The sequence below is a fragment of the Papaver somniferum genome, chromosome 5, assembly GCF_003573695.1.
Source record: "Papaver somniferum cultivar HN1 chromosome 5, ASM357369v1, whole genome shotgun sequence".
Taxonomy (NCBI): Eukaryota; Viridiplantae; Streptophyta; class Magnoliopsida; order Ranunculales; family Papaveraceae; genus Papaver; species Papaver somniferum.
Genome location: NC_039362.1, coordinates 133,593,439 through 133,665,527, shown reverse-complemented (window position 1 = coordinate 133,665,527; position 72,089 = coordinate 133,593,439). Strand labels below are relative to the sequence as shown.

Here is a 72,089-nt window from a genome sequence, read left to right as displayed (position 1 = left end):
TCAAAGCATAGAAGATAGTTTTGTAGAGCTAGAATTGAACTTTTTCAAATTGTCTTCTAATGCCTTGATCCTTTTAAGAGTCGTACTAAGACCAGTCTTCAAATTTTTTTCCCGTGTGAGAAAAGCCTTTTCTCTGAGTTGAAACATTCTTGTTGAGAGACATGCTTTGCATCGATTTCTGCAAGTCTTTCTTTCAACATAACGAGATTCTGACGAAAATCATCACATTCAGACATTTTTGAACATATATCTTCGTTACTATTTTTAAGAGTAGTTTGTAATAGGCTATCATAACCCTTAAAGAGTTTTCTCAATTTTTTGTTTTCAACGCAGAGAGGGCTTAGAAATTCAGCCAAGCAGGATGTTGACTTCTTTTTCTTTAGAAGACGATCAAAGAGGAGGATGTACTGTGACACTTCTTCTTAAACATCTTGTCCCTTTTCTAAATCTCTCCCATCAGAGAGATCATCTAATTGTTCGCCAAGACGAGCTTCCCAGTTAAGAGAGGGTTTAGACGATGAAGAAGATGTGACCTATTTCTCAGGCGTATCAGGATTTTTAGCCAAGCTTTCCTGAACTGGTGATGCGTGTTTAGAGACAATATTGTCCATCATCAGATCGCTACAAACACAGACTTATTAGGTCTTTAATATGTTTGCATGATCTGATACCAATTGAGAATGCGGGGGTCTAACAACCACATCCAACAATTCGTTTGGCAAACTAAGAGTATTTACTCCAATACACTTTCTAGAGAATCAACTAGACAGTCAGACTCAATCTAGAATAAAGTGTATCAAAGATTTTAATTTCTCTAACTCTTAATTCAATCCGCAATCAGAAAATAGAAATATGCGAACCTGATTGAATATAAGAGGAAGTACTTGAACGGTACCAAAGACCAATGTTCAAGTGTCAATCAATGTAAATCAACAACCCAAGGTTGGATATTCTAATTGATTGATCTTAACGCACAACCTGTGATATTTCAATTATATAACAAAATATAATGTGGAAAAGAAATAACACAGACACCAGAATTTTGTTAATGAGGAAACCGCAAATGCAGAAAAACCACGGGACCTAGTCCAGATTGAACACCATACTGTATTAAGCCGCTACAGACACTAGCCTATACTGCCAATTAACTTCGGACTGGACTGTAGTTGAACCCTAATCAATCTCACACTAATTAAAGGTACAATTTCCCTTCTTACGTCTCTGATCCCAGCAGGATACTACGCACTTGATTCTCTTAGTTGATCTCACTCACAGCCAAGAGTTGCTACGACCCAAAGTCGAAGACTTGATAGACAAATCTTCCTCACACAGAAAAGTCAATAGGATTGAATAAATCTGTCTTCCACAGAAATACCCAAGAGTTTTTGTTCCGTCTTTTGATAAATCAAGGTAAACAGGAACCAATTGATAACCCGGACTTATATTCCCGAAGAACATCCTAGAATTATCAATCACCTCACAATAAACTTAATCGATAGCGAAACAAGTTATTGTGGAATCACAAACGATGAGACGAAGGTGTTTGTGATTACTTTTCTATCTTGCCTATCGGAGATATAAAATCTCGAGCCAATTATTTCAATTGTACTCAACACGATCGAAACATCACGATCATATCACACAACTACAAAGATAATAGTTGGGTCTGGCTTCACAATCTAAATGAAGTCTTCAAGTCGTTAACCTACAGGGTCTCGAGAAGAAACCTAAGGTTAAAGGAGAATCGACTCTAGTTATGCAACTAGTAATACACATGACGTATGGGGATTAGGTTTCCCAGTTGCTAGATTTCACCTTTAAATAGTTTTCAAATCAGGAGTTGCAATCCAAGTTACCTTGGTAACAAAGCATTCAATAATCACTGTTAGATGAAAAACCTTATTCAACCAAGCTATTATCTTTCAACCGTTAGATCGAACTTAGATTGTTACACACAAATGAAATGTACCCTCATTTAGGTTTATGTAACCCTACCTAAATGTGTACACCATGTTGGTTCACATGATTACTCTCATATCAACCTTGTTCATCTCAACCATAACTAGTTCAAACGACTCAAATGAAACTAGTTAAAGAGTTGTTCAATTGTTATAGAAAACACAATTGAAACCAAATCGGTTTGATTCACTTGAATCAATCATGAACATTATAGCCACGGTTTGCAAAGATTGCATTCCTATGATTTAAATGTTTAAGTTCATGAACTGACCAATTTGACAAAGTAACCAGCTTAAGTATGCGTACTTAAGCAACCAGATTTGAGTTTGTTAAGTTTCCAAACTCAGCAGAAATTTTCGTTTCGAAAACTTCCGCCAGTATGCGTAGGGGTACGATACTTAAGGTGACTAGTTTAGGAGTTTGTAATTCCCAAACTCAGCAGATATTTTCGGTTCGACAACTTCCTCCAGTATGCATACGGGTATGCATACTTATCTTGTCTCCTTCACCAATTTCGTATACACACATATGCATACACTTGGCTTTTGGTTTATGGATTTATACACTAATGTGCGAACACACTATATATGCTTATATCCAAACATGGTTACATTCTCAAATCTTTATTTCAATCATTGAAACATTCTTCTATAATGACAATAGCCGTTTTCACACACTATTAGCATCAAAGCAATTTTCAAGATATTGAAATAATCATTATCGAAACATTCCAAGCCTACATCAAATGATTGTATCACACAAACCATGTAAGATGTTACTCGGAAATTTTCTCATGATATAAGATGAAGTTGGTCGAAGAGAAAGCTTTCCAACACATATTTCGAGAAATATGCAAGCGAGATATACTCAGCTCGAAATCTCAAACATGTATAGAGAAAACTATATCTTAACACGACTTATGTCTCAATATAGCAGATAGTAGAAATAGATTTTCCAAGTGATAGATGGGTTCAAGTCTCCACATACCTTTTGTAGAAGAAGTTCCACAAGCTCCCCTTAGTAGTTCTTCGTCTTCAAATGATGAACTTTGTGAAATCTAAGCTCAACTACACTATCTATGTCCTAGTCCGAGACATCTATAAATAGGATAGAAATAAAGACTTATAATTTTGATCACTAACATTGACAAACATGCTTGAGATAACAATGCATGCGAGTTCGACTGAGCAGTGCTCTAACACTTTAAATTAGTTTAGTCTACCAGCTTTAACTACTAAAATAGGAAATATGCCCGAGGCAAGCATCTCTTGTAGCACTTGACCTTAATTATCACACAATCCCCTATGAAGTTACCTCAACAGTCTCGCTGGTTTCATCTTTTAAAACCAGTTTTCTTTTTACTATTTCCTCATCATTCTTGCAAATAACAAGAACTGTTGGATTGACATTTGTTACGATACCAGTGGAATCTAGTATAGAATTGTTCTACATCTTCATCTTCACAGATTGGCATGAAAAAAAAATTGTTGTCTTGGTATTGAGTTGTCTTGTTCACATTTAAAAAGAGGAGGTCTAACAACACCACCCAATATTTCGCTTAGCAATCTGTATGGACTAACTCCGAAATACTTTGCTAGAGAATCAACTAGACAGTCAGACTCAATCTAGATAAAAGTATCTCAAGGAGTTAATATCTCTCTCTCTTGATTTGATTTTTACTCAAGCTAAAAACAATAGCGAGTCTTTATCAAATACAAGGAATAACTTGGACGGTACCAAAGACCAATGTCCAAGGATCAATCAATATCAATCAATATCAATCAACAACCAAAGGTTGGATTTCCAATTGATAATCACGAACTCACAACCTGTATTATTTCAATTATATAAAATATAATGCGGAAAAGAAACAACACAGACACCAGAAATTTTGTTAACGAGGAAACCGCAAATGCAGAAAAACCCCGGGACCTAGTCCAGATTGAATACACACTGTATTAAGCCGCTACAGACACAAGCCTACTCCAAGCTAACTTCGGACTGGACTATAGTTGAACCCTAATCAGTCTCCCACCGATCCAAGGTACAGTTGTACTCCTACGCCTCTGATCCCAGCAGGATACTGCGCACTTGATTCCCTTAGCTGATCTCACCCACAACCAAGAGTTGCTGCAACCAAAAATCGCAGACTTGATAATACACAAATCTTTCTCACACAGAAAAGTCTATTAAAGGATAAATTTGTCTCCCACAGATAAACCCTAGGTTTTGTTCAGTCTTAAGATATAAAATCAAGGTGAACATGAACCAATTGATAATCCGGTCTTATATTCCCGAAGAACAGCCTAGATTAATCAATCTCCTCTCTACAATCCTTCCTGACTACACATGCGGTTTCTCGAGGAATCACAAACAGTGAGACGAAGATGTTTGTGACTTCTTTATCTTGCCTATCGGAGAACTCTCACGATCTCAAGCCAATCAATCGATTGTACTCGTACGATAGAAGATGCAAGATCATATCACACAACTACGATAAATGTAGTATCAGTCTGGCTTCACAATCCCAATGAAGTCTTTAAGTCGTTAACGTGGTTTTAGAGAAGAAAACCAAAGGTTAAAGGAGAATCGACTCTAGCGAGCGCACTAGTATCACACAGACGTGTGGGGATTAGTTTTGCACAATGCTAGATGTCTCCTTTATATAGCCTTAAAATCAGTGTTTTGCCTTAGTTACAAAGCAATCCATATTCACCGTTAGATAAAAACCTGATTTAGATTCAAGCTAATATTTCTCAACCGTTAGATCGAAAACTTAGCTTGCCACACACACTTGGGTAGACGTTTTGCTGGGTTTGTGAAAACCATGCCCAAACGTGTACGTGTATGTTGGTTCAACATAGTAACCCAAAAGGTTAACCATGTGAGCAATTCATATTAACCTTGTTCTTCTTCACCATAACTAGTTCAATTGACTCAAATGAACTAGTTAAAGAGTTGTTCAATTGCTGTGAGATCTTATGTAACTACACAAGACACAATTGAAACAAAGATGATTCGATTCGATTGAATCGGCTCATGAACATTGTAGCCACGGGTTTGCATAAAGCATTTCTTAGTAATTTAATGTTTCATGTTTAGAGCACATCTTTAGATCATAACCTCTTAAGTTCACAAACGAGTTCCCGGACTTAAGTAAACCGGTTGAGTTTTCCAAACTCAGCAGAAATTCTCGGAAAGAGAACTTCCGCCAGTTCGAGGACTTAGCACACAAACGAGTTTTGGAAAATCCAGCAGAAATTCTCGGTCGAGAACTTCCGACAGTTCGCGGACTAGGTTCTCGGACTTGGCAATTCAATTCCACAATACTTACGATTTCTCTTGATCAACAAAGTTCGAAAACTTCGGTTCAAGGAATACATGGTTATGTAATCTAAACTCTCATTTCAATCATTGAGACATTCTCAAAGGACGCTATGTAACCGTTATTCACATACCGATTCACGTCAGACCAATTCTCAAGGTGATTGAAACTTTTCATGACTTGCGTCACTAGGTGAAGATAAACTTGATCAAAGCGAAACGCTTTACCAACACATGATTTCGAGATACAGATAGGCGAGATATACTCGGCTCGAAATATCAAATGTGTATGAACCAGTATATATAGCACACGACTTCTGTCTCATAAGAAGTAGGAGATAGAAGAGATAGACTTTTGAGTGATAGATAAGTTCAAGTCTCCACATACCTTTTTGTTGATGAAGTTCCACGGTTCCTTGCATAGATATTCGTCGTTGTATGATGAATCGCCATGAAGTCCTTGAGCTCAACTATACTTTTCTATCCTAGTCCGAGACTTATCTATGTAGGCTAGAAATCAAGACTCATAGTTTTGATCACTAACATTGACAAACATGCTTGAGATAGCAACGCATGCGAGGTCGACCGAGCTATGCTCTAAAAATCTCCCCCTTTGTCAATTTTAGTGACAAAACTAGTAATACATATGTAATACAAAAAAGATAAACTTTAGTGGCTCCTATTCCATAGTCTAATTTTCAATGTTCCTTGAAATCTTCGTCCTTCCAAGTACTCCAATGATCCCAAAGGTTGTAAGTTTAGCATCACCGTTGTTGAATATCCGTAGCTATAACAATGAGAGAAATCGAGATTCTCGATCATTATTATACAGTGTCATAGTATTATTATGTAACATCAAAGTCCAATCGTATCACGACTTTAACAATAATACTACGGTGATATGTATCACTCCCCCTTAGTCAATACTCCATCTCCATCATGGAAACCACTCCCCCTTACACAATGATCCGAAAACCATATGTATTTGTAGTGTGAACTACAATATTTCTCCCCCTTTTTGCCAATAAAATTGGCAAAGGTACAAGAACGGGATCATAATGAAATTTCCACAAGAGACATTTCATAGACTAAGAGAAAAATACATACCAACTTAATTTAGATGCAATCATAAAGCCGAAGCTAAATGCGTTCATCAAGGAGTTTTAAGATACAAGATAACCCCTATAAAATTCCACAGCCGCACACCCCGCAAGATATTACCATTAAGAACAAGTTCAAAAGAACTCTCCCCCATTTGATGTCATTCCCGAAAGAACAACAAGAGCGACCTTAATTTCGAAAGAAAAGAAGGATTTTTTAATTGGACACCAAAAACCATAGAAATGATTTTCTATATCCAAAACTCAACCAAATTAATCACAAGAAAACCCATGATTAATTTAATTGAAATACACAACTAAAAAAAACCACAAAAGTGATCAATTTAATTGAAAATGCTCGACATAAGTAAACTTACGGAGCTACGACTAAAGTAATCATACGGAGATGACTAACTTAATCGTTCACATATCAACATAAGGAAAACCTTACGGAATATACGATTATATTAACCAATAGAACATGATTTGTATAGATGTTCATATACTCAACACAAGAACTTGTGGAATATATGAAAACTCAACTAGACTAATTATAAGAGAACTTATAATTAATCTAATTGGAAAACAAACAACCAAACTAATCACCGAAACAACCAATTTAATTGTCAAAGGATTTGCTCGACAAAAGAAGACTTTCTGAGCAAACAACTAAATAACCAATCAAGATGATTAATTTATTTCATAATGCTCAACATATAACATCTTATGGAACAACCAACAAAGCCAATAATAATAATCGACTTAGTTGTATCGTGCTCAACATAAGACACACAATGGAGCCTTCACGGTAAAACATAACAAAATGGATCAATGAAGATCAATACCGTGGATAACATACAAGGATCTATTCTATTTTCCATCATAACGACATAATAGACTTTATCCTTGTCAGACAAAAGATTTTATCCTATTTTCCATTAAATACATGACTGCATAGGCATAACTTTTTTAATTGTCAAAAGTCCATTAGTCCCTTCATCAATACGAATACCAATTCATGAACGACTTTAATTTTGACAGCATATGGGACCTTCAAGTTCACGGACGCAAACAATACATATCCTATAATCAAATTGCAATATCACAAAATCATAACGATTAATACTGCAGTAACATCATCCTCCAAATATTCTTAGAATTTAAAACCAATAAATCTAAAAACATGAAGATGAAAACGTTGGACATATCTATGTATAATCACAATAATGGCTATTCCAAACTCTAGTAATCCTTCTCAAAAATAAGAATAAATTCTCATAAGAAGTTTCCTAGGCAACAGGACAAACTCGTAATGCACATATAAGATGATTTGTCCTTAGAGGGTAGAATCAATCTTTTTCGACCGGATTTACACCAAGAATATCTACCAAAGGCTTATAAAAAGATTTTCTTAACAAAGAAGAACATACAAAGTCAATAAAGACCATGCATCATAGTTCACACAAGATAATTGTGCACATTCAAGAATCTCATAGTAATACGTATTACTGCCCATCTTAAACTTTCTTCTTTGTGATTCACCAAAAACATTCTTGTAAAATCTACAAATGAGCTTATAAGAGTGGTACTCAAAGAATCCAAGTGCCCAAGTCCAAGAGAAGTGGAACAAGTGCAACGAACCGGAGCAAAATACTTAAAAACAAGAGACAGGACAAATACCAATCTTAAATCATCCAAATTCAAGGTTTCTCATCTCCATTTTTAAGAGAATTCAAATAGGAAGAGAATCAAAAAAGAACGAGGTCATTCCGAGTTCGGACGAAGAAATTACGGCCAAAACAAGCTTACTGAATATCGACGTCTACATGCAAGTATGCATAGGGGTCTGCAGACGAATTTTCATGACTTTGAGCAGTTTGCAAACTGGGTTTGAGAACTTAAACCCTTGGATTTTGATTTTAAAAGGTGTTATGCATACTTTGTATGTCCACCATGAAGTCCAAACATCCCGAACTATTATTTTCAAACCTACACATATAAAAACCTTAAACACAGATCAAGTTGGGTAGAAATGAACGATAAGCAAGGTACATGGATCATTATAAGTACTCTAAGCAAGTAAAAACACAAATATTGCTCAAGTTTATAGACATACCTTTAGAATAATCCAATTGAACTCTACAGCCTTACCGAACATAATCTGTGTGCCTCAAATTCTTGTGCTCCCCTCACCGTATACATAGTAGGGAATTTATAGGTGAGGATGCACTTTCAACACAAACAAGTTGTGTTGAGTCGAACAATGTATTGCTCACCATGGCACCAAGAAAGAGTTTCTTTCCAACAACTCTTAAATCTTGTAGTGTTAAGAAACACCTAAGGAACTGTTTTTATAAGTCTATCAAAGAACTTCAAGAGAACCCAAAAAGATTTGTATTTCTAATTTCTTGTTTTCCAACTTATAAAAACAGTTTATGCAGATAGTTTTTAGTACTGCGAAGGGAAACTCTTTTGATGAAAAGAGACGTCCTACATTCTTCATAAAAGAAGAAAATACTACTATCTTGATAGGAAGTATCAGGAATTGAGCAACGAATCAATTCATGCTTTGAGGTGATACACTCAGATGCCTGAGATTTAAAATCCTCCTGTAATTCGTTTAGTTTATCACAACTAATTGAATTACGCAGAGGAGGAGCATTGCTCTCACTGATTAGTAAATCAATATCAATATCAACCTCAACATAAATATTATTCATCATAACTTGATTTAGCCTGTCAAAAGATTCATGCTCTTTCTGGAGGTATAACTCAACATCAAGAGATAAGATCTCAAGCTTCTTTTCAAGCCCTGAAAACACTTCAAGGGATTTTAAACCTGGTGGAGGTTTAGATAGATTTTCTTCTACAGATTTTCTCAAATCAGTCATGGAAGAGAATTCTGAAATCCCTGGATTTGGTGGTGCAATTATTGAGATAACACTACTGTCCATAAAGTCAGATCGCTACAAACACAGACTTGTAAGGTCTTGAACGTTTTTACCTGCTCTGATACCAATTGAAAAAGCGGGGGTCTAACAACACCACCCAATATTTCGCTTAACAATCTGTATGGACTAACTTCGAAATACTTTGCTAGAGAATCAACTAGACAGTCAGACACAATCTAGATAAAAGTATCTCAAGGAGTTAATATCTCTCTCTTGATTTTATTTTTACTCAAGCTAAAAACAATAGCGAGTCTTTATCAAATACAAGGAATAACTTGGACGGTACCAAAGACCAATGTCCAAGGATCAATCAATATCAATCAACAACCAAAGGCTGGATTTCCAATTGATGATCACGAACGCACAACCTGTATTATTTCAATCATATAAAATATAATGCGGAAAAGAAACAACACAGACACCAGAAATTTTGTTAACGAGGAAACCGCAAATGCATAAAAACCCCGGGACCTAGTCCAGATTGAATGCACGCTGTATTAAGCCGCTACAGTCACTAGCCTACTCCAAGCTAACTTCGGACTGGACTATAGTTGAACCCCAATCAGTCTCCCACCGATCCAAGGTACAGTTGTACTCCTATGCCTCTGATCCCAGCAGGATACTGCGCACTTGATTCCCTTAGCTGATCTCACCCACAACCAAGAATTGCTGCAACCCAAAATCACAGACTTGATAATAAACAAATTTGTCTCACACAGAAAAGTCTATTAAAGTATAAATCTGTCTCCCACAGATAAACCCTAGGTTTTGTTCCGTCTTAAGATATAAAATCAAGGTGAACATGAACCAATTGGTAACCCGGTCTTATATTCCCGAAGAACAACCTAGATTAATCAATCACCTCTCTACAATCCTTCATGACTATACAGGCGGTTTTTAGAGGAATCACAAACAGTGAGATGAAGATGTTTGTGACTTCTTTATCTTGCCTATCGGAGAACTCTCACGATCTCAAGCCAATCAATCGATTGTACTCGTACGATAGAAGATGCAAGATCATATCACACAACTACGATAAAAGTATTATCGGTACGGCTTCACAATCCCAATAAAGTCTTTAAGTCGTTAACCTGGTTTTAGAGAAGAAAACCTAAGGTTAAAGGAGAATCGACTTTAGCGAGCGCACTAGTATCACACAGACGTGTTGGGATTAGTTTTTCACAATGCTAGATGTCTCCTTTATATAGCCTTCAAATCAGGGTTTTGCCTTAGTTACAAAGCAATCCACATTCACCGTTAGATGAAAACCTGATTTAGATTCAAGATACTATTTCTCAACCGTTAGATCGAAAATTTAGCTTGTCACACACACTTGGGTAGACGTTTACTAGGTTTGTGAAAACCATGCCCAAACGTGTACGTGTATGTTGGTTCAACTTAGTAACCCAAAAGGTTAACCATATGAGCATTTCATATTAACCTTGTTCTTCTTCACCATAACTAGTTCAATTGACTCAAATGAACTAGTTAAAGAGTTGTTCAATTGCTATGAGATCTTACGTAACTACACAAGACACAATTGAAACAAAGATGATTCGATTCGATTGAATCGGCTCATGAACATTATTGCCATAGTTTGCATAAATAATTCCTTAGTAATTTAATGTTTCATTTTTAGAGCACATCTTTAGATCATAACCTCTTAAGTTCACAAACGAGTTCGTGGACTTAAGTACACCGGTTGAGTTTTCCAAACTCAGCAGAAATTCTCGGAAAGAGAACTTCCGCTAGTTCGCGAACTGAGTTCGCGGACTTAGCACACAAACGAGTTTTGGAAAATCCAGCATAAATTCTCGGTCGAGAACTTCCGACAGTTCGCGGACTGAGTTCGCGGAATGGGTTCGCGGACTTGGCAAGCCAATTCCACAATCCTTCCGATTTCTCTTGATCAAAAAAGTTCGAAAACTTCGGTTCAAAGAATACATGGTTATGTAATCTAAACTCTCATTTCAATCATTGAGACATTCTCAGAGGACGTTATGTAGCCGTTATTCACAGACCGATTCACGTCAGAGCAATTCTCAAGGTGATTGAAACTTTTCATGACTTGTGTCACTAGGTGAAGATAAACTTGATCAAAGAGAAACACTGTACCAAAACATGATTTCGAGATATAGATAGGAGAGAATACTCGGATCGAAATATCAAATGTGTATGATCCAGTGTATATAGCACACGACTTTTGTCTCATAATAAGTAGGAGATAGAAGAGATAGACTTTTGAGTGATAGATAAGTTCAAGTCTCCACATACCTTTTTGTTGATGAAGATCCACGGTTCCTTGTATAGATTTTCGTCGTTGTATGATGAATCACCATGAAGTCTTTGAGCTCAACTACATTTTTCTATCCTAGTCAGAGACTTAGCTATGTAGGATAGAAATCAAGACTCATAGTTTTGATCACTAACTTGACAAACATGCTTGAGATAGCAACGCATGCGAGGTCGACCTAGCTATGCTTTAACACACATATTTCTAGCATCGATGTTCCCTTCAAGATTATCAACCATTCATTGTTAAGATGGTTGTAGTCTTTTAGCACATCTTTCATGCTTCATTTTGAAACCAAGTACACTTTCCCCACCTTAACATATGGATAAAAACGATTCACAACGAAAAAACCAACGCACTTCACGTGAATTTCTCCTTTATCAGAATCCAGAAGATCAAAATAAAAAACCTTCAAATTTCCCTCCAAGAGTTTGTGATATCTGATAACACTTTTTGCAGTCACTCTGGCCTTAAGTGCGCATATTAGATTCCTAGTAAAACCTATTAATCTTTATTCCTTTTTTTAATAAATTTTTTATGACTATAAATATTAGGTTCCTGCTAAAGGTCTTTAAATTAGTGGAAAGACACTTTTATTTTATCTTCTTTTAAAAATCTCTAAAAAATAAATAAATTAAATTACCCTATTTATGTGTTTTTTATATATTACACATGTTAGTATTAATTTTAGTAGTAAGGGTAGTCATGAAATTTCCTTCGTTCCCCTTAATATTTTGACTTGGTCAAAGCAGACAGATAAAAAAGACTGACGGAGTATAGAAGAGTAAAGTCAATGAAATGGTAAATACATATCTCAAAAGACACCAAGGAGACAAAACGTCCATTTACCGAGTTACATTTGTAACCCTCTTAGTCTGTCAAGTGGCTATTAAGGGAATAAGAAGGAAAACAAGAAAAGAGATGAAGAAACTATTAAAACACACAACACAGCATATGAATGCACATGCGGAGAATGGATTCAGTTTTATCCTCTCATATTGTTGTAATTTCTTTCAGGAAAAAGTTCATAGAATTATAGTTCTCCACCTTATTCGGCTTCTTCTCAGTTATGGTGTTGTCATTACCATCTTCAGAACCCATGGGAATTCTCCCTTTATCTGCCAATCTTTAATCGGAACATAAGCTCCAGTCATAGATTATCTTATCCTCAAAATGTCCATCTAGAACTTCAGCAAGGAGTCGAAGTTAATAATGAGTCTCCATCCATGGCGCTCTTTGAAAAAACGGGGGTCTAACGACACCACCCAATATTTCGATTAGCAATCTGTATAGACTAACTCCGAAACACTTTGCTAGAGAATCAACTAGACAGTCATATTCAATCTAGATAGAAAGTAACTCAAAGAGTTATTATCTCAATCTCTCGATTTTATCTTTACTCAAGCAAATAGAAATCTGCGAGTCTTTATCAAAGAGAGATAACTTGGATTGTACCAAAGATCAATGTCCAAGGATCAATCAACTACAATCAACAACCAAAGGTTGGATTAGAGAAGTTGATGATCACGAACGCACAAACTGTATTATTTCAATTATATAAAATATAATGTGGAAAAGAAATAACACAGACACCAGAAATTTTGTTAACGAGCAAACCGCAAATGCAGAAAAATCCCGGGACCTAGTCCAGATTGAATACACACTGTATTAAGCCGCTGCAGACACTAGCCTACTGCAAACTAACTTCGGAATGGACTATAGTTGAACCCCTATCAATCTCCCACTGATACAAGGTACAGTTGTACTCCTACGCCTTTGATCCCAGCAGGATACTGCGTACTTGATTCCCTTAGACGATCTCACCCACAACCAAGAGTTGTTGTAACCCAAAATCACAGACTTGATAATAAACAGATCCGTCTCACACAGAAAAGTCTATAAAAGGATAAATTTGTCTCCCACAGATAAACCCTAGGTTTTTTTCCGTATTTAGATACAAAATCAAGGTAACATGAACTAATTAATAATCCGGTCTTATATTCCAGAAGAACAACCTAGATTAATCCATTACCTCTCTACAATCCTTCCTGACTACACAAGCGGATTGTCGAGGAATCACAAACAGTGAGACGAAGATGTTCGTGACTTATTTATCTTGCCTATCGGAGAACTCTCACGATCTCAAGCCAATCAATCGATTGTACTCGTACGATAGAAGATGCAAGAACAGATCACACAACTACGATAAAGTAGTATCGGTCTGGCTTCACAATCCCAATGAAGTCTTTAAGTCGTTAACCTGATTTTAGAGAAGAAAATCAAAGGTTAATGGAGATCGACTCTAGCGGGCGCACTAGTAGCACACAGACGTGTGGGGATTGGTTTTGCACAATGCTAGATGTCTCCTTTATATAGCCTTCAAATCAGGGTTTTGCCTTAGTTACAAAAAAATCCATATTCACCGTTAGATAAAAACCTGATTTAGATTCAAGCTAATATTTCTCAACCGTTAGATCGAAAACTTAGCTTGTCACACACACTTGGGTAGACGTTTACTGGGTTCGTTAAAACCATGCCCAAACGTGTACGTATATGTTGGTTCAAGCACACAAACGAGTATTTGGAAAATCCCATCAAAAATTCTCGTTCGAGAACTTCCGACAGTTCGCGGACTTGGCAAGCCAATTCCACAATCCTCCTGATTTCTCTTGATCAACAAAGTTCGAAAAGTTCGTTTCAAGGAATACATGGTTATGTAATCTAAACTCTCATTTCAATCATTGAGACATTCTCAGAGGACTCTATGTAGCCGTTATTCACAGACCGATTCAGGTCAGAGCAATTCTCAAAGTGATTGAAACTTTTCATGACTTTCGTCACTAGGTGAAGATAAACTTGATCAAAGCGAAACGCTTTACCAACAAACGATTTTGAGATAAAAGATAAGCAATGAATGCTCAGCTCGAAATGTCAAACGTGTATGATCTAGTCTATATAGAATACGATTTTTGTCTCATAAGAAGTAGGAGATAGAAGAGATAGACTTTTGAGTGATAGATAAGTTCAAGTGTCCACATAACTTTTTGTTGTTGAAGTTCCACGGTTCCTTGTATAGATCTTCGTCGTTGTATGATGAATCGCCATGAAGTCCTTGAGATCAACTACACTTTTCTATCCTAGTCCGTGACTTAGCTATGTAGGCTAGAAATCAAGACTTATAGTTTTGTTCACTAACATTGACAAACATGCTTGAAATAGCAACGCATGCGAGGTTGACTGAGCTATGCTTTAACAATCTCCCCCTTTGTCAATTTTAGTGACAAAACTATTAATACATATGGAATACAAAAAAGGTAAACTTTAATAGCTCCTATTCCATAGTCTAATCTTCAACGTTCCTTGAAATCTTCGTCCTTCCAAGTACTTCAATGATCCCAAAGGTTGTAAGTTTAGCACCATCGTTGTTGAAGATCCGTAGCTATAACAATGAGAGAAATCGAGATTCTCGATCATTATTATACAGTGTCATAGTATTATTATATAACATCAAAGTCCAATTGTATCACGAGTTTAACAATAATACTACGGTGATATGTATCACTCCCCCTTAGTCAATAATTCATCTCGATCATGGAAACTACTCCCCCTTACACAATGATCCGAAAACCATATGTATTTGTAGTGTGAACCACAATATTTCTCCCCCTTTTTGTCAATAAAATTGGCAAAGGTACAAGAATGGGATCATAATGAAATTTCCACAATATACATTTCATGACCAAAAGAAAAATACATACCAAATTAATTTAGATGCAATCTAATAGCCGAAGCTAACATCATTCATCAAGGAGTTTTAAGATACAAGATAACCCCTATAAAATTCCACAGCCGCACTCCCCGCTAGATATTACCATTAAGCACAAGTTCAAAAGAACTCTCCCCCATTTGATGTCATTCCCGAGAGAACAACAAGAGCGACCTTAATTTCGAAAGAAAAGAAGGATTTTTTTATTGGACACCAAAAACCATAGGAATGATTTTCTATATCCAAAGCTCAACCAAATTAATCACAAGTAAACCCATGATTAATTCAATTGGAATACGCAACTAAGTCAAACCACAAAAGTGATCAATTTAATTGAAAGTGCTCAACATAAGTAAACTCACGGATCTACGACTAAGTCAATCACTAACTTAACCGTTCAAATACTCAACATAAGGAAAACCTTACGGAATATATGACTACATTAACCAATAGAACATGATTTGTATAGATGTTCATATACTCAACACAAGAACTTGTGGAATATATGAAAACTCAACTAGATTAATTACAAGAGAACCTATAATTAATCTTATTGGAATACAAACAACCAAACTAATCACCGAAGTAATCAATTTAATTATTTTGGGCTCAACATAAGAGAACTTATGAAACCCCGACTAAGTTCATCATATAATATGACAACCTTAACCGTACATGTACTCGACATAAGAAAGAAGACTTATGAAGTACTAACTAAATAACCAAACTAGTTGATTAATTTAGCTTCAAATGCTCGACATATAGCATCTTATGGAACAACCAACAAATCCAAGGTAAATCGACTTAGTTGTAAGGTGCTCAACATAAGACACACAATGGAGCCTTCACGGTAAAACATAATAAAATGGATCAATGAAGATCAATACCGTGGATAACATACAAGGATCTATTTTATTTTCCATCATAACGACATTATAGACTTTATCCTTGTTGAACAAAAGATTTTATCCTATTTTCCATCAAATACATGATTACACAGGCTTAACTTTTGTATATGTCAAAAGTCCATTCGTCCTTTCATCAATCAGAATACCGATTCATGAACGACTTTACTTTTGACAAAATATGGGACCTTCAAGTTCACGGACGCAAACAATACATATCCCATAAAAATATTGCAATATCACAAACCATTAAAATATTGCAATAAACATCATCCTCCAAATATTTTTAGAATTTAATACCAATAAACCTAAAAAATAACATAAGAAGATGAAAACAAAAATAGCTATGTGTAGTCACAATCATCGCTATTCAAAGCACTAGTTATTCTTCCAATTAATCCAAAAAGAAGACATACTAGGCATATAAACTCAACAAAAACAGATGACAAGCTTAAAGGGAAATGGATCCCGGTGTATCCTCAACAACGAACAGGGATACAGGAGGTACATAATCCATATGAGACATGAAGTCTATGAGCTTGTGATCGACAGCCTTCTTAGCATCAACGGAGAGATGATTCTCTTTTCGAAGATCCTTGTTTGAGATTTTATGAGACCAAGGTCAGACACAACCTTTTCCAACTCATTTTTCACCATATCAAGACCTTTAAGAGTATCAACAAGCTGTTGTTTTGCTTCCCAAAGTACTTAATAAAGTCATGAACAACTTCAGCAGAGATCATATCATCCTTTTCAGCATCTTCATGAGTATAAGCAAATAAGCATGAGCATTGGGATGATCTTCATCTACAAGTGTTCTCTTCCTCTTAGATTCAACCTCAACACATTTGTCAAGAAATCCTTTTGCAAAAACACCATAGCAAGAAGAGGAGGAAGACATTCTTGAAAATCCAAAAACCACCAGGAGTATACGTACGTGACTTGTAACCCTAAGAGGTTGGATATTTTATCTTTGGGGACAACAATTTAGGGTTTTAAAAAAAAAATGTTGACTCGGTCCAGAACGGAATCCGTTCGAGTACAACAAATACCCAAGAAATAAAGTCCTTGAAATATTTTGAAAACAGGACATAAAAACAAAATTTAAGACAGTATGCTACAACTTGTTTTGACTTAACCAATACTTGATCATAGCGAATCTGTCAACACAAGTTTAGCTATGGACGATAAGAAAATAGCTTAACTTAACAGATGCAAGCAACAAGTATACCTGTTTTTAACACTACTTACTCAACAGGATTTTATATGAGTAAGTTCTCGAACCTTGTGATTAATTAGCACAAGTACGAGCCACAGGCTCATTACGAGGTTTATATCTATGTTTAAGTTTGTTTTTCCTCTTAGAAATAGAGAGGGATCCTGTTTGACATGAGAAATTATCATATAAATTACTGTCATCAAAATAAGAGACATAGTTAGAGTTCTTACCAGAAGTGTCTTGACATGAGGAAGAGGATAATCTATCGACAAGCTCTTTATATCTTCCAACTCTATTTTTAATATCTTTTCTCATCTCATTGATTTTCCTTTCTTCTGGGATGACTCTCTCAACAGGATCAACGTTGCTTTCAGAAGCACAACGGTTAACTTACTTAGGATGATTTTTATTAAGACGTCTATTCTGCCTTTGAAGATTGAAGGAACTTACTGTACGGACATTCCTGGTAGCATTCACAGGATAGGTACGAAAACCAATTGGCTCAATCATACGTATGTCAGTTACACCTTTGAGAATCAAATCTAGGGTGTGTTGAAGTTGAACTAAGGAGTCTTTATTCAACTTAGGGTTTCTCTTTTGTCTAACATAACTCTTGGTCTCACAAACGAGACATACCTTTTGATCATAAGAATGATTGGAGGAAGTCATCTTAATATTATCATCAGAAGATTTGTGCTTTTTACAGAATGTCCTAAGTTTGGTGGAAATATCAGGAACACCTGTTTTTACTTTTGAATGTAAAGCATCAGAAGTTCTTGGTATATTAGATTTCTTTGAAAAACCTTGAACGGAGAGTTTATTCAAACGACGTTCAATTTCCAAGGCATCCTTTTCGAGGCTGGCCTCAAGAGTTAAGCACGAAAAATGATCTTCAGCATTACCATGGACTTTGAAATCTCTTCCAACACCAAGAAGAACATTGACATGGTGTTTTAGCTGATCCAATCTGACAGCTTGAATTCTAACAAGATTTAGAATCAAATTACTCTCTTCAGCTGTATCCCACTCATTAGAAGAGAATGTCTCTTTCGAAGGGAGATCAACAACACACCTGTCATTGTTTGTCTCTCTCGTCGAACCACAAGGTTTTTATATATTCGAGATATCATAGATTTTCTATTTAATATAATTAAATGAGAGAGAATCTTTATTACTGGTGACGCATTTACCAGAGATAGTACTCTTTGCCCATAGAGTCAGATCGCTACAAACACGGACTTGTTAGGTCTTAAACGTGTTTGCCTTATCTGATACCAATTGAAAAATCGGGGGTCTAACAACACCACCCAATATTTCAATTAGAAATTTGTATGGACTAACTCCGAAACACTTTGCTAGAGAATCAACTAGACAGTCAGACTCAATATAGATAGAAAGTATCTCAAGGAGTTATTATCTCAATCTCTCGATTTGATCTTTACTCAAGCAAATAGAAATCTGCGAGTATTTATCAAAGAGAGATAACTTGGATGGTACCAAAGACCAATGTCCAAGGATCAATCAACTACAATCAACAACCAAAGGTTGGATTAGAGAAGTTGATGATCACGAACGCACAACCTGTATTATTTCAATTATATAAAATATAATGCGGAAAAGAAATAACACAGACACCAGAAATTTTGTTAACGAGAAAACCGCAAATGCAGAAAACCCCCGGGACCTAGTCCAGATTGAATACACACTGTATTAAGCCGCTACAGACACTAGCCTACTGCAAACTAACTTCGGACTGGACTATAGTTGAACCCCTATCAATCTTCCACTGATACAAGGTACAGTTGTACTCCTACGCCTCTGATCCCAGCAGGATACTGCGCACTTGATTCCCTTAGTTGATCACACCCACAACCAAGAGTTTGTGTAACCAAAATCACAGACTTGATAATAAACAGATCTGTCTCACACAGAAAAGTCTATACAAGGATAAACCTGTCTCCCACAGATAAACCCTAGGTTTTGTTCCGTATTTAGATACAAAATCAAGGTAACAGGAACCAATTGATAATCCGGTCTTATATTCCCGAAGAACAGCCTAGATTAATCAATCACCTCTCTACAATCCTTCCTGACTACACACGCGGATTGTCGAGGAATCACAAATAGTGAGACGAAGATGTTTGTGACTTATTTATCTTGCCTATCGGAGAACTCTCACGATCTCAAGCCAATCAATCGATTGTACTCGTACGATAGAAGATGCAATATCAGATCACACAACTACGATAAAGTATTATCGGTCTGGCTTCACAATCCCAATGAAGTCTTTAAGTCGTTAACCTGATTTTAGAGAAGAAAATCAAAAGTTAACTGAGATCGACTCTAGCGGGAGCACTAGTAGCACACAGACGTGTGGGGATTGGTTTTGCACAATGCTAGATGTCTCCTTTATATAGCCTTCAAATCAGGGTTTTGCCTTAGTTACAAAGCAATCCATATTCACCGTTAGATGAAAACCTGATTTAGATTCAAGCTAATATTTCTCAACTGTTAGATCGAAAACTTATCTTGTCACACACACTTGGGTAGACGTTTACTGGGTTCGCGAAAACCATGCCCAAACGTGTATGTGTATGTTGGTTCAACATAGTAACCCAAAAGGTTAACCATATGAGCATTTCATATTAACCTTGTTCTTCTTCACCATAACTAGTTCAATTGACTCAAATGAACTAGTTACAGAGTTGTTCAATTGCTATGAGATCTTATGTAACTACACAAGACACAATTGAAGCAAAGATGATTCGATTCGATTGAATCGGCTCATGAACATTATAGCCACGGTTTGCATAAGGCATTCTTTGGTAATTTAATGTTTCATGTTCAGAGCACATCTTTAGATCATAACCTCTTAAGTTCACAAACAAGTTCGCGGACTTAAGTTAATCGGTGGAGTTTTCCAAACTCAACAGAAATCCTCGGGATGAGAACTTCTACCAGTACGCGGACTAAGCACACAAACGAGTATTTGGAAAATACCAGCAGAAATTCTCGGTCGAGAACTTCCGACAGTTCGCGGACTGAGCCTGCGAACTAGGTTCGTGGACTTGGCAAGCCAATTCCACAATCCTCCCGATTTCTCTTGATCAACAAAGTTCGAAAACTTCGGTTCAAGGAATACATGGTTATGTAATCTAAACTCTTATTTCAATCATTGAGACATTCTCAGAGGACGCTATTGAGCCGTTATTCACAGACCGATTCACGTCAGAGAAATTCTCAAAGTGATTGAAACTTTTCATGTATTTCGTCACTTGGTGAAGATAAACTTGATCAAAGCGAAATGCTTTACCAACACACGATTTCGAGATAAAAGATAAGCAATGAATTCTCAGCCCGAAATGTCAAATGTGTATGATCTAGTCTATATAGCATTCGACTTTTGTCTCATAAGAAGTAGGAGATAGAAGAGATAGACTTTTGAGTGATAGATAAGTTCAAGTCTCCACATACCTTTTTGTTGATGAAGTTCCACGTTTCCTTGTATAGATCTTCGTCGTTGTATGATGAATCGCCATGAAGTCCTTGAGCTCAACTACATTTTTCTATCCTAGTCCGAGACTTATCTATGTAGGCTAGAAATCAAGACTTATAGTTTCGATCACTAACATTGACAAACATGCTTGAGATAGCAACGCATGCGAGGTTGACCGAGCTATGGGCTAAGACTCTTTGTTTCATTTTTTACCGCTACAAAACTCATGCAACCAGAGTTTGATAGAGTTCTCGAAAGTCTATACCCAAGAGTGAGTTGTATGATGGCTTCTTTCCTTAGACTCGACAGTCAACAACGAAACTTGGTGTTTCGAGACTTGTGTTCAATGGTATGAGTAACTAATTCGAGGAAGTTTACTATATTGTATCTAAGGATCGACCTCTCGTGGACCGGAACTCAGATGACAAGCCCTTTTCCCTACCGCCTTTTCCTTGGATCAAACTCACAAGAAATAATATAGAATCTGCTTTTACTGATGCGTGATGCCCTCTACTTCCAGTTCATAATGGAGGTCATTGCATCAACAAGAAACAACAATGGTATTATTGTTAACAACTTATGCAAGCTCGAACCTAAGTTCTTAGAGTATTGTAACTGAGAGACGAAACCAAAAGCTTGATGTATTGGACCTCTCTGCCTAGCTGAACCACCAAAAGTTGTGTCGGGAATATGTTTTAAAACATAAATTAATTTCCCATTAAATTTTTTTAATACTCATAAATCTTTTCATAGAACAATAAGTTAAGCTTGTTATTAATGTTTTGACCGTTTCATTTTTAGTGGGTGTTAATTGCGTAAAATATATTATAATATTTTTATTACACTATTTTGAAACCTTGATTATAAATCAGGTTTTGGTTGCAAAAAGAAAATGAGAGTCTCTATTTTATGACTTGATTTTACAAAAGAAAATGAATTTTGAGAAAGAAAAATCCCGGGGACGACGCAACAACTATGAATTTCTTACACAATCTTGGACAAAACCGGAAAACGTCTTAAAGAGAGCGACCTAATTAATCTGAGACCCAGCTATAACATTTTTTTGTTCAATTTTTGTGATTGTTTTGCAGGCATAATTCTGCAATTGTTCCAACAATTTTAAGACAATGTATTCTACCATGAATATCAAAAGAAAATGATTCACTTACTTGAGCAATTTTTTATTTTCCAATAAAATAAAAAATTGCGGGAGATTAATTGGTGTGTGGAGCTATGGTTTGCTGATTTCTTTGTTGGTGCGGAAAGAATAAACAATGGTTTATGACCAATTGAGCTTTCAAAGCAAATAAGGTATGTTTGATGAACTATTTGTAGTTATTGTAGTGATCAAATACATTTTAGATTCAAAATAAATTGATTGTTAATCTTATAATGAATTTTAGGGAAACAATATATTACAATAAACATGTGACTCATATAAATTTGGAACTTATGAGATATAATTTGACACAGAACTAAAACTGAAAGAATCAAACACCTAGTCACACAAATGTGAATATCAACTCTCACCGAGAAATGAACATAATTTTGATTGTGAAGTTATTTTCAATTGCATTCAACCAAATCTTATGAATCAACATTGCAAGGATATCAAATGTTATTAGCAATGCTTTTCAAGCTAAGTTAATGTGAATAATAGATAGAGGTTGGTATATATTGGTTTTTACATGTTTTGATAGGTTATGGTCCAAAAGTTGAACCGAATCATTTAAAAGAAAGTAGTGTTGAGATATACTCACATCGCTAGGATTTTCAACACTAGTGTGGTCTCAAAATTTGCTTCGGGTAGAAAAATCTTGTTAAATATGTTCATACTTCCGAAATGAGTTATTAATAAGATTGAGATCAGAAATTTGTTGAATTTGATCATTGCACTACTACAAATGATATGTTGTGGATAAAATGTTTGGACATAATATTATAATTTTATCATAACATGAAATGAACTTTGAGTGTTTGGGACATAAGACCTTATCATGATTTTATGAAGTTGATAAGTTAGTGATGAGCGTGAGCTTGTTATGTTTTCCTATAAACTTAGTGATTTTTTTGAGTAACATGTATGTAATCTTACCCAACTCATAAAAGCATGTACACTCTCAAATCTTGCTAGCTTGCAATTATATTAGATGAAATAAAATTATAAGAATTTTATGAGATATTTTTGGTATTTCACGTTTCTATCTTGGTGACCAAATTTGGTCGTTTAAGTAGTGACTTAGGTGATGTTGTCTTTAAGAAAATCGTTTGAATTTTCATCTTTTGTATTGTGTAAAACATTTTTGAAATTGGATAATCGTGTCATTAGTTTTTTCAAAATTTTTGGGATCTTTGGATATTGTTTTGAAATTCTTGTTTGAGTCAAAAAATAGTGAGAGTTTCATATCCTAAGTTATGCCAACTTTGATCTATATTAGAAGAACTACAAAAGTGAAGGTAACAAGTAATGCACTAAGAATGAACCTACAAAAGCATATATAGTGAGATTAATATTTAGTCATGAATAAATAGCTATTTTGCATTTCCCCCTTTTTAAATTGATAAGTGGTGAAACCCCCTTTACCTCATAACTGCCGTCACCACTTACTTAATCGTGCACGTTTTGTTCACGTGTGTGCCATTACAATTTTTTTAGACAAACACAGATTTATATTCTAATCTGACGGTCCCTAGAAAAAAAGATCACAGTCGAACCCTAAAAAACATCAGCATCGTCATTATCCTCGTCGTCTTCAATATGCATATCAGTGAGACTATGGACCATAGCAAAAACCTAAATTCCCAAACTGTTAACAAAGTCTGCAAAATTCCTGTAACCAAAACCAAAAATCCCCAGAAGCAAATCCTAATCAAACATCCCTTCACCGTAATTACTCGATGGGAATGGTTTCTTTATATCTCAGCACGTGAATTGCATGGGCACGATTAATTAAGTGATAATGGTAGTTATAACAGAAAGGGGGATTTCACCAATTATCAATTTAAACATGGAAAAATGCAAAATAACCATTAATTTTGAGGGGAAAACACAAAATCCCCTCATTTTTTTTTTCTGATAAGAAAATAAATTTTATTGATTAAAATCGTAAGAAGTTTTGATCTTTCGTTAAAAGATTACGGATATCAGGAATAAAACTGTTAGTGAAAACTGTATAATTACCCCTCCTTTTTCATTGGCTTCACGAATAGTCTTCCCCATCAATAAATAATTATACCCTCACCTTCTAAAACGCCATTTAAATTATGTGACACTACCAAATTTACCCTCCCCGTGTATTAAAGTGGTTACCGGTTCAAATACCTCTTCATTTGCAAAAACGAAAAATTGAGAAACCTCACCACCACCATCTTCATCGTCGCCACCACCCCCACTCCAGTACCACCTCTAGTTTCGCCACCACCTCCACCAATCCCACGACCATTTTCAGACCTCCTCTTATATTTCCATCAAATCCATCACAAGCAGCAACACCACCACCTCCTAAACAATCGGTTTGGATCGATTTTTACCTGATTCAACTTCAGAACTCAAATCTAGTGATCGACCAACGAGAAACTAATCTCCGAAACCTAATCCTGAGCATCGAAAACGTTAGATTCGTTTCGATTTTGCAACTGGATTGTACATGATTGCATTTTCAAACCCTAATTTTGGATTCATTTTTCTTCGGATCGATAATTCATTCAGGTAATTAATTATCTTATTCTTCAATTCGTTATTTTCATTCCCATTGAATCATTAAGGCGGTAATTAATTGTTTTTTTTTACTTATCTTCATTATGGTGATGTGTGGTGGTGGGACGGTAGCATGTGCGGCGGTGGTTAGTGGTGTTGTGTTTGTGGTAGTGCTAAATGGATTAATTGTTTCTATGTTTGATTTTAATTGGTGATGGAAGAGGTGGGAATACACATAGGAAGGAAATAAAGTTTGGTTGCAGTGGGAAGACAATTGTGATGATTTATCTATGCAACTAAAAAGAGTAACTCAGATAAGAGATATGCCGCCCATTTATAGAATAGCTTAGTGAGTTGGTGTATAGTAGTCTCATGCAGTAGATGTAATTTGGCTTAATGATAAGAAATTGCTGCATTTGATTTTCCGAATTTGCTACTCACATTTGTCGCTTTATGTAGGTATCTAATTGTTTTAGGATTATAGTTTTGAGTTTTATCACTGGTTTCGTATAAACTGATGGTGTTTATAGTGGCTAAATTGACCCAGTCATCTTTTTGGTTGTCAATTTGTGCAATGGTGTGGCATCTTAGTTTTGTTATCTACTGCAGTTTTTGAATCAAGAAGCTGATTATTGTTTATGAACGGTGGTTGTGGTGATTTCACCCTGCTGCGAAAAATGAAGGGTATACATCCAGCAAAATTGATTTCACCCTGATCGGTAACCATTCTATCTTTTTTATGATTTTTGGGACTAAAATTGATTGTTTATTATGATTTTTGGGGACTAAAATTGATTGTTGTTATTTTGATACTGGTTTACTAGGCCAAAGAAGCTAATGTCCTCATCTGGTTATACTAACGAGAAGAATTTTACTAAAATAGTATACATTGTACTAAAATGTGATTAATATTCTACTGGTTATATCATATGTGCAATTACTCTCTAATAAAATCTGTGTTGCAACGATACGGATACGGTATCCGATACAGGATACCAATACGTTAGTAGGATACACCAACAAAAAAATGGTAATACGGCGATACGGAATACTCAATATTAATCTGTAGTCTTAAAATATATATATATCATATATGAGATAGAAACATAACAAAATACATACATCTGTTTGCATGATCAAAACATATATAAGTTAGTAAACTTAGCAAAATACATGCATAGTTGTATAGGCAGTACAAAAAGTCAAAAAATCACTGCATAAACTTCAACTGTCCACTTATCTTTTTGGTCTCACTGAAATGTAGCTATAGTTTCAGACCTGTAGCTCAAATGTCCTCTGAATCACCACTTGGTGGCAGAGTGTAACTAGGTTTATCAAGGCCTAAGTTTGCTAATTCTTGTTCAGTAGGTGCTCTCAGACTAGATTCATCATTTTGAACATCCCAATATTGAGTTGGCCCTTTGGTATATCTATCCTCTTTTCTAGATAACAATCTCAGACTACTATGAACATACACCAGATCTTCTGCTCTTTGTGGATCAAGCTTGTTGCGCTTTGCATTTTGAATTTGCGAATACGTTGACCAATCTCTCAGCACTAGAAGCGGTGCATGGTTGGTTCATCAACCTGTCAGCCAACTTAGCTAGCAAAGGTGCAGAAGATCCATAGTTGTTCCACCATGATGCAGCATCTTCTGTATTCCTATCTCTTTGAGAGATCCAACTAGAGAAGCCAAGACTGCATCCAGAAAATGCACCATACTGATCTGTAATTGCTTTTCTATCTTCCGAGCTAGTAAACAATCTCTCAAAGCAAGTGTTTCTACCATTTGATAACTCCTCATCACGATGTGGATGAACACGATTTAACCCACCTTCAATCCATTCATCACTATTTTGGATTTAAACAATGAGCCAAACATATTAGCGGATTGTTGCTCTTGTTCCATCTTCGCACAAGAACGTCATGTACTTGATCATAAAAAGAAGATGATCATGTTTCAAGATTTTTATCCTCATGTTCATATATCACTAGCCTTACCCTTTTAATCATGGTATCCCACATATCATACACTTTGTGCAAAGATGGTTTGTCAGTGTCTGTGAACCTCAAGAAATCAACAATTGGTGCAGTGAGATTGATCAAGTAACATACCTTTTCCCACCAATCATCATCACAAATCCTATTCTTAATCAGTAGTGCCTTAGCAGCGTCTTCCCCTTTGTAACCTTTCCAATCTTTGTCCATCACCATAGCCGACAAAGCTGATTTAACTTCAACCAAACGGAGCAACATAATCAGGTTAGTAGCAAACCTTGTTTCACCATAGCTCAGCAACTTTAGTGTAGCATATTTCTTGTAAATTGTTAAAGCTTTTGAGTGATTCGCAACAAATATTTTGACTGCTCTTCCTTCTGTAACCAGGTCTTGCATCCACTGAAACTCTTCAAATCTTCCTTGGTGTTTGGTTGTCGGCTTGCACTCGCACAGATCTTTCAAGGCCAACTTCAGTGTGTGTGCTACACATGAAGTCCAAAAGATATGCTTGAAAGTGTTCTCCACTTGCATAACAGCTGCCTTGCACACAGGTGCATTATCGGTAATCAATTGTACAACATTCTTAACCCCAACTTCTTCAATGGTGTTCTTAAACAAACTAGCCAAGTAGGCAACATCCTTATAGTTTCCTGAAGTATCAACTGCCTTCAAAAACACAGGACCACTACTAGAGACTCCCATGAAATTTATTAGAGGTCTACTATTATTGTCAGACCATCCATCACTCACAATCGAAACACCGTTCCTTTTCCATCCACTATTGATAGGTATTAACATCTTGTCTACATTCCTTTTCTCTTTTTTCAGGAGTTTAGTGCTCAATCTCTGTGCACTAGGTGGAATATAACCTGCAATGTTATTATTTGCTGCACATTGGATCATATCTCTGAATAATGGAGTACGGATATTATTAAAAGCTATACCACAACCAAAGAAAAACCTCCCAATTATATGATCCAGCTTATCTCTAGCACTCGCATTAAACAAATTTCCGTAAGCCTTATCACCTTTTCTTGCCACAGTTCCATAATTTTCAACACCTGGTAATGGAATAAGACTACCTGTTTTTGTATGTTGGCTTCTCATGTCAGCATCTTCTGATAACTTCTTCAATTCCTCAAAACTATCAGGATCTATGCCCTCACATATCTTAACACCTTGTCCTTCTATACGAAGAAGATGGGCTTTCACCCGAGTATAAGAACCAAAGAATATATAGTTACATATTGTGCACTGGATTTTATTGTTTCCACCACCTTCGTCACTTTTTCCTTATTTTTCAACATAATTCCAAAGGGGGTGTTGAGATTTGCGTCTTTTCTTTTCTTGCTCATAGTTGTATATCAGTATCTGGGATAAATAGGGTTTGGGTATTCTACTGGTTTTGGAGGAGATAAAACAGAGAGAGTTAGAGGTAATCAGATAAGTGTTGAGATTAAAAGGAGGAGGAGAAAGTTTGGGATAAGTATTGACTGGAGGGGGTGATGACAGCTGGTGATAAATATCTAACTTTTATTAGTATTAAAGAAATATATGGACAGTTGTTGCTTCTTATCCAACTTTTGGTATTTTAACTGAAAAAAAGTATTATACAGTTGGTATTGCCCGTATTGGACGTATTGGATACACGTATCCTTACAATACGTATTGATACGCCAAAAAAAAGAAGTTTTGACGTATTGTTGCAACACAGAATAAAATGTGATATACTAACAATTTTCATTTCTGAATCTGCGTATACATTTTGGGATCATTCTCTTTTAGACTGAATTTTATATTGGTACCAAAAGTCATTTCTAAATCTTCATTTAACTTGATTAGAAGAACTATAAGATGAAAACAAGTCGACTCTGTGTGATGCCTATCTATTTGAGTGATCTCTTTTGGTCGATTCACTCTATGTTGCCAGTGATTCATTTTATGGATTTTTGCTGTGTTGTAACAATACGTCAAAACTTCTTATTTTGGCGTATCATTGATACGCCAAAAAAAAGAAGTTTTGACGTATTGTTGCAACACAGAATAAAATGTGATATACTAACAATTTTCATTTCTGAATCTGCGTATACATTTTGGGATCATTCTCTTTTAGACTGAATTTTATATTGGTACCAAAAGTCATTTCTAAATCTTCATTTAACTTGATTAGAAGAACTATAAGATGAAAACAAGTCGACTCTGTGTGATGCCTATCTATTTGAGTGATCTCTTTTGGTCGATTCACTCTATGTTGCCAGTGATTCATTTTATGGATTTTTGCTGTGTTGTAACAATACGTCAAAACTTCTTATTTTGGCGTATCATTGATACGCCAAAAAAAAGAAGTTTTGACGTATTGTTGCAACACAGAATAAAATGTGATATACTAACAATTTTCATTTCTGAATCTGCGTATACATTTTGGGATCATTCTCTTTTAGACTGAATTTTATATTGGTACCAAAAGTCATTTCTAAATCTTCATTTAACTTGATTAGAAGAACTATAAGATGAAAACAAGTCGACTCTGTGTGATGCCTATCTATTTGAGTGATCTCTTTTGGTCGATTCACTCTATGTTGCCAGTGATTCATTTTATGGATTTTTGCTGTGTTGTAACAATACGTCAAAACTTCTTATTTTGGCGTATCAATACGTATTGTATGGATACGTGTATCCAATACGTTCAATACGGTCAATACCAACTGTATAATCCTTTTTTTCAGTTAAAATACCAAAAGTTGGATAAGAAGCAACAGTTGTCCATATATTTCTTTAATACTAATAAAAGTTAGATATTTATCACCAGCTGTCATCACCCCCTCCAGTCAATACTTATCCCAAACTTTCTCCTCCTCCTCTTAATCTCAACACTTATCTGATTACCTCTAACTCTCTCTGTTTTATCTCCTCCAAAACCAGTAGAATACCCAAACCCTATTTATCCCAGATACTGATATACAACTATGAGCAAGAAAAGAAAAGACGCAAATCTCAACACCCCCCTTTGGAATTATGTTGAAAAACAAGGAAAAAGTGACGAAGGTGGTGGAAACAATAAAATCCAGTGCACTATATGTAACTATATATTCTTTGGTTCTTATACTCGGGTGAAAGCCCATCTTCTTCGTATAGAAGGACAAGGTGTTAAGATATGTGAGGGCATAGATCCTGATAGTTTTGAGGAATTGAAGAAGTTATCAGAAGATGCTGACATGAGAAGCCAACATACAAAAACAGGTAGTCTTATTCCATTACCAGGTGTTGAAAATTATGGAACTGTGGCAAGAAAAGGTGATAAGGCTTACGGAAATTTGTTTAATGCGCTAGAGATAAGCTGGATCATACAATTGGGAGGTTTTTCTTTGGTTGTGGTATAGCTTTTAATATCCGTTCTCCATTATTCAGAGATATGATCCAATGTGCAGCAAATAATAACATTGCAGGTTATATTCCACCTAGTGCACAGAGATTGAGCACTAAACTCCTGGAAGAAGAAAAGGAATGTAGACAAGATGTTAATACCTATCAAGAGTGGATGGAAAAGGAACGGTGTGTTTCGATTGTGAGTGATGGATGGTCTGACAATAATAGTAGACCTCTAATAAATTTCATGGGAGGGAGTCTCTAGTAGTGGTCCTGTGTTTTTGAAGGCAGTTGATACTTCAGGAAACTATAAGGATGCTGCCTACTTGGCTAGTTTGTTTAAGAACACCATTGAAGAAGTTGGGGTTAAGAATGTTGTACAATTGATTACCGATAATGCACCTGTGTGCAAGGCAGCTGTTATGCAAGTGGAGAACACTTTCAAGCATATCTTTTGGACTTCATGTGTAGCACACACACTGAAGTTGGCCTTGAAAGATCTGTGCGAGTGCAAGCCGACAACCAACACCAAGGAAGATTTGAAGAGTTTCAGTGGATGCAAGACCTGGTTACAGAAGGAAGAGCAGTCAAAATATTTGTTGCGAATCACTCAAAAGCTTTAACAATTTACAAGAAATATGCTACACTAAAGTTGCTGAGCTATGGTGAAACAAGGTTTGCTACTAACCTGATTATGTTGCTCCGTTTGGTTGAAGTTAAATCAGCTTTGTCGGCTATGGTGATGGACAAAGATTGGAAAGGTTACAAAGGGGAAGACGCTGCTAAGGCACTACTGATTAAGAATAGGATTTGTGATGATGATTGGTGGGAAAAGGTATGTTACTTGATCAATCTCACTGCACCAATTGTTGATTTCTTGAGGTTCACAGACACTGACAAACCATCTTTGCACAAAGTGTATGATATGTGGGATACCATGATTAAAAGGGTAAGGCTAGTGATATATGAACATGAGGATAAAAATCTTGAAACATGATCATCTTCTTTTTATGATCAAGTACATGACGTTCTTGTGCGAAGATGGAACAAGAGCAACAATCCGCTAATATGTTTGGCTCATTGTTTAAATCCAAAATAGTGATGAATGGATTGAAGGTGGGTTAAATCGTGTTCATCCACATCGTGATGAGGAGTTATCAAATGGTAGAAACACTTGCTTTGAGAGATTGTTTACTAGCTCGGAAGATAGAAAAGCAATTACAGATCAGTATGGTGTATTTTCTGGATGTAGTCTGGGCTTCTCTAGTTGGATCTCTCAAAGAGATAGGAATACAGAAGATGTTGCATCATGGTGGAACAACTATGGATTTTCTGTACCTTTGCTAGCTAAGTTGGCTGACAGGTTGATGAACCAACCATGCACCACTTCTAGTGCTGAGAGAAATTGGTCAACGTATTCGCAAATTCAAAATGCAAAGCGCAACAAGCTTGATCCACAAAGAGCAGAAGATCTGGTGTATGTTCATAGTAGTCTGAGATTGTTATCTAGAAAAGAGGATAGATATACCAAAGGGCCAACTCAATATTGGGATGTTCAAAACGATGAATCTAGTCTGAGAGCACCTACTGAACAAGAATTAGCAAACTTAGGCCTTGATAAACCTACTTACACTCTGCCACCAAGTGGTGATTCAGAGGACATTTGATCTACAGGTCCGAAATTATAGCTACATTTCAGTGAGACCAAAAAGATAAGTGGACAGTTGAAGTTTATGCAGTGATTTTTTGACTTTTTGTACTGCCTATACAACTATGCATGTATTTTGCTAAGTTTACTAACTTATATATGTTTTGATCATGCAAACAGATGTATGTATTTTGTTATGTTTCTATCTCATATATGATATATGATATATATATATATATATATATATATTAAGACTACAGATTAATATTGAGTATTCCGTATCGCCGTATTACTATTTTTTTGTTGGTGTATCCTAGTAACGTATTGGTATCCTGTATCGGATACCGTATCCGTATCGTTGCAACACAGGATTTTTGTCTACAGATGTGCAATGCATCCATTAGTAATTGTCAGTTAATTCACTATATGTCGGCAGTGGTTCATATAGGTATACAAGTGCACTAAAACTTCAGGTGCTCTTCCATATTCTTCAGGTATACTCTCTCTCTTGATGTCGCATGTGGTTCATCAATGGTTAGCAGGTGCATTCAGTTTTAAGTAATTGTATGTCATCTTTTTATCTTTATTTTTTAATAAATAATAATGTCATGTTGTTGGTGTGTAAACTTCCGACATATTATTTTACATACAGTTGTGTGCTAAAATTTATATCTAGGTATGTGAAACTTGTAGGTGCTTGTTAACAGGCAGCCACATAACCTCTCATGTAGGCTCTTTCAGCATGAGTTTTAACTGACTTGTTCATGGGAATATATATAACTCGCTGAAAGCATTGAGTTCTTTTTGTTTTAATGAAATGTTTACAAATGTTATTGCTGTCATAGGTGTACTAAGTACCTCCTAGTTCAAGTTAGAAATATTGGTTTTCATCTTGTACAAGGTACATTGTTTTCTTCAAGTTCCCATTCACTTCTAAATAGTAGTACTTATGTGTTTAGTGTCTGCATTTTATTAAGATTTGAGTTCAGTACTCATGTTTATATAAGATGAACTTGTGGTGTAATGGTAGCACACCTGACTCCACATCAGAAGATACGTGTTCGATTCACGTTGGGTTCACTAATTTTAATACGTCAATTTTTTGGGATCAACTTTGGTTGTTAATATTAGAGTTTGGGGTCAACTTTGGTTGTTGACACCATATTTTGGATCAACTTTGGTTGTTGACACCATACATAATTTGAATATTTTCAAATTTTTAATTTTGGGGATGAACTTGGGTTGTTGACACCATATTTTGGGATCAACTTTGATTGTTGACACCATAATTTGAACATTTTCTGAAATTTTAGTTTTGGGATCAACTTCGGTTGTTGACACCATATTATTATTTTTTATTTTCTGATTTTTGTTTTGGGATCAACTTCGGTTGTTGACACCATATTATTATTTTTTTCTTATTTTCTGATTTTTGTTTATGGGATCAACTCCGGTTGTTGACACCATAATTTTTTTTTTCTAATTTTTGTTTTGGGGATAAACTTTCGTTGTTGACACCACCGACGGCGGCGGCGGTGGTGGCGGCGGCGGCGGTTAGGTGGTAGAAAAGAAATTTGTTATATTTTGAAGAAGAAAAGAAAAAAATTATATGACTGAGGGCATTAAGGTAATCTATTTTTAAATAGATAAGGTTTTTAAATGATAGGGGTATATTTATTGTTGAGTAAGGATATATTTATTGGGTGTCAAAAATAGGAGTATATAATTAATGTACCCAAACTGTTATAGCTTTCCATCACATCTTGTTTCTTTAACGGACTTGGAAACAAAATCCTCCACCTGATTGTCATATCTGCTAACATATGTAAAATTTTAATAGCTAAAAAAAGAACTTAGATGTCTTATTTTCTTTAGGAAATTCCTATTGTCCCAGTGGATAAGATTAACTTCACCTGTATTGATAATATGACCGGCTTTGCATCTACTTCAAGGCGAATTTTAGATATATTCATTGCTTTGGTCCAACTTAGTGCTTCACATATTTCCATACGCTCTGCATGTTATGGACTTAGTGCTCCACCCGTGTAACTTCCTTTGGTGCCCTTGCATTGACCTGTATTGTCCCAAAGGAAAAGACCAGTACCCATTTGCTCAGCATTATGGTTAAAAGAAGCATCAATATTTCACTTTAAAATACCTTATGGGAAAGTTTCCAGTCATAAGCGTTAAAAATACAGGTTGAAGGAAAAACACAGCTATTATCATGCAAAAATTGATTCAAGTAATAATTTATCCTATGCATAGAGTTATGAGGGTTTAGAAATTTTCCTTGAAAGATTGACTCGCATCTATCTTTATATATAACCCAAGCTTCGATAATCAAGGAATATAGCCATCTTTCATTAATAGTTGTGCTTGTGTCAGAGTACCACGAAGTAACCCATTCAGAAACATTGTTGCAGTTACTTCTCACTACATCGATATTACTGTTAATTCTTCCCCATACTAGTCTAGCATGTCTACATTTGAGAAGTAGGTATTCTATTGTTTCTTCAGCATCTCCACATGAGCCACAACTAGTATCAAAGTTATTGTTGTAGACAACTAATTTACATCTTGTAGGGTTTATTTTTCTTATGCATTTCCATGTAAACATTTTGACCTCGTGAGCAGTATTTGAACTCTATAAAGATCTCCAAATATAAGAAATAATAATTTTTCCATTAATCTGAACTTTTTCATCACACACAGTCAGTTTCCCATATGCACCTATAACATAACATCTTCCTTGTTTGTATCTAAAAAAATATTCCGAATTCTCATGGAAGTATTTTCATCAGATAGTTGATTTAAGAGTGGTACATCCCATTGATTTGAATCAAGCATTAAGTCCGCTACGGAACTATAAAGATAAGTGGTGCATACATACCCGGTATCCATCTGCCCAGCCCAATTTTTGTTTTGGTATCCACCTTTCGAGCCAAATTTTTTATTTTCTGACCATCATTAGCCTCCAAGAAATAATTTTCCTGCATGTCTTTGGATAATCAATATCATTCCAAACATAAGAGGAAGCTTTGACCTCAACTGTTTGATGGAGGATATCCTTACATTTGACGTAGTGACTACCTAAAATATTGACCGCCAACTGCTATCTTTCAGTGCATACTCTCCATGCAAGTTTAGAAAGCATGGCTAAGTTTAATTTCTCCATATCCTTGAAAGCCTGCCCGTCTAGATAAGGGGTGACCTTGATTTGATATTTGGATTCAGTTTTTGTCATTTTCCTCTATCCCCCAGTTAGTTTAGGTATCCCTATCACATGTTCTATTAACAAGTGTTAGGAATCAACTTATAATTAGAATCATAAGAGCCACCTAAGAATCAAGAAATACACGAATTTCATATTCAAAGTGTGATTGATAAGCTTCTTCGATCATGATTTATAAAGGGAGATACCAATTCTACTAAGTGCTGATACCGTTTCATATAGGACAAAAAGATCCCATCGATTCTGGCCGTTGGATCGATGGATTGGTATCAGCATTTGGTAGAACTCGTATCCCCTTTATAAATCATGTCATTGATACAGATATTCGAACCGGCGACCTCGTAAACGAAGAGTGGGAGGTGGGAGGAGGAAAACCGTGACCGTTGATTTGGAAACCCGAGAAAATCCATTTTTCTAGCACGTGCTAAAAGTGCGTGATCCTAAACCCATCACGATTCACGCTTTTTTTCTCAAACTCATCTTCTTCTTCTCAAAACCATTAGTTTTTCAAAATTAAAATAAATAAATAAAAATAATAATGGCAATCTCATCGTCAGTTTCATCCACTCCATCTTCTTTAGGGTTCATCATTTCTGAACAAAAACCTACATTATTTTCATCCAGTCGAAACTCTAATTACTCTATTAGTAGTAGTAGACATAAAAAACCCTTACAATCTCTTTATTCTTCATACAATCAGAACATTAGTAACAATAAATTCTTCTTCTCATCATCATCATTTTCTTCAGCTCGTAAACGTCGTTTCGGTGGTATTGTGATTAGAGCAGCCGCTGATTATTATTCAACACTTGGTGTTCCAAAATCTGCTACCAGTAAAGATATTAAAGCCGCTTACAGAAGATTAGCCCGTCAGGTACTTCGGCAATTTTAATTATCTCTTTGTTTCACTCTTTTGCTCTTGTACAGATTCATCAGTTCTGTAGTTCTGTTGAGCTTGATAGGTAGTAGTATGAGTTTGGCATGACCCTAATTGGGTATTAGCATAGATAGATATACAAATAGGAGTATGAATTTGGCATGAAATAGTGCCCTAAGTGGGTATCAGAATTTCGGTGAACAATAATTAGGTGTATGAAGTACGTAGGTGAAAACTTTAGATACAGATTTTGAATGATAAAGTTTGCTGGTGGAGTAGGATTCAAAATTGTTAGCTTCGAAAATGAAATAGGAATCTACGAAGTCTGTGAACTCTTGCTTGTTTACATTTGGTGAGATCTGAAGATGCAATTTATTGTAGTGTTTGTTTTGTGTAATGCTGGTGGTTCCTTCCAATTTGATGTATATAAGTTCTAGCTTATTATTATTTATCCTCATGGATAATTATGCCGAATGAAGTTTGAAACTGTTTCACATTTTAATCATTAGTGACATGATGATCCATTATCTATACTTTATATTCTTTTAGTATCCGTGACATACAGTATCTAGTACCATGCAACCTTTTGAAATTCCTGTATGCGGGGCAGTACACTGACCATATGTGTTTCTCTTTATGGCAAAAGTATCATCCTGATGTCAACAAGGAACCTGGAGCAACTGATAAATTTAAGGAGATTAGCGCTGCATATGAGGTATGTTAAGTGCTATAGTCTCAAATTTTATTTGTTTATTTGTTCGGTGTTTCTTAGATTGTGTATCATACGAAGAACAATATTGGTTAACTTTCACATTTGGTTTACATGATAATGTAGAGATCCTGTCAAACTTAGACTAGTTACTGATCTTTTTAGTACGTTATTAAATTGGAAGCCGAACCAGCTACTTCATCTTTATGCTGATTAGATATAACAGTAAAAGCCTAGTAAAGCATTAATGGTAAAATGGATATATATTCTCACACTACTTACATATGTGCTCATTATCATGCCCAAATATGTGGATATAAGATTTTAAATTGTAAGTGGATATAAGATTTTAAATTGTAAGAGCATGGTCAAAAACTACGAATAGCTCGGATTAACAAGGGAAGCGATTCTTATGAAAAAGTTATCAATTGTGAGGTCTAGTATAAATGTGAATTTGACCTTTTGCCTTGTTACCAAGTCAATGGCCCTCTGTATATCGTATTTTATAATTTGCTTCATGTTATTGTTGAGTTCCTTGTGCTTTTTTTTCGAGATTGAGATGGAGTGGAATAGTACGTGCAGCCTCTATCTGAAACCCCACCTAACCTTTTGAATGTTATAGTACAGACTACCTGAACAATTTAGCATTGAATGTGTATATTGACGATGATATTTATTTGAATTCTGAAGCACTAAATTATCAGGTGCTATCAGATGAACAAAAGAGGTCTATGTATGATCAATATGGTGAAGCTGGAGTTAAGAGCTCTGTAGGAGGTGGTGGAGCTTATGCGGTATGAAATTCTTTTAACATACTATTTATTGTCTGAGGATTGTTGATCTATATTTAGGTTTGTGCATGTGTTCAAATTATTTCTAGTATACGCAATGAAGCAACTAAGTAAAATGGTGCAAATTATCGAATTGCAATCTAGAAATTTCTACTTTTTATAACCATAAGCCAATATCTAAATTTTTTGTTGTACATGTTTGTCTGTTGGATAAGTTACCATGATCTGTGTTCACAGGCTAATCCCTTTGACCTGTTCGAGACTTTCTTTGGAGGAAGTATGGGTGGATTCTCTGGAATGGACCAAACGGCATATGGAAATCGCCGTCGTAGTACAGTTATTAAAGGTGACGATATACGGTGAGTAACAGGCTCTAGTTGGAAGTTTGAATCAATTCTCCTCTCTTTTTAGTCTCCATTTATAAGGTTAAGTGTGATCTGATATCCTAAGTCCAACTGTGGCCTTACTATTTCCATGAAAAATGTGAATTTCAATATGACAATAGAATTGACTCCTGGCTCCAAAGTTTTTTAGGTATGACATGACGTTGGAGTTTACTGAAGCTATCTATGGGGCTGAAAAAGAATTTGAACTTTCCCATTTGGAAACATGTGCTGTTTGCTCTGGTTCTGGATCAAAAGTAGGGTCAAAGATGAGAATATGCTCCACCTGTGGTGGCCGGGGGCAGGTTATGCGAACAGAACAGACAGCTTTTGGTCTGTTTTCCCAGGTATGTTGGATTATTCTGTGTTTACTTTTTTGGTGAGTTACTGGAAAGTTTTCTACATTCTTAGGTTATCTGCCGCCTCAGTACAAACTAGATGACAGGCTTGACACGGAATCTAGGTAGTCATTAAGGCTTAATCAGTAAGTAGTACTGTTTACCTTTAGCTGCATCTATTAGATGGAGTTCCTAAGAGTTTAGAATTGTGAGTTGTTCTTCACCTTATGTTGAGTGTTCATTTGCAACTATCCTTTTGATATCCTAATTTTCCGAATGAAATGGCCTGTCTTTAGCATGATCAGCAAGTTGCCCCCCTATGTATAAACTGTAAGCTCAGGTCCAAAGCATGGGCACCATAATCTAGATTTATTAGCAAAATTAGCGGACGTATCAAGTGTTAGCAAAACTGAGGTGTAATCGGTGAGAGTTGAGACTATTAGTTTTTTTCTAGGTGATCTCTTGAATATCGTAGTCCATTTTTTACATCATAATTATACTTTTCATGATGTAGGTATCTGTCTGTCCTACCTGTGGTGGAAATGGTGAAGTAATTTCTGAATTTTGTCGGAAGTGTTCTGGTGAAGGACGTATCCGTGTTAAGAAAGATATAAAAGTTAAGGTTCCTCCAGGAGTCAATAAGGGAAGTATTCTACGAGTCGCCGGAGAGGGTGATGCAGGACCTAAAGGGTATGTAGGGGTGTATATACATACTTGCTTTCATTTTGGTGCTATCTTAAAATCTTGCATTAGGAATTAATATAATTTAGAAGTAGCACTTGGTAACATGTAAAGTGTAAACCATGGCCCATTAAAAGAATACCTAGTGTCAGCAACATTACTTTGTGGAAGCCTCAAATTTGACAGTAAAGTTAATCCCATATGTTGAAGACACGAGATAGATCCATCATGATGAATTAGTTGACACCACATACATCAATAAAGCCACATACTTTGTCTACGAACTAAATCTTTGGACTAATTAATTTTATAACCATGTATAAAATGCCGCGACTTGTTATATTACATGAGTCATGAGTGCTTGTTACATCTGTTTATGCTTGATGATAAATTGTAGATTTCTTCCTAGAACCCAAGGATTGTTTTTCTGCGTTGATTGAGCAAGCTAAAGATAGAACATTCATAAATGTAAACTTGATACTAAATTGTATGTTTGTAATGTAGTGTCTTTAACATAAATCTTTTCATGGGTCAATTTTATTTGTAATTTTGTGCAAAATGTTATGACTTGTTTTTTGACTTTACATTTTTTGATGGTTGATGCTTGTAGGCTTTATTCGAAATATTGTTTTTCTGCCTTGATTGAGCTAGCTAAAGATAAGACATCCACGATAGAAATCATCTGAGTCACTAATTGTGGTACTGGATATTGTTCCATTAAGATGGCATGCGCATTGAATGGGAGTTTTCTCAATGTGGGAATGTTGAGACTTGAGATAGATAACAGAGTAAAAATAAGTCCAAGATGTCGGAATTTAGCATCTTAACGATAGTAACTTTGACTTAAACATGATCATAATCCATGCTGTATGCTGACAAAAAAATCATACAAAGTATTGACTTGTTCTGCAGCTGTAATGTTCATCTCATACATAACATGAACTGCATAGCATACCTTCTTAAGAACAGATATTACCATTTGTCAGAATTCTAGAGACTCCTAACAACAGCTTAACCACCTTCATATGCACATCATAGAAACTAAAATCAAACAAATATAAACATTTACTGATAAGTTTACGGAGTTAGCAAGAGGAATATCTAATTTCTCTTAGGGTTTTTGACTTGGATTTCTACTTCTGTAGTTTCGTTTACATTCATTTCCACTTTTGAGCAGCGGGCCTCCAGGAGATCTTTATGTGTATCTTGACGTAGTGGACATTCCTGAGATCCAAAGAGATGGTATAAACTTCAACTCAACAGTTTCCATCAGCTATATTGATGCTATCTTGGGGACTATTATAAAGGTAAGGTAGACTTTTACTTGAGTTCTTCTTTTTGTTCTACCACTTTACTTAGGGTGCCCATATTTTGCTTCAGTACATTTTTTCCTTGAGCTGCATGATTGAGCCTTGCATCTCACATTGGCTGATCTCACTCCTTCATAATCTTTTTTTTACATTTTTAATTTTTTCAACTGGCTTTTCCATGACTGAGCTTATTCAAGGCCATGTTTAGGTGGGTTTATTCATTCATTCTTCTGATTAGTTGGTGTGATATGGTATTAAGCAGGTGAAGACAGTTGATGGGATGACTGAACTACAGATTCCTCCTGGTATTCAGCCGGGTGATGTAGTTGTTTTGGCAAAAAAAGGTGCTCCAAAGCTAAACAGAGCATCAATTCGTGGTGACCATTTATTCACCATTAAAGTAACTATACCAAATCGTATCAGGTGTGGTGTTATTTTATCTTTAGTCCTTCCAATTATTCTTTCTCTACTTTTTATGAGTTGTAGATCTTCAGCGTCTCCCTATCTATGTATTTGGTAACTGATGACTTGTTACTTTCCAGTGCAAGGGAGCGTGAATTACTTGAAGAACTCGCGATATTAAATGACACCAGTGCCAGCCGTCCACGCACCCGTCCTAAACCCCAGCCTCCCGGTAAGTTGCATTATTAAGTTCAAACTTCAAAGTTTGCTGAAGGATTCCAAAATGATTATGTATTAGAATGACCTAAATCAGAACAGGATACATGTCTGGATTTTCAGATGTGGATTTGTATTCTGGGTGTTACGAGATGTCTCCTTTGTTAGATTAGTCACACATGAACTAGGCAACTTAGATTTGCGCAGTAAATTGACCTTGGACCAGCCTTCCCTTGCAAGGCAGTTTCAAAGAGACTCAGGTCCATCTGATTTTGGGTACACCAAGGCCAGAAACTGGTCCCCCATGATGTAAAACAAGGAAGACTGTTTTTTTTTTGTTCTTTTACGTGCAGATTTATATGCCCAGTTTGGTAATGGTCCTTATATTGATGAAGAGACCTCTTCTATGAAAGAGAAAAAAAAGAAGACAAAAGGCACATAATACGTTACCAAATGAGGGGATAGCTGTAAAAAAATAAAAATAATTGCTCTGCATGCTTCTACTAGTTAGTGGTCCTCTCTAGAGTTTGGGTATCTCACATGATGCCTTGCTTTTACTCAGCTGAAATCACAGAAAGTCAGGTGGATGTGGAGTCAGAGAAGTCTGACGAATCTGAAGAGGAAATTGATTTATGGAAGACGCTGAAAGACTTTGCGGGGTTAGTGTTCTCTTTTGTTTGACTCATGAAATTTTTATTTTGCTCAAGTATTCTTTGATCTGCAATAAGATTATTAGTTGACTATGTGGTTATCAATAGTCAGGACGTAAGCATGTTATGACTTATGAGCTCAGATCGGGTTAAACTTCCAATTTGGAGTAATATTTGCATGGGCACAATTCATGATAGTAAAGTTGAAGCAAACACCATATTATTACCATTAGGGTTGTTTGATTCTTATGAATCATACTCTTCCATCTGAATGTGTAAAGGAGAGGTTTTGTATTCACTGATGCTAAAATGATTTTGATGTCCCATGCTCCCACACGTTAATGCTAAAAGTGAAAAAAAAGATAATCAGGAAAACATAAACTCAAGATCGAGGAGCCATTTGTTGCTGCATTGAATTTTGCAGTATACCCTCTAAACCATAATCATTTATTGATGAGTTGAACACCGTAATGTACCCTTAAAAAATATAGTGATCTCTCTACCCTCTCCTTTGCTTATTTTCCTTTTGTTTTTTCCATAACTTAGGTCTTTCAAGTAATAAACAAGTTAAGCAGTCTCTTACTTGGGCTACTTTCTGTCCTTCATCAGTTTATCTCACTCTATTTCTGCTTGCTCTATATGACCATTAATCTGGCAGGTCTGTTGCAAATGGAGCCCTGAAGTGGCTAAAGGATAATCTTTAATCCAGGGAAAAGGTTACACAGGTAAACATAATGATTCTATCTTCATCCCTCTGCTAGGAGCCATCAATTTTTTGCCTCTGAAGTGGCCTCAAGCATCATGCAATCATTTATCCCTAAAAAGATTATGAGTGAGCCGTTTTTTGAAGAAAATTAGATTGTATGTTAAGAACTTAAATCGGCCACCATAGAAAAGATACGATTCCTGATTCTCCTTGTAAATTTCATTATTAGATGGATTAGCTCAAATTTTTTCGGGGAAGTGTAAGATACAGTATGATCCAATACTAGTATTCTTTGTAATAATAATGAACTTTCGCTTTACGATTGTGAATGAACTTCCTCAAAACACTATACGAGTTTTGGAAAAGCTTATTTTATTGTTGGTTCTCATGATTGGCTTTAAATTCTTTGGTAGAATCGAAATTCCATTTTTGCCAGGGTTTTGTAGATGATGAAGCTACATTGGAGAACTGTTGATAAGGAAGTCCTACCAAGAAAGAACACTGTGTATCATGCGTGACATCTTGAATGAAAGAGATAATGGAACTCTGATAATAGGAGTGACTTGAACTGCATCTCCTACATTGAACAAAACCCCATGTAGGCTCAGAAAGGGGCACCTATAAAAGCAAATGGAGTCCCATCCATTTTTATCTTGCCACTGGTAGGCTTTAGGTTTATCATTATTAATTATTGTCCACCTTTAATTCCTTTCTCAACTTTGTGTTTAGCAATAATTCAGTCTTAACAGTTTTACTCATTGTGTAGTGTGAATTTCCAAGTGTGTGCTTTAAAGAGAAAAAGAGAAAAGAAAAGATACCTACTGAGTGACATTTGTCCCCATACCCCCAAACAAAACATAAATCACTTCATCTAATCAGAGATTTGGTGGATCAAATCTCCAATGTATGGTTTTGTTAAGGTGAAATGTTTGTAGGATTTCTGGGCTTTTACTTTTTCATGTTTTCACCTTTTTTCACCTATACTGATCATTCGAGCAAGGGCTACTGGGAGTTGTTACAACTCCAGACTGAATTACATTATCAGGCAGATGGTGTGCCGGATACGTATGGACGGCAGACTGTCTGCTGTTTGGCTGTGCAGTGATTTCCGCGTAGTGAGGTAAGCACTACTTTCCCACTATTACTTCACATCCCTTCCCATAGCATAGCGGCATAACCCATGCTCTTATAAACTGGATTTGTGTAAGACTTGCCCATTTTCTTATTCACGTATACTCACTCTGTACAGATCAATTGTATATTCTGTACAGATCAATTGTATTAAGGATGAAATTTGCTGTCATTCCTTGTACTATTAGAAGTACACTCTGGATTAAGATGCAATTAAGATTAAAAAAACATAAATTATCAATAATTTTTTTGATAGCGAATAACAGTACAAAACAGCGAAAATGGAAAAGATAAAGGACAAAGTGTGTTGATAATTGGAACAATTTAAGAAATAAAAAAAGCTAACATATTATTAAAGAAGCTTTAATTTGTTGTAGCCAGCTCTTATTAAGTCGTAATCAGTTTATAGATTCATCGTAATTTTCTGTACGAGCATCCACAGTGATGTACCATGTCGGATATATTTTGAATGAAAATAAGTAGTCGTTTTGTGTTTGAGTTTTATCAAATCAATTAGAGGGGCAATTGCCCTCAAATTATATGGTTCCTCTGTGGATGCCACTGACAAGCTACTACCATTAGTTATATTGCCCAAATCAAAGGACAGTTAAATGGGTACAACTCAGTATGGCTTAGCCAAAAGCTTATAGGCTGCTTGTATATACCTTACAGAAATTGTTTTTCGATTTTAACTATAAATTAATTTAGCAATATAATTTTGAAATAATTCTTCGGAAGTGAAAAAGTTGATTTGTATTCGATTTTTTAAAATTGGTTTTTACTTCTCACGGAATCTAACACATGCTCCAATTAAGGGTGTTGTTTGGATACAGAAACCAATTCCATAAACAGTGGTTCTAAACGAACCGAGGGGAGGAAACGATGGTAAAACCGGCTCTAACAGAATTTTTATTATTTTTTTCTTTTGAGACGTGCAGGGGAGGGTCTGTGAGAGGGATTTTTTTTCCTTGTTTTTTCTCGGTTCAGCGAGAATTTTCGTTCCACAAATCACAAGCAATTTTTCCTTTTTGCTCGAAGGAAAGTTAACTTTTTTTACTTCGAGACCTAACTTCACCTTTTTATTTTTAGAAGCCGAAAAGTGGCTCTACGTTTTTCTTAAGTAAATTACTGTAACGAAATGGCCAAAAACAAAAAAGAAAAAGAAAGGAAAAAAACTCAAACGAGTGGCGGGTTTACCTAGTTTGCTTAATTGAACGGTAATTTTTTTTAACTAACTTAGCTAATAAATTTGGTGATAAATAACTTTTGGGTAAATGGAAAACAAAAACATTTTGAACCGTTAAAACACGGTCACGACCATAATCAGCGACTCGTGTCCAAGTCCCATTTTTCAAGCTTCAAGTTCCATTTTTCGAACATTAATTTTACCAATTAAACTAATAGTTCTGTGACAGTATATTAGATTTTGAGGGTTTAGATCTCAAGGTAGATCTAGTAAGAAAATTACTCCCATGCTAGTACTATATCATTTCACACTTCCAAGAAGCAGAAGAAAGTTAGCTCAAATATTTAGGACTAAATTCTGAGATCCATCAAAAAAGAACTCAAACTACGAACAAAACAAATAACTATGTATAAAATCAAGATTACAAATTCAAAATAACGAATACCAAACATGTATGTCAGAAACTAACCTCAAATTAAGAAGTAATTAGAAGGAAAAAGATGGAGAAAAGAAGACAAAATTTTGATTGGTAAAGGGGAAGACAAACTTGTGGGTTACATCAAATTGGCAGGAGCTTCTTTAACCATGTCGGAAAATTACATTTGACAATGAAAGGGTACACTAGTATCACTTAAGCTACCGGATGTGAACAACGTTTGAAATACAGGATTCAACACCCGTGACCAGCTTTTTAGAAAAGAAAACTGCCGTTTTTACCAGTGATGATACGTTGACGCCCTAGACAACCGTGAGAAATCCCGTGAGGGCATCGGAGGGACGAGGGTAATGCGCTGGGATCATAAGCGGGCAGTAGTGGGTCTCGCCTTATAAGAGTCACGGTATAAATCACGGGAATATAAAGCATTGTTGCCTTTTTACTGACCGGATAATAAAAACAAGAGTGCCTTCTTGTCTGACTCAGCTGACTCGTCCAAATATGATTCATTATATGATTTAAAAGAAAAATCAAATAGTAGATGTGTGGAATTTTATTGAATTTTTCCAAATTAGTATCCAACGATTCATACACAAAATGATGCTTGGTTGGCTGATTCCAATACCTCTAAGCTTTTTTTTTTTTTTTTTGAAGTATGCAAAACTTAAAAAACGACTAGACTGTTATTACACGAGAGAATTTTATACCCATTGCATCATTTAAAGAAATTTGATTTATGCATGGGGGATAGTTTGGTCCCAAATTTTGGTTGAGAAATTTGCTGATTGGCTTCCATCCGTCACTTCATTTGCTAGACTGTCTGCTGCTTGATTTCCTTCTCGATATGTGTGTTGGATATCAGCATATCGCAGACTGGGATGTGGCGCATTCTTTGCTTTATTTCTGCAATTATTTCTGAAATATACCATGGAGCTTCGGTTGGTGTCTTTATGAATCTCATGAGATTTTCTGAATCCGTTTCGAAAAGCACTTTGTTCCATTGTCTCTCTGTCGCCGTTCTGGTAGCTAGAAGCGTCGCCCACGTCTCAGCGGTGATTGCATCTGTTATTCCTAAAGGTTGTGCAATAGCCAGAACCGTACACGCGCTTGAGTTCCTGCATATGATCCCTGCTCCTGCCACACCTGGGTGTCCTCTAGCTGCTCCGTCAGTATTTATCTTGATCCAGTCTGGTTCTGGTCTGGTCCAGCCTATGTAAATTGTTGTTGTTTTCCTTAAGATGTCTGAGGTAATCCTGATCGGCTGTTCTCCAGGGAGAACCGGGGGGGGGGGGGGGGGGGGGGGGGGGAGAGAAATTTTTTGCCCATTCAAATTCTCGTTGGTGTTGTATTGGTCTTGAAAGAATGGATTGAGGAGAGGAGGTGGCCTGGTTGAAGACGAGTTCGTTTCTGGTTGTCCACAGTGACCAATAAAGATAACAATAGGTTGTGATTGTATCCGTATTGGTTGGAGTTTGAAGTACATGAGCTATTGTTGTATGTGTTGTAATTGTAATTGGGTGGTTGTTGTCGGTGCTTGATGTTGGTGTTATGAGAATATTTAGCCTGTTCCAAGTGTCTATTGCTATTTGGCAGTGTATAAGCATGTGGTTTGTTGATTCTGGTGTTGTTTTACATCTTGGACACAAATTGGAATTTGCAAGGTTGATATGGTGTAATAGAGATAAGGTTGGAAGACCTTCGTTGATAGCTTTGCACAAGAAAAGCCGAATTTTTGGTGGACGAGGTAACGTCCACAGGAATTTGGTTGGTGGTAGGTGGATTTGTTGTGAACTTATATCATGTTGAATCAGACTATTGTATCCAGAAGCTGTTGTATATTTTCCTGATTTGGAAAGCGGCTAAATAATTTTGTCCGGGGAGTTTTTAATAGGGATATGGATGTTAATAATATGTATAAGTAGGGTCAAACTTCGAGTCATATATCAAATGTATAAATGGATAAATGATCTGACATCTGATTAGAAACGTATCATATTTGAATTTCGAGGCAGATAAAAAAAAGGTGTTGATAGACTGTTTACTATACTTATCCGGAAGTTAATTTTCGACTTGTAGAAGTTTCGAAACGGTTTCTAAAAGTAAAAAAGTAAACCTTTTGTGATGCGAAATATTTTTAGCTTCTGGAGAAGCAGAAACACATCTACAAATGATCGAGAATTATAGCTTGTTTGCATAACATCCAAGAAATTGCTTTTTGACTTATGGAAGTGAAAAAAATCAGAAATTCGTTTGTATACACAATTTCAGAATGACTTCTACAAGTAAAAATATTATACTTCTGACTGTTGCTTCTGGAGAAGCAGAAACACTTTTATTTCTGGTATCCAAACAGTCTCTTATCAAGCTCCAAATTCTACGCCACCTATCCAATTTTGTCTCCTCACTCCTACAAATATTTCAAATAAGGGTAGATTGAAACATCATTTCCCATACTTAGATATCCATAACTCGGTAAGCTAAGTAGCATGCATTTAAAACTGACAACTCTATTTTTGGAAGGAAGCTTATATACCCTCACCAAAGGTGCAGTGAGTCATGGGCGCCAAAGTATGAAGATGCGTATAGTACAATTTTTTTTAAACTAGACTCACAGGAGAAGATGAAGTTCGTTTAAAACAACCCTTTTACTATTTAAAATTGTTAATATAGTTAAATGGTATGTTTGGACATTAGAACTAGAAAGGCTTATGTTTTTCCAGAAGCAGAGATTACCTTCAGAAAGAATTCATTTTGAAATTGTGTCGCCAAACTAATTTATGGTTTCTTGATTTTTAGAAGTCGAAAAGTAACTTTCCAAGGTGTATCCAAACACCCTTTGAGTCTCATTTTATTTTGACTAATATGGCAAAAAAATAATTTTCTATTCATATAACTTTATATTCTTAGTGTCGTTACAGTACTAGCTTCTTGTACCATCTTTCTTAAACATTAATCTCACACGAAAATCACGGGTTATGGACCTGATTTCGTAACTTTGGACTTTTGAATCGAGCCATAAGTTTCCTTACGGTTATTCTAGAATTATGGTGTTAAAAAATAACTGAATTAATGTTCTCCAAGAAAAAATCAATCTGGATATAAATTAGTGGATATATAATTTATTTTTGTTTTCTCAGTCCTACGAATAATTCAAATATACCCTTACAAGATCAAATTAAGGACTCAAGTGTGGATTTAGAAACTCGTTTTCTAGTGTTAGATGTCCGTGACGAGGTAAATTAATAGCTTATTTGTTTTCATTGATTCAGCTGACGTGTCTGAATCTGACTAAAAAATCACTAGATAGTACACATTGTTACATAAATTTTTTGAATCCAATCACATATCCAACGAGTCAGGTACAAAATAATACATAATGCAAATATTTTTGAGACCAACATATAAACGAGCCGGATCTCATGTCAAAATCGACACTTAGGAAAAGAGAGAAATAAACGATCTTACACCTGGCTGAACCGAGTCAGGTGCCTGTTCAGATTCAGATCTCAAAATCAGATCCAAATAACCAAGGTGTTAAGTAACGGGGCGTCTAAAAATAGCAGCTCTATTTTTGGAAAGAGGCTCATGCCCCCAACAAAGGTGCAATGTGAATGAGTTATGGGCGTGGAGTATCAAGATGCGTACAGTACACTTGAGTTTTGTTTACACACTCATGGGGGGAAGAGGAAGTTTGGGGATTTTCAAGATTGAAATTTGAGGAGGCTTTTAGGTAAAAGGGCACCGTGAAAGTAGAAATGTCTGCCATTAGTAGTCCCCCGACAAAGAGACCTTCTTCCGAAAAAGACGGGCTGTCAATTTCTCTTCTGTTATATAAACACATACTCCCATGGGTGGAGGTGGTGGTGACGGTGGTGGTGGCGGGCCACCACTACTCACATGCAAGCATGTGCCTCCCCCACACTACACCAAAAGCAAAATAAACTAAAACACTCCAGATTCTCTCTTCATTTTGTAGGAAAAATTTACGTCGTTGGTTGGCTCTTCCTTTTGTAAAAAAATATTGGTGTGGATCCCATTGTCCACCACCACCTTAGATTGACAGCCAACTCATTCCATTCGGTTCACCAATTGGGCATTTTTTAAAATAATTGTACAAAAATCATAAACCCTCCTGACTTTCATGGGTAAATTGGGTCATTCTTTCAAAAATCAGGATTGTTTCACAGTCACGTCCCAATTTTTTTTTTTTTACATTTTGCTTTGCTTCATCTTTGTGTAAAAACAAAATAATTATAACTAATTTCATTTAAGAGGACTGATTTTCATTGAATTGACAGTGAACCTGTTTCTTAATTGAAGGAAACGTTCGAACCTATCAAAAAAAAGTGCTAGAGAGCCGGTTACAATGTTCGGTGAAGAATTACCAATTCAGTGGTTCCAGCGGCGAAAACTGTAACGTATTAGTGGATTTAGCAACTTGTAATGGATTTTGGTAACTCCTCTGACAATTTTGAAATGAGAAAAACCTATTAACTAAACTTTATCCGGTAGGCTGGTAAGTTGGCATCTTTGAGTACAACATCTCCGCTAAAAAATTCGATCAAAATAAGACTGTTACCCTATCATTACTGAAAATTTTAAATTCATAATGATTAAACAAGGTAGCTATTAGTTGTAATCTAACTTTCATCACAACAGTGACATTTCAAGGTCATTTCAATTCATTAACCGACTTAAAACATTGTTTAAAATTTGAACAACGAAGCAGGAGACTCCACCAGAAAAAACAGCTATACAACTTGGTTTGGTTTGTTAAAAAAATCGTCTCCATATTGCCTTGCCAGTAAGTAGCAAAAACCTAATTCCCGGAGCATTTACCATTTTACTTTGTATTCACATCCATGAAGTATGTCATGATACATGCAACTATATTGTACTGCCTTCATCCGGTTTACAAAAGTTCAAGTCTAATTTTTGTGTCCATAAATATAAGCCTCGTACATTTTTTGAAATGTTAAATTATATTTTCGCCCTTTACCATTTATTCCTTCTAATAGACGCATTATTTCGCATTAGGCAGGTGTCACTGTGATACATTGATAAATATATGAGAGATGATACCAGCAACCTGAGTTGGAAACTAGTCAGCATTTGGTTAGAGATTAAGGAGAAAAAAAAATACTAAAAGGGCGGTTATCTGACCGCGTTAAACATTCACACTAATTTGTATTTGTTGCATCAAAAATTAGCCTTAGGTGAATGCAATGGAGCTAGAGCGTGCTCCACTGCATTTATCAATGTGTTTGGAAGGAGCTCTGTCCTTTCATCTTGTGGGGTATTTGGATTCATAGAAATAAATTGATTCATGAGAAGAAGAAGTTTAAAAGTCTTTGGGTTTTGGCTGAAGCCATTAAAGCTGCTAAGGAGTTTTGTAAGGTTCACTCTAATGTGGTTACTGAAGGCAAGGCTAAGGAGGAGATTTTAGCTGCATGGCAGAGTCCAACCAATGGTGTTTTTAGATTAAATACCGATGGTTCGTCAAATGAGTGTGGTTTTGCAGGAATTGGAGGAATCATTAGGGATGAATATGGAGCCTTTGTTGCTTGTTTTGGAAAACACATTTTCAAGAACAACAACAATGTGGCTGAAGTTTGGGCGATTAGAAATGGTTTACGTCTGGCTGCTGACCTGGGCTTACACTGTGTGGAAGTGGAGAGTGACTCTTGCTATGCTGTTCAATTGTGTCAAGAAGAAGTTTCACCCAATTGGGACACCTATGGGCTCATCAAGGAGATTACATATCTCAAAAGCTCCTTCAATCATGTGAAGTTTGAGCACAGATATCGAGAAGCCAATAATGTTGCTGATCTATTGGTCAAGAAGGATACTAGTAGAGAACATGAAGGAATTTGGATTAGAGACATGCCTAGTTTTATAGCTACTTTATTTCATAATGATGTGGTGGGTGTTGCTACACCAAGACTTATAAGTGCTGCTGCTTAGTTTTTCTATTTATTTTGTTGCTTATAAAAAAAAAAGGGATAAGGGGTGTCTAAACTAGGTAAAAATACTAAGTTTCCCTCACTGTTAAAATTCAATCCCAAACCTCATCCTTTTAGATTTTAAACCTATTCTTATCTTTTCAAAACTAAAACATATTCAAATTATTTCCCTCACAAACTAAAATAAAACCTATCTTCATCAATATATTTTAACTACATCGATCATTTTAAAGGAAATTTCTTCATCTATTTTAAAAAAATAAAAATCAAACTAAACATCGTCGATTGAAACCCATTATTCTTATTATAATTGTGATTGATTATCCATTTAAAACTGAAAATTATAAACAATCTTGAGTTTATGTGTTTGACGTCCATAATTGGTCGACGTCCATGTCCATATTGATCGATTCCTATGATAATCAGTCTATGTACATGACCACGTCAACTGATTATTATGTATGTATTTACTGGTTGAAGCGCATTTAACCAGAATCGGTTGATGTTCATGCCCATACCGCTCGATTCTGATATGAAAGAAATACCAAGTTTTATGTATGTTTTTTATTGCTAGAATCGGATTATTTGAATATTCACATAAACCAATTGTATAACCTTTGATTTCTTATAAAGATCGATTTTGGTTAAACCCATTTTTTTCAATTAATACCCGAGTGATGTACACTCTATTTCTGTTCGAGTATAAATTTTGTAGCCGGAGTATGATTTTATACCCAATTTGAAAACAAACGAGTATGTATGTATTCTCAAATGATAGAATATGAAATCATACTCGATTTGAAAATAAGTATGAAATCATATCCGATTTGAAAGTGAGTATGGATTTAAATTATGTTTGATCACCAACAGGTAATCGGTCGATGTGAAGATTCATATCGACCGATTCTGGGTAAAAGAAAATTTTAATTTTTTCCTGTTTGTTTTTGAAACTACAGTTGGTTTTCTCTATTTGTTTTTGAAGCTACAATCGGTTTATGTAATATCAACTGATTATGGGTTTTCAACCAGAATCGGCCTACGAGATCAGCATGAACATCGACTGATTCTTGGTTGATGATTTTACAAAAAAGAAAATCAAAAAAATTTCATGTTTCATGATCGTTAATATTAGTTGATTCCTAAATTAACAAGATTAAACATTTGTTAATCAATCGAATTAACACTGATTAATGAGGGACAAAATATCCATTAACTAAAATAGTTGCATAAGTGGTTTTTGATTTTACTTCAGAATATCCTTTTTTGTCTTCTGGTGGTAGGCCTCAAATAATTCCAATATGCCTCAAATTAGGAAGGTTACATAATTTCCAGGAGATTCGAAAATTGTAGCTTTGTGCTGAATGGGGCAATGGAAGAAAACCTCCAAATTTTCTATATTCAAGGATTGTCAAGAAGTTATACACCATATGCAAGGCAAGCAAGGAAAATAAAATAAAATGAGAAATTTTGGAAACTCTGCATGGTATGACCAGCATTTTAGGACAGGTCCTACTTTTTGGGATTCAACTTCATTCATAAGATTATAAATAATGCTGCACAAAATTTAGCAAAGAAAGGAAAAGGGTTTTATAGTTTTAAACATTGGACAATTGCCCGTTGATAAAAATATGTAAAGCTTCCGCCGATTCATTTATTAATAGTAAATCAAAATATATGCTGACTTCAAGTATATCAAGAATCAAAATAAATCTAATGCAACATGCTTATAACGGTGAAAAATCGAGATTTCTTACAAGGAAAAGAGAAGTAACTCTGAGAAACGACTTAATACAAGAATAGTAGAACCGATTGAATCGGTGAGAAAATGGACTTCGTGACACGTATCGACCATTTCATAAGTTGTCTACTTGAAAAACTGATGCTACAATCGAAGTAGAGTAATATGTCGACATGAGAACTAAAAACACCTGGAATCCGATGTGGTACTTGAGAATTCACATAATGGAAGAACAAAAACTGTTAAAATAAATGAAAATCACTATATCTAGTAATTGAAGTAAAAATATAATGACACCAAGGTAACATTAGAAATTTTTACTCTTTTTGTATCTCGTTTAAGGCTAGTGAATGTGATGCAATCTGGTTGATGGTACGAGGCAACTACATAAACATAATTATTCTTTTTCGCGAAGTATGAGATTTTATTTAGTAGAAGAGTACACGTCAGTATGTTTTATCCAAAGAGTCATCCCGATGCAACATGGTGTAGCATCCTAGCAATACGACACCGTGTTGTCGGATGATACAAAGTATGATGTACACCCCGATGGTAAAGGAGTGTGCTTAAAAAAAAGAAAAAAAAAAGGGTTTTACCTATTTCCCATCCTTATTTTTCCTAATTCCCATCCCAAAAACACAAGCTATATTTTGTATAACTTTTTTAAAATTGGGTGAACAAAACTCACCCTTTTATTCTCCATTTTTAAAGAACATAATCTTCAAATCACCATTTTTACCGGGGCTTAAGATTAAGTTGCAAAACTTATTTCTATTTCTGTAAATAATATCATAACGTGAGGAAAGAAAGATAATCCATCAATAGAAATTATCAAGATTTGGGTTTAATTGATTATACTGAAAACCTAATTGAATACTGAAAACCCAAATATATGTTCCTTAGCATATCAATATATATACACTGTTTCCATTGGCATCAACAGGAATGTTCAATAAAGAAAGGAAAACTTAATCGCTGATTCAATGGTTGATTATAGTCATAGTTCTTTTTAATTTTGGTATAAAACCATCACATCACTACAAAAATACAGATGAAGCAGTAGCAATATCATAAGCTACATAGATTAGGAGTGGACCGATGTAAAAATGAGAGGTCAGCAGGGTAGTTGGATTTAAAACGAACTTTAGTTAGTAGTGGTGATTGATTTAGGATTAGATTCTAGAGAGGGGAGGAAGGAAGACGGTGATGAAAGTCATGCATCAAAGGTAATATGGTGAGTTTTCTTTACCTACTTCAAAAAGGGTTATACAAAGTCTACTTTGTGTGGTTGGGATGGGATTTAGGGAAAGTGGGGATGGGAAATAGGTGAAACCAAAAAAAGAGAGGCAGAAGTAGAAAATGGGAGTTGGGTAGGGCAGTTAGTGAGTTTGGGTGCCCAGCATCTAAACTAGTTTCCTTTTGAGGCTTGGGGTAGAAGAGATTTTAATAGTCCAAAAGTAGTCAGCTTTTTCCATAGGTGTAGAAAAAGGTTTGGGGCCTAATATTCTTCTTGGGATTGCTGTTATTTATAAACCCTTCCTTCTTGCCTTCTTCTCATCTTCTGAATTCTTCTATAAATACTGTCCCCTTTTCTCTCTTTACCTCTCAACCAGAGACAATGGGGTATTCATCTTCTTTGCTAGGATTAATCATAATAATCCTCTCAGATTTCCCACAGTTCTTTCTTCTTCTTCTCTAGATCTTTTATATCTTTTCTCTGTTTTTTCTCTTGTAGTTATATTCTTTTAGGGTTTGGGTTATGTTTCACAGATGGTATCTCTTTGTATTCTTCCACAGCTTTCTTGAACTGCATGGCTTAATATACCTTTTTCGTTTAGGGTTATGTAAATTTATCATGTGCGGTTCAATAAAGCTGTGGGAAAATACGGAAAGGACCAGATCAGAATTTCTTCATTCTTCAAGTTCTCTGCTCACCCATGGTTATAATTTGGATCTAGAGTGAGTGAGAAAGACTAGTTGTTTTTCCTTTTTTTTTTTTATTCTGAATTTCTTTTGTTGTTGTTGTTGTTATTAATGCAAGGTATGGGTCTACATTGATGTTTTCATATCATCAAGAGATGATGGAGAACAAGTTGCTGAATTATCAAACAAATAGATCTAATGATTAGATTTATGTCTTAAAATTTAGAATTACTTTGATTAGTTATGAATTTCTTGATGGGTGGATGTTTTAAAATAAGGTGCAGAATTTTGTTATTTTATGAGGTCATCTTCATGTTCACATGTTGAATTTGAATCTATAATTCAGTATATATCATTATTTTTTTACCTAATAAGTTAAAGATTTGGTATCTGTTGTTCCAAAAAAACAAAGATGAAAAACAAAGATGAAAAACTCCTCCATTTTGTGTATATAGTTTGCATTCATGACATAGATTCAAGATTGTTTGAGAAAAAATTCTACTGATTTCCTTCCCTATTTGTAGCATAAACTATGTAGTTTATGTAGATTTCTCTCGGTATGTATAACATAACTCCGTGATTTCTATGTATTTCGGCCCAGTATGTGAAGCGTAACTTCGTAGTTTCTTTAGACTTTCTACGGATATCTCTTAGAATGCAGAGGATGACTGTGTAGTTAGTGTAATTCAAATTTCATTTTACATGACCCACTTAATTTGTCACTTTAGATCTCACTCTCTCGCTTTTGATTAGCTAGTGCCTAGCTAGTAGCAGTATCTTATTGTCATCCATGATATGAATACTTCCAACTAAACAGTGACCATACAATATGGGGATTTTCCACTATTTAATTACTACTACTATTCTTCTTTCTGATATTCCAGCATGGCTTTTGCTTATATGAATGCCTAGAAACATCTTTAACTTTTCACAATCTACATATGTTTTCTACTGCTTGAACTTGTAGATGTATAAAGGAAACTACACTACTTTACGGTTGAAAACTGCCATATTGATTCTGAACCAAGTTAACAACAGTAGATGTATCTTTTTACTGAGATTTAATGAATGCTTTTTTCAGGTAAAAACATTGTTGTTAGGGTTTCAAGTGCAATCAACATTTCCTGTTTTTAACCTAGGTTTCTTTTGTAACATCTTTAATTATAGGTACTTAATAGTACTGTCCAGACATGCTTTTATACTCCAATTAATCACATGCTTGTTCATCTTTCATCTTCATCATAAATGTGAGGTAAAATCATTACTCTGTTGTTGTTGAATCCCATTTTGATCCTGTAATAAGTAACTTAACTTTGTAATGTACGCATTGTTATCTTCATTCATTTTGTAGTATACGTGTGTTATATAGGCAATGTACATGAGTTGGTTGTAGCTAGACTTACAGGGTTAAACTCAACCTTCATCTTCTTTTTCTGAATGTTTAAATGTTTTGTTTCTGAATGTTTAAATGCTCAGTACAAACATTTTGGTAAAAGTGCTTAGAAGTTAGAATCTTCTTGCATAAAATGCCATTGCACGTCACCGACCTATTCAGGGTCTAGTATATCTATCTGTTAATTAGCTGGGTGAAAATGTTCATGTCACTTGATTGATGGTTGGGAAGTATTTATAGCTACATTACAGCCTATACTACAAAAGCATATTGCGTCAAGTGGATGAATGTCAAACTGGCAGAATTCATGATGGGATGACAAACCTGTGTACGGAAATAGTTATAGATTCGGGAACTTTGGTATTTATTCGCAAATCTTGTTTAGTTTATGTAGTTCTAATGATTTGGCACATCCATCACCTTAGAAATGATTAGGTGAAGTCTTAATTGAAGCAGTATGGTTATACATACTAATGGACCACTGTTAAAATGGACCCTGATCTTTTTTAACGTTTTCATTGTTGGTAAGTCTCAGAGGACAGTTCGATAAGTTTCAAAAGATATCCGTTTGTTTTTTACTTATCCAGTTATACATATAAGATCTTACTACTTTTTATCATTGGTGATATATGCTTCCCTTTAAAGGGCTGGTTATTATCACCTAAAAGGTTAGATGTTTGTGATAACTACATTGGATCCAAATCACTAGTCTACGTTTTATAGCAACAAGGCATGGCCCTCTATATTTTGTTATGTTTTGGGTTGTAAACCGAAATTGGAAGACCATAAGGTAAAATCAAGTAACCTGAAATCTCAATACGTCATTACACAATCTTCCAACTTGTGGATTTATCAAAATTTCAAGACTAGTGCTACGACACGTACACTCGAGCTCATAATCAGCGTATACTTTTAGACCGTTATATTTGCTATTTTATAGAGATGCACATAAAAGAATACGAAATCCGATTCTTTAGAAGTGCATGCTCATTGCGTTATGTGCGCGGTGCATGATGGAATGCCTCAAATTTCAATGCATGTTGCTCATTATAGAAAACAGAAAGAAAAAAAGAAAAAAACAGCAACTAACCCTAGTTATTATTTTTTTGATCGGACAAAAAGAAATTTCATTGAAGAAAGGCATTTAAGGGGTACCTTAACCCAATGATTACAACCGAACAAAAAAGGAGAACCGAAAGGGGATTCGGCTACCCAAGAAAACAAACACAAAAATTACTGAGGCCGGTATAGTGAATCCCATAAAGAGATCACCATATTTGCCGTAATTTCCTAACATTCTTGTATTCGATTCGGCCCAAAAAAATGCATGTAATTTGATATCTCTAATGAGGCTTGTCAAAGTTTTCTTTTTGTTATCCTAGTTATAGAATCGAATTTTATGCAAGATTTCTTAAAGATTATTAATCAGACATTTTCATTTGACCGGTTAAGTAATTATCATGATATTAATCAAGATAATCATGATTAATTAAGTACATATGTACTCTGCACATAAAGATCATGACTATTTATATATATCCATTTTGGGCTTGACACGGGGATCTCATTTTGATATGCCTTGTCATGACAAGATTTGAAGTATTTGATGGTTTTCTCATCAACTTCTCATGTGCATGTACCAATTACCTTCATTTATTCATAGCTTGTACTCTTTTTTCCTCTCTTCTTTATACACTCCAGTCAATGCATGTAAACTTCATGATCGTAGAACCAAAGTGAATTACTTTTCATCAGTCGTCATCGGAGAAAAGGTTGAAATATAGTATTTCATGATCAACCTAGCTTTAATCCACGACTCTTCTTTTTGCAAAGTAGACCAACACCTACCAATGCCCTTTGGCCGGTGCAAATTCATGCAAGCATTTCTATTCTGCATGTCCTCATGATCATAAAACAGATTAAAGAAATCCAGCTGCAATATATCGAAGAGTACGTACTGGCGATGCAATTCCTGACGAAATCATCATTATTCACATTAGCATTCGTAAGTAGCAAACTAACAGGCCGGTGAAAACAAAATTGGAAAAGATATTAGGACTTCTTACAGCTGTACGTGCTGCCACTACTATTCACTTCCCCGACACTTGTAAGTAGTGGTGGTCGTGCAACACTTAAGGACGACTGTGACATTCATCACTGTTACCTTTCACCCATAATAAGCAATAACTCATCCCTCACTTACAGAATATGGCAAAACATGGACCTTGTCACGTCCTTGTTGATTCTGTGTATTTTAATAATTGAACAGCTATATGAGCTATGGAGGAGGAGTACTGCTTCTTTACTTTCATCTTGTCAAAATTTAGTAAGGTCCCTAGTCTCGTGTATGTAATCGTTTTGTTAATAGGTATTTAGTACTCTGGCAGATGAAGTTCCTTGATGCGTTAGACTCTATGACCCCTTTGGACAGGGCGGAGCCAGGACAAGGCATGGGTTGGCAATTGTTCACCTAGCCCAGCTGGCTTCCACGCCTTATATTTTGACAAAATGGGCTTCGAAGCCCATTTGTCTTTTGTTTGCAATTCCCATTATTGATCATAACTAACAACCTTTTGTAAAATAGCTCTTTGGATTTGCCTTTTTGACAGATACAAAAAAAATTTATTGAGCAAAATAGAGGTACAAAAGATTTACACCAACAACAACACTAGAAACCATGAGTAAAGACCTTTCCGGAAGTAAACATCAAGATAGGAAAATAAAAATTATAAAACAACACTAAGATTTGCCTTTTACAGTTAAAGAAGGTATTATGAAAATCCTTAAAATCCAAAGTTAAGAGAAAACCAAGTACTTAACCATATTAAGAACCCCATAAACAGATTTAGCCTTGCCATTTTTTTTTTTGAGTTCCTTTTATTCCGAACCACCAAAATTATCAAAACTAGAATCATGCTCCAACAGATTAAACATCGCTAGTTGATGATTTCCAAACAAATAAAACAGTTGTGCATTCGTTAAGAACGATGAAAAACCGTTACATTTCGGCTATCATTTAATTTCTCTTTATGATTAATTTATGGTTATCGTTAAAAAATAATTTTTCCTGTAACAAATCTAATAAATTTAAAAAAAAAATACATAAGTTTCTAACTTTATCTCATATTTTCTTTTTTTTGGGAGATATCTTATTAAATCTTTAATGCGATCGCTTTTTCAGTTCATGGATTCTAGATTTTACTCATGCAATTTGGATAACAATTAATACGAAAAGTAAATCATCATGTAGCATGATATAAATAGAAGTACTTCATAGTTTTATTAGGTTTGAAATCCACCTCATTCGGTTTGTATAAAAACTGAATGAAAAGATGTTTGTACAACATCGATTGATAGTTAAAAACAAGTTTGCATAGCTAGTTGTTTGGAAGAAAACGGCTCAGGCCCCAAATAGAGAATTCTATTCAGAGTTATTGTTAGACCCATTGAAAAGGAGAAGGTACCTAATGAGGGTACCGAGTACACCACAATCTTTTCAATATCAGCCTACACAGGTACACCTTGTATAATCTTACATAAACAATAGCCGCCAAAAGATTATTTTAACAAGGTGTAACTTGGTAATAGTCTTATTTCAAAGACGAAACAACTATCAGATCGTTTACCAAGTGCATTAAAGTGCGGGTGTATTTACTTTACTATAACGATATTTATAATGGTGAAAAAAAAGTAAATCACACCGACACATAAGATTTTGTTAACGAGGAAAACTGCATGGCATAGAACCCTAACACATAGTCTAGTTTGAATACTCTCAGAATTAAGTTTCTATACAATTTCGTGTAGTTGAGACTAAGTAAACACTCCTTCGTTACCTAGTTCCTTCAGTATCCCTGTGCCTTAAGTAATCCGGTCTACTCACGAGAATTTTAAAATATAATACACTATCTTGATTACACCGCTATGTAGCCTTCCCCTCTCAACTCTTTTGGATCATAGCCCAAAACAGTAAATGACTAAATCTGTTTCAGTAACCAACTTACTTATCGGTATCTCAAATTAATTTTTATATCAGAAATAAAATAGAGGAAATGATTTTCCAATTAATCAATATAAACTTTGTTGTTCAAAGATTAAACCAAGAATAAATCTCATTGAATAAGTTTTATCCAAGAAACATAACAATAGTAAGCAACTAGAAAATTTGTTTGATATTTCTTATGTAAATCAAAATAAAATACTTGTTAGATCCCAGAGAATCAAGTGTACAAGAAGAATCACAAAGATCATAAACCAAAAAAATAAGAGCCTTCAAGTCTTCAATCTTCAAAGTACTCATTTCACAAACAACTTCATTCTGGTACTGATCAACACACACAGAAAGGATCTTGTTAACGTTGATTGATAAACAATGCTATCTACAGATCTTGAATCACTGGATTCATACAAATTTGAGTAGCCTTATATTAGAAGAGAAAGACCATAAAATAAACATGTCTGATCTATCAAGGATAACTATAGTGCGCGTAAGTTCTTAATTAAATAATAACCAATTGAAAAAAAAATAGTTTCTCGCCGACGGTACTACTAAAAGATTCTTGATCCCAAAGGAGACTTCAAACGAAGGCTACACAAGATATATCAACTAATTAGATTACTCATATCTCACAACAAGTTGGCTTCCCGCACAATAAATTAAGTATTGTGTCGGTGGAGGAGTTTGTAAGAATACAAGCTCTATTATTTGTTGCATTGTGACCAAGGCTTGTTTGGAAAACAAGATCTGCCAATTGTGAAAATCCTTAAGATATGAAGTATAAATATATTTTCAAAATTGACAAAACCAATTGTATTCCAACCAATAAACCGATGTCTCTCATAGACTCGATACCTAAATAAGTTGAAAAATCGGTTTCGGGATGTTGTCTTGAGTATCAAAGGAATATATATGAACAGTGAGACATTAGAGTTTAGCACATGTTCAAATAACTATTTCGACACTTATGAACATTCCCGATTTAACTCGTACGCATTTGATGTTTGCAGAAACCTGAAGATAACAAACATATCAAAAAAAGTAAAATCAAGTTAAACATTATCAGGATTGATCCAAGGATCAGTCTTTGCCACAATTGATCGATCCTCTCCAGGGGTCAGTCCTGAGATTAGTCTTATACTTAAGATTGGTTATGAATTCAGATTTCAACTACGAAACAGGTTTCATAGGTCGACTTCCTTAAACTATGTTTATGAAATTGCTTGCAAATATAATTCCAAATAATTGCGAATTACCAATTATTGTAATGTCAATATCACAAATATTTACAAATTACCGGAAGTTCAATATATACACTAAACAATTACGAAATACCAATCAGTGCATAACACGATGTTCATAGATAAACTATACTTCATAACTCCATATACTCAAATTGTAAAATCTCATACTAAAGCCATATAATTGGTCATATACTCAATTTTGATAAATATATCATTTCTTATTGATACCTTGATCACAATATAATGACCAAGTCACTAATACTAAAGCCATATAAGCAAATATCACTTCGTATGTTATGTTTTCAATGAATATAAACTTGAAAGAACAATAAATGGAAATGGAACAAGTCAATCCTATAATGAATAACCTCAAATTGAGGGATGACGACTTCGTTGTGTTCAATACGTCTTCAGGTCTTCATGAGTAACCGGATTCAAGTCTCAATATTTATGTGTTCTTAATCTAGCCTAACGAAGTTAACTTTATTAATCAAATCAAGTGACTCTGAGTTTGAAACTAAATTTGACAACCAAACTTGACATACCAATGCTTGGTGGGTTCAACCATGCAATGCTTTAACAATCTCCCCCTTTCTCAATTTTAGTGACAAAACTCTTTACACGTGGAGAATACAAGAATCAAAAGACAAAGATATTACAATACATAACATTATTTTAATTCTATCTTGATACACTGGATTCCAAGTTTCAACATCACCTCTGACTTGCAAATATTCAAAAATTAATTTCGTTGTTGAAGCATTTGAATATCAAAAAATCTACTCCCCTAAAGGTGAGATGTGCATATATTCAACTCGAATATAATTGTTATTCAATTATGTAGTATATAATACTACATATCATGATATGTGAGCATAAGTTAGGACATGAGAAAACCAGACATTAGTCATAAGACAAGTGGATTTTTTTCAATTTATATGTTTGAAAACATCTAATATTGGGTTCACAATCGTAGACACGTTTTTATTTCGTAAGACTTCTCCACCTTATATTTGAGATGGATTTTTTTTTTGTATGCCAATTGGTTAAGGTTACGAGACTGCAAGTGTTGGGTTTTGCGCAAGTTAACTAACCGTTGAGAAATTATAAAGAAACTGCATTAGGTTTAATAGTAGAACTAATAAGAAAGCGAATGTTAACAGTAAGTCTGTATTGTTGATAAATATTCTTCAAAATGGAAAGATAAAGTTTGAAATGTATTACTGGATATTTGAATGCATATGGTTAATTACTACAATAAAATTTAACTATGGTTTAGGTTACGTGTAAGCCACTAAAAAAAATATTATAATGTTAGAGTCCTTCGAGCCATTCTCATATTGCACTCTCATTTTCCATCATTATCAAGTGAAATATGTGTTAGGAATTGCCGTAGTTATCTGTGTTAGTGAATTGGTCATTTTTGTGGATTGAACTACATAAGAGTTTTCTTAAAGGTAAATTTTTTTCGCACCAAACCAAACACGTAATTTGTGCAAGAAATAATATAAAATTCATATTAGGATTTCCGATAAGACCAAAGAATGCAATAGATAACATATAATGTTAAAGCTGAGAAAACATATTAAGCAGAAATGTACCCCATCATGACTGAATTAGACATGATGGTAAACAACACTAAAAAATTACAGATTTAAGAGTACATACAAATGTGATCAACCCTGCATTTCTTCGCAACATGCAGCTTCCTATCCTTTTTTAGGAAGACGAACAGGATAACTATAAAATTACCTGCAAGATCTCTGCGTCAAGATCTATATATTTCCTCTCTAGATTTCTTTGACGATCGCAGTTTTGTTGCATCACTGCACATAAAATAAGGGCAACTAATAAATCAGTATCTCTCCAGTTATTAGAATATACAAATTCTTAAAAGCAATAATACAAAGGTAGTGTTTCTTGCATCAATTGTTTGTTTTAAGGAATTCTTTTTGACACGTGCTAATATTTAGCAAATATTCCATTTTGTTATAGTATATATCATCTGAAGTTCTTAACAACAAGAAGGATTTATCTTGCGTTGTATGTGATACCACATAGAAAATATCGATCATGATTTGTTAGTCCATATCATTCTTGGTATGTAATATGATTTTGATATTGTAGAGAAATTGCGTATTTTTCATGGTGCCAAAAAGAAAATAGCTTTTGAAAACAGTCACGTGGTTTATCCACAATCTGTTAAGCATAACCAAATTTCTCCTTCTTCTTCAAATGGTATTAGTACCTAAAAATTACTTCTAGGAAAAACAAATGCACCACTGTGATACTTTATTTTTAGGTTTGAAAATCAAAATCGAACAAGACAAGCCTAAACTATGATAGTAGCATTTCCGTCCTGCTTCGGTCACGAGGAGATGAAGTGGTGTGGATTCTAAGATGCACACAAAACACTTGCAAGTATACAAGGTCAAGATTTGTAATAAAAGGGTGAGTAGGGGTTTGTCCACAGGGAGAGGAGCATATAAGAAGTTTTCCTAGGCTAATAAGAGTGGCAATGCACTATGGCAGTGAGCTAAAGGCAACCAAGGTTTCAGGCATACAAACAAGAACACAAGGTAAAGCAATAGAGAAACAGGCTAAGAACCACAGCAGGGAAAGATAAGCAAAGAACCAAAAATGCAGGGTAAAGCAATAAAGAAGCAGTTAAGAAAAGCAACAAACAACCAAGGCTTGGCAGCCAAGGGCAAGAGGCAGGATTGTGCACTGCCTTCAGTGCACAGTAGCTACAAGGTGCAAGAAAATAAAAAGCAAGAAAATATAACTGAAATTGCAAACACACAGGTCTTGAAAATAAAAGTGACTGAAATTAAGATTGACTGAAAGAGAAGTGGTGGTAAGCCAAGGCTTATGATCCACCTTGTGTCCTAATCAAGTGACATGGTCTAGGTTAAGTTCAATCCTAAGCATACAACTAGAAATGGGAGAACACCAACTTGCTCACTAGTCCACCCCTAGCATTGGCTGTCTTTTGACAGTACAGCCAATCACAGGCTCTATGAGCATTGGCCTCTCTCATTTGCACATTCAAAACATAGCCACAGGAAGCAACTCTCTAGTTCATTCACACTTGACAGTGCACAAGGCTTCACTGAGCCTTGGCCTGAAAATGATTAGCTCATGCTAACCATGAAGTGACAACAAACATACATCATATGAGATAAGTTAAACATAAATTGCAGCAAAACAAATGACTACAACACATAAGCAAATTGCAACATACAAACATACAAGCACTGAAATTTTCAGTTCATAAAATTTTGTTCAATTCTCTACTGGCTAGTCCAGAGAGGTAAAATAGTCCCCTCTCTAATACTTCCCCCAACACCCATTTATACCCCATACACATAATTTTGGTTTTCCCCAATTTTTCCCAAAGTCAGTAAAATTAGGTTTTGGTGAAAAATTAATTTACCTACTGTTGATGAAATTCTCGCTCCATCTCGTCGACCCATCCTTCTATTTCTCTTCCTGAGTCATCTCCCGCTCCAATTGCTGCTCTAACATCAACTTATATCTTCAATTTCTCACCTAGGGTTTCAGTCGGCAGAGATGAGAAATTGAGGAGATTAGTTGATGTAAAACGTGATAGTGATGATGGGTATAGGTAGAGTGATTTGGGGAGAAAATAGTGGAGTGATTTGGGGTGAGGTGGTGGTGATGGAGACGGACATGGTGGTGGTACGGGGCATGGCGGTTCTGCAGAGGGGGTGATGGAGGAGATGGTTCGATGGAGAAGGGAAGGGTGCGTTTGGTTGAGGTGTAGGTGCTCGGTCGCTAGGGTGTGAGGCGAGTGTATCGAGTGTGATGATCTGCGACGCTGCGCCGTGGGATAGGGAGATGAAAGATCAATCGGACGGTGAGATGAAGTGAAGCTTGTAGCGACCGCTGGATTTTTTTATACAACGAAGTTAACGGCTCTAGATGGGGTTAGGTGTTGTAGTGTAAGGCGGAGATATCAAACGTTGATGAACAGCAAGGGAGCGACCGTTGGATTCAACAACCATCTAATCTGAAGGCTTGGAATTTCAGCGCTGTGGTGCTTGGCAGAGACTTCAGATTTTGATGCTCTATGAAGGAGCGACCATCGGATGCTTCTGGGAACTGATCTGACGGCTGAGAACGGAGGCGCTTTTGTGTGTAGAAAATGAGGTTGTGCGCACCATTCTTCGCGGCTTCCTTGCGTAATTTCTCCCGGCTTTTCACTACTTTTCTGCTCTTTTCGCTCCGCGACTCATCCGAACTTTATTTATTACCTAAAAATGCAAAATTAATTAATAAAAATATTTATTCTTGAAAACAATGAAAATACAGAATATGGGGTAAAATGTAGAATTAATGCATAAAAGATGAGTTAAAATGCCAACAAAAAGGGATAAATATATACAATATTTGGCACTCATCAAATACCCCCAAACCTGAATTTTACTTGTCCTCAAGTAAAACAAAACTAAGGAAATCCTAACTATACCACTGTCGCTGGTCTCTCGAATGCATTTAGCGTATGCACTAAGCCTTTTAAACCACTAAGTGTCCCTAGTGGACGAGTTGAAGTCTCGTGAAGGTTTGCTTAGAACGTACCTACAAAGTTCTAGGTCAAAATATAAGCTCAGATTCCATCAAACGTGACATGTGCAAAACAGTTTAAGCTCACAGCAAAATGGAGATGTCAATCTAGCTATCGAAGGCACAATCCTAGCACTGATAACAAATAAGGACATGTGATAAGAGTGTAAAGTGTATCTACACATGTGTAAAGAAAGATCTGAAGTCATGACTACTAATCACCAAGAGATAGTTTCTCAGGCTAAGAACTGAGGTCGAAATCTAGCTAGCTGTCCGGACTTTACGAGAATTGTGAATGAGTTGGAGGTATTTCACAATTACTCGCGTTGTACATCAATGGCATACACCCTCCTTGCTTACAACACAAAAACACAAAAGATGACAAATTACATGACTCTTATTTACATTGACTACTCTCTTTTATTTTTTGAACAAGAGATGATGGAATTGATAAATACTTGATTTTTTTGTATTTTTCTGATATTTTTTTTTTCTCTTTTTTTTTTCTGAATATATACATCGTTTTTTTTTTTTTTTTTTTTTTTTTTTTGAATTTTGACTTTTTAATTTTTTTGGAATTTTTCATTTTTTTCAAAAAGAGGAGTTGTTTTCAATTATAGCAAATTATCATGGTATCTACTCTATACCCCCAAACCTAAACTAAACATTGTCCTCAATGTTTCAAAACATGGAAAGAATTATAAAACAATATATGAAGAGGAACATGCTGAGTAGAGTAAAAGGAGAGAGAATACCCGATTGTACGGTGGTAGCTCGATTAAAACTCCGTTATTCAAGGCAAAAATCCCATCATATTAGCAGTCAATGGATGAGCACAAAATATACACAAAAGGAAATTTAACTAACACATTATCTACAAGAAAATTTGGTTTTTAATGGGATTGGACTTTTTGGAAAAAATTTGGTTTTGTTGGGATACATTTGGTTTTGATGGGAAAACGAAAAATTTTGGTTTTTAGGGAAACATTTGGAAAACTGTTTGGTTATTTAGGGAAAGAGTGGACCAGTTTAGTCCACATAGACTGGGTCCTCCAGGTCGGTTGTTTCAATGTCGGGTGGAAATGGCTCAAGGAATGGCTTTAATCTCTGCCCGTTGACTTTGAAAACGTTCTTGTTGGAGACATCCTCTAGCTCTACAGCTCCATGAGGAAAAACTGTGCGTACTAGGTACGGACCCTTCCATCTGGAACGCAGTTTTCCTGGAAAAAGATGTAATCGGGAGTCATACAGCAAGACTTTCTGACCAGGAGTGAAGGATTTGCGTAGAATACGCTTGTCATGAAATCTTCATCTTCTGCTTGTACAGCTTGGCACTGTCATAAGCCTCATTTCTCAATTCTTCCAACTCGTTGAGTTGAAGTTTCCGTTGAATTCCAGCTTCGTCCAGAGAGAAGTTCAGCTCTTTGATTGCCCAGTAGGCACGATGTTCTAATTCCACAGGTAGATGGCACGGCTTTCCATACACTAGACGATAGGGGGACATGCCAATTGGTGTCTTATAAGCTGTTCTATAGGCCCACAAAGCATCATTCAATCTCAATGACCAATCTTTCCTGGACGGGTTGACCGTCTTCTCCAGAATGTGCTTAATTTCCCTATTAGACACTTCCACTTGTCCACTAGTCTGAGGGTGGTACGGAGTAGCAACCTTGTGAGTTATGCCATACTTGCGTACTAAAGACTCAAAGTACTTGTTACGAAAATGTGAACCGCCGTCACTGATGATAGCTCTAGGGGTACCAAAACGTGAAAATATGTTCTCCTTTAGAAATGAAAGTACCACCTTGTGGTCATTTGTTCTGGTTGCTATGGCTTCTACCCACTTAGAAACGTAATCAACTGCGACTAGGATGTACAACTTGCTGTCAGACATGGGAAATGGACCCATGAAGTCTATCCCCCAAACATCAAAAATCTCCACAATCAAAATGGGGTTATAACCGGAAAAGCCATCTAGAAAACAGTAGTGACTGTGTCCAGACACACGTTCTAGCATTTGGTCAATGAAAGGGAGCGGGAAGTGATCCTTCCTTGTTACTGTGTTCAACTTCCTGTAGTCGATGCATACTCGCCATCCTGTGATTGTACGAGTAGGGACTAATTCATTCTTGTCGTTCTGAACAACAGTAATGCCTGACTTCTTAGGCACAACTTGAATGGGACTAACCCATTTGCTATCGGGAATTGGGTATATGATACCGCATCAAGTAGTTTCAGGATTCTCCTTTGACTACATCTCTCATGTTAGGGTTAAGTCTCCTTTGCATTTCCCTCGATGGTTTGGCATTCTCTTCAAGGTTAATGTGGTGCATGCAAATGGTGGGACTAATTCCTTTGAGATCTGAGATGGTCCATCCTAAGGCCTCTTTGTGTTCCTTAAGTACTTCTAAAAGCTTACTTTCCTGTTCCGTGTCTAAACATGATGAAATAATGACAGGTAAAGTATCAGAAGAACCTAGGAATGCGTACTTCAACGTACTAGGCAATGTTTTCAATTCAAGCTTGGGTGGCTCAACAATGGATGGAATAAGCTTGGAATCAGAGAATGGGGGTTCCACTTCATATTTCCTTTCAGTGACGTCCATTTGAGGTACAGATTCGAGCAGAGATAGGACGTCACTACAGTATGCATCATCATAGAAATCAGGGTTAAAGTTCTCCATACATGCTTGAAAGGGGTCGACGGATAGAATGTTAGTCAACGAATCTTGCATTAATCCTTCAATCATATTAACTTCATGCACATCATCATCATCAAGATTCACAGGTTGTTGACTAATATCGAACACATTCAATTCTACCGTCATGTTACCAAAAGACAGTTTAACACTCCATTCCGACAGTTGATGATCGCGTTGGACGTAGCCAAGAAAGGACGTCCTAAGATGACAGGAATGTGACAGTCTGGGTTTTGTACAGGTTGAGTGTCTAAGACAATGAAGTCTACGGGAAAATAGAATTTGTCAACCTTGATCAAAACATCTTCCACCACTCCACGAGGAATCTTGACAGATCGGTCTGCCAGTTGTAGAGTGATAGATGTTGGTTTCAACTCCCCAAGACCTAACTGCTCATAAACAGAATATGGCAGTAGGTTAACACTTGCACCTAGGTCTAATAACGCTTTATTGACCGTGTGTTCTCCTATAGTGCAAGAAATTGTTGGACATCCTGGATCCCTAAACTTGGGTGGAGTTTGTTCAGAATGATGGAACTCACCTGCTCAGCTAAGAAAGCACGTTTTTGCACATTGAGCTTGCGCTTTTGAGTACACAAGTCTTTGAGGAATTTGGCATAAGCAGGGATTTGCTTGATTGCTTCAAGAAAAGGAATGTTGATGTTGACTCTCTTGAACAGATCTAACATCTCATTGTAATGGGTACTTTTCTGTTGATAGATCAATCTTTGAGGAAATGGGGCAACAGGAAGATGAGTTGGCAAAGGGACATTCACAGCAGTAGAATTGTCAGATTTTCCAACTTGCTCAGATTCTTTGGTTTTCTGGGGTTGTGGAGACAACGTGGAATTTGTATCAGACTCATTAGGTTCGCCTACGTTGTTCTCGATGACTTTACCACTTCGGAGGGTGGTAATGGCATGGATTTGATCAGGTGAGGTTTCAGTGCAGGATGTTGTGCCTGTTTGAAATATCCTCTTTGGATTTTGTTGGGGTTGGCTCGGAAGTTTACCCTTTTCTCTCTCACATATTTGATCCATCTTTTGATCTAGATTTTTCTGACTTTGCATCAAACTCTGGAACATTTCCTCTAAGGTGGATAATCTCTTGTCGGTATTGTGTTGAGGATATGATTGTTGTTGAGAGTTTGATTGTTGTTGAGGGTTTCTCGGGTGTTGATAACCTTGATTGTTCTGATATCCCTGATTGTTTTGATAGCTCTGATTGGGTTGAGATGGTCCTCCTTGAGTGGGTCCTTTTGACCATGAAAAGTTAGGGTGGTTTCTCCATCCTGGATTGTAGGTCTGTGAATAAGGGTTATGCTCTGGTTTCTGAAACATGGCATGTGCCTGTTCAAGCCTAGACTCCTGGACTGCAAGCAAATCTGGACAATTTTGGAATTGATGGTTGGGGTCGTTACAAGCACACAAACAGATGAAGCGACATGTTCTCGGAGAGTAGTGGTGGAAGGTTTTGAATTTTTATGTAGTTCTAACTCTTCTAATCTCCTAACTATTGATGCCATGTTTGCTCTACCCTCAAAATCCGCTTCAATCCTAAAAGCCTTTGCTTCGGATGTAGTCTTTCTGGTTTCACGGATGGATTCCCACTGTTGCGTCTTTTCAGCTACTTCAATCAAGAAGTCCCAAGACGCGTCAGCAGTTTTATCTACGAATAGACCATTACACATCGACTCAACCGTTGTTCGGGTGGACACATCTAGACCTTCATACAAAATTTGCACAAGTCTCCATTTTTCAAAACCATGATGGGGACATTGGAGCAATAATTCATTGAATCTCTCCAGGTATCTAGCTAAGGTCTCACCTTCTAATTGCACAAAGCTATTCAGACTTTGACGAATTGTCGCAGTCTTGTGGTTCGGGAAAAACTTTTTGAAAAACTCCTTTGTGAGGTCATCCCATGTCATGATGGATTGAGGCTGTAAAGCATAGAGCCAGGCCTTTGCCTTATCTTTCAGGGAAAAAGGAAAAAGCCTTAACTTCAGGGTTTCGTCGGTCATTTGAGTGAAACGCAGAGTTCCACAAATTTCCTCGAATTCTCTCACGTGGTGGTAGGGTTTTCATTCTCAACACCTCTAAAAATAGGAAGCATCTGTATTGTGCTAGATTTCAGCTCATAATGGCCATTAGCCTCGGGCAGCAAAATACAAGAAGGTTGACTGGCTCTAGTTGGGTACATATAATCCTTGAGGGTACGTGGTTCTCCCATTGTTTCTGGTTGATCTGGACTGTCTCCCTCAGAACTTAGAATTTCGATAGGTTCGTCTGGGTTAATTCTAACAAGTCTGTTTGTCTGGTCTCTGTAGGTCACAATCATGTCCTAGTAGGTACCTTAACTAACATGTTGGTCAGACAGAGCAATCGGAAACAATTTGGCCCAAGGGTTATGAAGATTTGGTTTTGAATGGGTTTTTTTAAAGAAGGGTTTTGTTTTTGGTTTAAAAATTTTGGGTTTTTGAAAATTTTTGAACTAAACCTAGCATAAATTATCACAACTCATAAAAGAAAATAAAAACAATAATAATAATTAAAACAACCCATAAAGAAAAAGAAAAATAAAAGAAAAATAAAGAAAAAAAAAAAAAATAAAAATATTACAATCCCAATATAAAAAAAAAAAAGAAAAAGAAAAAAAATTATTACAATCCCAAAATAAATAATTAAATAAATTATTACAAGCCCAAATTTGAATTTAAATGAGGCCCAAGTGGGTTAACTCATGGGTTAGGCTTACTTGTTTTTGGAGGGAAGCCCAAAAATAGGCTTTTAGTCCCCTTTTAGTTGCAAGGCCCAGTTGGGCTTTAGGATCGTCCTAGCAGCTCACGTCCAAGCCCAGCCAGCAGCAGGTAGCAGAGCCCAGCAGCAGCAGCAACGGAGCCCAGCTGAAGTTGCAAGCCCAAGAGAAGTTGCAAGCCCAGCAGAAGTTGAGGTTACTGAGCCCAGCTCAGTTGGTTCAAGCCCAGTTCAGAGATTGTTGCACAAGCCCAGCAGAAGAGGTTGGCAGCAGCTGGCAGTTGGCACCAGCAGCACAGCAACAGCACCAGCAGCACACACCAGCACAGCACCAGCAGCAGAAGCAGCACCAGCAGCAGCACCAGCAGCAGAAGCTAGGCAGCTTCAGTTGGCAACAAGCAACAGCAACACAGCAACTTGGCAGGGCCAAAACAACAGCTGCAGCAACAGCACCAGCAACACTTGCAGCAGCACTTGAAAACTTCAAAAAGATGGCAGCCAGCTCCCCGGCAGCGGCGCCAAAAACTTGGTGTGATTCTAAGATGCACACAAACACTTGCAAGTATACAAGGTCAAGATTTGTAATAAAAGGGTGAGTAGGGGTTTTCCACAGGGAGAGGAGCATATAAGAAGTTTTCCTAGGCTAATAAGAGTGGCAATGCACTATGGCAGTGAGCTAAAGGCAACAAGGTTTCAGGCATACAAACAAGAACACAAGGTAAAGCAATAGAGAAACAGGCTAAGAACCACAGCAGGGAAAGATAAGCAAAGAACCAAAAATGCAGGGTAAAGCAATAAAGAAGCAGTTAAGAAAAGCAACAAACAACCAAGGCTTGGCAGCCAAGGGCAAGAGGCAGGATTGTGCACTGACTTCAGTGCACAGTAGCTACAAGGTGCAAGAAAAAAAAGCAAGAAAATAACTGAAATTGCAAACACACAGGCTTGAAATAAAAGTGACTGAAATTAAGATTGACTGAAAGAGAAGTGGTGGTAAGCCAAGGCTTATGATCCACCTTGTGT

The 72,089-nt window shown here is 35.9% G+C and overlaps 1 protein-coding gene and 1 long non-coding RNA gene across 2 annotated transcripts; both read left to right on the top strand.

Moving 5' to 3' along the window:
• Positions 1-24,334: 24,334 nt before the first annotated feature.
• On the top strand, positions 24,335-32,548 carry LOC113282780. The gene is made up of 3 exons (XR_003327158.1): positions 24,335-24,722; positions 25,320-25,429; positions 32,217-32,548. It is a non-coding gene; the product is annotated as an uncharacterized LOC113282780 (long non-coding RNA).
• A 2,918-nt stretch (positions 32,549-35,466) lies between these two features.
• LOC113282779 (chaperone protein DnaJ-like) lies at positions 35,467-42,406 on the top strand. Its single transcript, XM_026531858.1, has 11 exons — positions 35,467-35,828; positions 36,478-36,546; positions 37,245-37,334; positions 37,569-37,690; positions 37,866-38,061; positions 38,567-38,742; positions 39,911-40,040; positions 40,306-40,466; positions 40,586-40,677; positions 41,224-41,320; positions 41,970-42,406. The coding sequence occupies exons 1-11, from the start codon at positions 35,493-35,495 to the stop codon at positions 42,013-42,015; spliced, it is 1,515 nt and encodes a 504-aa protein (XP_026387643.1). The 5' UTR covers positions 35,467-35,492; the 3' UTR covers positions 42,016-42,406.
• The last annotated feature ends 29,683 nt before the right edge of the window (positions 42,407-72,089 follow it).

Coding starts and splice junctions, on each gene's coding strand:
- LOC113282779 (XM_026531858.1), top strand. CDS start 35,493: ATGGCAATCTCATCGTCAGTTTCATCCACTCCATCTTCTTTAGGGTTC. Junction 40,041..40,305: donor TCTTGGGGACTATTATAAAG/GTAAGGTAGACT, acceptor GGTATTAAGCAG/GTGAAGACAGTTGATGGGAT. Junction 40,467..40,585: donor ACTATACCAAATCGTATCAG/GTGTGGTGTTAT, acceptor GTTACTTTCCAG/TGCAAGGGAGCGTGAATTAC.